Genomic DNA, 72089 nt, shown 5'->3' with positions numbered 1-72089 from the left:
CGGGCAGCCGGGGCGCATCCGATCCCACGATCGTCGTCGCCCCTAAATCAACACAACAACAACATAGTAGCCATAAGATACAGCTTACGCTATGTGTTGACATCAAATTACACTTATAACAAATTACCCTACAAAATACAACTACCGCCATCTGTTGCTTTTCCAACGCACTATAAATAGCCAAACAGCAACCCATAAGTTGGGTTGTTGTGCTTGGGTAGGAGGTTCCAAGCTCCGCCCACAGATGGTATGGGGTGCATAATAAATGACATATCATTGGTAGAAACTCTTTGTTGACATTCACACAACAGCCAATCACAGGAAGGGATCAGCTATAGGTGCCATCCACTTAGTAAATCATCTTAGTTCAGCCCACCAGTCCTGCTTATGGAATTCTGCTTTAACTTTAATTTACCCCAAAAAAGTGAAGTGTTAATTATTTAAAGTGTTAATAAAGTGATAATTAAATATTGCAGGATATAACAGATGTTATATAAAAATGGGCTGCATGGCTACCTAACTTGTGACATTATTGGGGGTTGCCTTGACACAAATAATGATACTCTGCTCTGCCCTCTTATTCGAGTAAATTATTCAGTTAGATGGAGATTTCTGTCAGGTGCAAAACAGAAATTGTTGTTCTTTTTCACACCAACCTTGTTGTTGTGCACAAGGACCTATTTCTTAGTTTAAATTTTATTCATAAAAGAGAGTTGGTATTCCCCGCAACAGCCAATCGCAGGAAGGCATTTCTGGAAGCTCGGCCTCCTTATGGACTCAGCACATCGCTCTAGCTCATGGCTCTCTGTTTCATCTCTTGTATATACAAACTATGACTTTTCGATTACTGTTATAATTAATAATATGAGATATAAAAGTTTTTACACAAAATGGCTAAATTCTGCCATTAAATGTACTTTTTCTGATATACATACAAACATACACCAATTTATTACCATTCATCCATTATTAATTTCAAATTTAATGTATACTGTCTAGTTTTTTCCTCTCGCCATTACTTGGTGCAATATTTGAAAGTTGTCTATTTATTTATCGATCTATCTATTATCTTGTATTTATATTTACAAGTTTCTGTCCTTGGAAGAAAACTCTGCATTGAATAGAGGCTAATTTATTAAATAATATTATTTAGTATTAATTAATATTTACAATTATTATTAATCACAATTATTTATAGCTTAGTTACTTTCATGTAACTCGCAATCCTACATTCTTAACATTAATAGCCCAAATTAGCACATCTTACTTTTAAATTAGCCCAAAAAGTAGCAAGTAGCGAAATTAAAAATTTGGGAGCGCGGGGCTCTCAAAAGTAGCCCAATTCGCTACTTGTAGCCCAATCAGCCAGCTCTCACACCCGGGGTACGCGGTCGCCGGTGACTGTAAGGGCAGCAGCTAGACACCGGTCTCACACTACCAGTGGTGGGGAGGGCGTGTGCAGGTCAGAGGTACAGTTGGCCAGGTCCGCCAGGTATTTCCTGGAGACGGAGAGAAGCCATTGTATCAGGTCACCGCCAGACCCTGCAAAAATGCACCTCTATACATTTGACGTTGTACATGCAGATATCCTTTATTGGGCGAATGTGTACACAATGTGCAGATTAGTCAAACTCCTGGGTGTGTATTTACTATTTGTGAGTGCAGAAGCGAGCTATTTAGCTCTTGGACCCCGCCTTTCTAGCCAATCTATTTTCCTCTATTATGTATACTACATATATTTCTCTAACACGCGCGCGTGCGCGCACACACACACACACACATTCTGATCTCTGATAAAGAAAGAGATCTAGGGGTGGTTCTAGATAGAAAACTATCACCTGAGGACCACATAAAGAATATTGTGCGAGGAGCTTATGCTACACTTTCTAACTTCAGAATTGCTTTTAAATACATGGATGGCGATATACTAAAGAAATTGTTCACGACTTTTGTTAGGCCAAAGCTAGAATATGCAGCGGTTGTGTGGTGCCCATATCTTAAGAAGCACATCAACAAACTGGAAAAGGTGCAAAGACATGCTTCTAAGTGGCTCCCAGAACTGAAGGGCAAGAGCTACGAAGAGAGGTTAGAGGCATTAAATATGCCAAAACTAGAAGACAGAAGAAAAAGAGGTGATATGATCACTCTATACAAAATAGTAAAAGGAATTGATAAAATCGATAGGGAAGAATTCCTGAGACCTGGAACTTTAAGAACAAGAGGTCATAGATATAAACTAGCTAAACACAGATGCCGAAGAAATATAAGAAAATTCACTTTCGCAAACAGAGTGGTAGACGGTTGGAACAAGTTAGGTGAGAAGGTGGTGGAGGCCAAGACCGTCAGTAGTTTCAAAGCGTTATATGACAAAGAGTGCTGGGAAGACGGGACACCACGAGCGTAGCTCTCATCCTGTAACTACACTTAGGTAATTACACACACACTATCCCCAGGAAGCAGCCTGTAGTAGCTGTCTAACTCCCAAGAATCTATTTATTGCTACGTGAACAGGTACATCAGGGTGAAAGAAACTCTGCCCATTTGTTTCCGCCTCCACCAGGAATCGAATCCGTGCCATTAGGACTACGACCTCCGAGTGCTGCCCACTCAACCACGAGGTCCCTCGAGGGGTGTGTGTAGGGGGGGTGGAGAGTTCCGTCTCGAAGCCTAGGCTGTGGGCGGATTGTGTTCTCGATTCCTTTATTGACTTCTTCACAGTTTCTCATTACTAGAGTCGAGGAGCAGCGAGGTGCATATTTTGGAGTGTTTTGGGCTGAGGGGAATAGGAGGGAAGGATTAAAATGAGGTTACTTTGGGATTTTCAATCATTGTTTTGGTCACTGTGATTCGGGAGCCTACGTGACTAGACCCACACACACACACTCATGCACGCGCACACTCACGCACGCTCACCCCCCCTCAAGCAACGTAGACAAGCACACACAATACAACACTGCCACAGAGTCCAACTTGTCGATGTTTGCATATGAGGCAAAATATAAGATGATGATTAAGATGGGTGTAGGTGACTGGAGTCTAGCAGGACGATACACAAAGAAAGGAAACAACCTCCTTGTAACGACTGAAGAAAGAGGACTAGGAGTGGATATTACACCAAGCCTAACTCAGGAGATATTATATATATATATATATATATATATATATATATATATATATATATATATATATATATATATATATATATATATATATATATATATATATATATATATATATATATATATATCGAATGCCCAATCGAACAAGAAGGCGTGATTGGAAGCATGAGAAACAGATGAGCCATAGAGATGTTAGATTTTTTAATGTAAGAATAAGAAGAAAGTGAAATGCAGGATGTAGATGCGAACTGTATTGACCATTTCCAAAGAGTGATATGCTACAAAAATAGGTCAGGAGTCATTTCATTAGACATTTGCGGTGATAAATGCTGAGCCCAAGAACGAAAGTTACTGGAAGGAAGAAGAAGCAGAGGAGACATGATCATGACGTACAGGGTCCTCAATTGTGCTAACAGGTAAAAAAAAGCTCGAGATATCAAGTCACGCGAGATATCAAGTCAGGAGGAAGCATGGCAGAAAAATATACCACAAAACCAAGTATTTGAATCAAAATATAGCACGAAACAATGGATATAAAATGGATAAGTATATAGATTCAGAAAAGACCTGGATAAATACTAGTTTGGAAATAACTAGTTGATTCATGGAACAAATTACCGGGAAACATAACTGACGTGGGGTCGCTGGCTTGTTTCCAGCGCAGGCTAGACCTGCCTTGTATGGGCCAGTAGATCTGTTGCGGACTCTTATGCTCTTAAAACCCCAATGTGCCAAATGAACACTTAAACAAACATGTGTGAAAGGGTTATGAATTAATAGAGCGAACAGGGTAGAGAGAGTTGCGACAGAGGCAGTGCAACAGTGGCACTGCAGATCGTCCTCTCCAGCATTCACAACGACACTAAAATGATGTACTCAACTCCAGTCTATCCACTCGAGCGGTATATGCATAAACTCAAGAGTAAATATGATAGAACCCAAGAGGTTAGATAGCTATAACATCGGCTGATAGCAGAGGGTCGTAGGAGTGGCCCAGGAGCTGGAGTTCAGCCCTCAGACCTTGATCAGAGGTTCAGCAAGCTGCTTGATGAATCACTATAAGGCGGAATTGCTGTATTGTGTTAACTGAGACACAGATCCCCCCCCTAACCCCCGTTACCGTTGAATACCCCCACCCCTCCCCCCTCCCTATGGCCTCCCCCTGCCCCCTATCCCCTCCCCCTCCCCCCCACAACACAATGATCACTTGCAACCTATCCCCACCACAGACACTTTATTTAATTGTTTTAGATTTGGTGTTGTATGTCAGATTATTTATCACTCCAGCTGTTGTTGTGAAGATTGTGTTCCTCTTGCCCCTTCCCCCCTCCCAACCTCTCCCCTCGTGTGCACGAGTTCTTCAAGGAGGGGGTTGAGTGCACAGGGTGGGGGGTTGAGTGCACGGGGGGGGGGTGAACGTGGAGGGGTTAAGTTCACTGTTTAATGTGCAATTCTCACTGTTTTCAGCGTGATATAGACAAATGAGCCAGACATTTTAAATAATAGTTTCTATATAATAGTGAACAAATAATCTCTTCTGGGCATCTGGTCTCTGGCCCCTATTGGGTCTCTGGCCTCTATTGGGTCTCTGGCCCTTATTGAGTCTCTGGCCTCTATTGGGTCTCTGGTCTCTATTGGGTCTCTGGCCCTTATTGAGTCTCTGGCCTCTATTGGGTCTCTGGTCTCTATTGGGTCTCTGGCCCTTATTGAGTCTCTGGCCTCTATTGGGTCTCTGGTCTCTATTGGGTCTCTGGCCCTTATTGAGTCTCTGGCCTCTATTGGGTCTCTGGTCTCTATTGGGTCTCTGGCCCTTATTGAGTCTCTGGCCTCTATTGAGTCTCTGGCCTCTATTGGGTCTCTGGTCTCGACCTCATGTTCTGTATTTATTTCAGTGTTTTGGTTTATTCTTGCTTCCAAGCTGTTTATCCAGGCATGAACTGTCACAATGTTTCCCTCTCTTCTCTCTGTGTACTTCTCTCTCGTCTCTGCGTACTCCGTCTGTGCACTGCTCTCTTGTCTGCTCACTGGCTCTCAGGGCCTCCCTGCACAATGCCTCCCAGTGGGGTTCGATGACGAATCGAAGCCTTGAACTGACTCACTGCTCATTCGGCCTCTCTCTGGTGAACAGCGGCTGTACAGCACGAGGGACCTGAACACCGGAAGGACGAGCCCACTTTATGGCTGAACCTCGCTCAGGTCTGCAGGCGTACCTGATGGCTGGGGTACTGAGTCAGTGTGAGGTCTATCAGCCTTCAGACGCTGATAGACCTAGAGCCCAACGCCAAGCCACACCCGCGAGTTTCATGGTGGATTATGGATCCGAAGTTTAGAAGACTGGCTCGGGCACCTGGCTGACAGTGGGAGAGTGTTGGGTCAAGGCCAGGCTGACGGAGACGGTGCAGGGGACCTGGCTGACAGTGGGAGCAAAGTGTTACTGGAGGAAGGTCCCGCACAGTCGCAACACACCCATACTCTAACCTGAAATAGATGAGATATAATGTAAAAGAGAAGCAGCGGGCTGGTCACTGCACGACCCGTCGTCACGTCCGAGGACCCGGTCACTGCACGACCTGTCTCTCTTGTCTTGCCTCCACAGTCACAAATTATTAATTCCGGAAGTGAATGATGGGAGACCTCAAGGGCGCCTGCATATACCTTGTGGGTGACGGGACCTGAGGGCCTCACCCTAGGCACCCTCATACGTGCTAGGGTGACACTAGTGTGTCCCGCGCGAGGCACTCTCCCCCCCTCCCTTCCCCCCTCATGACTTACGGTTACAGCTATTCAGTACCTCATCTAAGGCACCTTAGAATGTTGCTTAAGATTCGCTACCTGGAACAAGAAGTTCGAGGCAGCACGGGCTATGGTGAGCCCGTAGTGGGGCCCCCTAGAAGGAGGGGGAGAAGATCTCACAGCCCTAGAGGATAGACGGAACATAAAGGATATGATCACAACCTACAAGATACTAAGGGGAATAGATAAGAACAAAGATTGCCTCATCAGACTGAGAGAAAATAGGACACAGGTGGAAGCTGAAAGCGTAAATGAGCCAAAGGGACGTAAGAAAGTACTCGTACGAGTACTGTACGAGTACGTACTCGTCCTCGTACGGGGTACTGTACGTACGCCTGTTAACAGCCCTGTACGGGTAGTTAACAGGCGGAATGGTCTAACAGAGGAAGTTGTGGAAGCCACCTCTATCCACAACTTTCAGGCTCGATTTGACAAAGGGGTTTGAAGGTCAGAGCAGTTAGCTTGAAAAGCAGCAGGTAACAGGTACGGGTCATGAAGGGCCTGGCCTCACGCGCGCCTAGTCACTGGCAGGTAAGCACACGCGCACAGTGACCGTGAGGGAGACCGCCTTATTACGTTGCTGTGTAATTTTTTGAAATTCATATATGGACTTTCACCGTGTCCGCCAACCGTAAAGGGCGAGGGGTGGGAGGGGAGGAAGTGGAGGCGGTAGTGTGGGTGGTGATGGTGGTAGTGGTGGTGGGGATGGTGGTAGTAGTGGTGGTGGTGGTGGTGATAGTGGTATTGGTGGGGGTGGTAGGTAGTGATGGGCGTGGGGATGGTAATGGTTGTGTTGGTGGTGTAAGAATATGATGCGACCCTACACTACCATAGACAGCCCCGCTCCTGTGCCAGGTAAGTCCACTACGGGCTCACCATAGCCCATGCTACTTGCATCTTTTTGCTCCTAATAGCTGACTCAGAGAGAGAGGAGGCGCTAACAATGGAAGTCTTCAATCGTACCGGGACTCAGTGATCCACAATGGCCAAGAAAAACACACGGAGAGTAAAGCTTGTAGAAGCAGCAGAAAGGAACACATGGGAAACAAAACTCAAGGAAAAACAGCACCAGGTATTATAGACTACATTAGAAGTAAATGGGAAGAAGCAGATGTAGTTTGACAGCTTTCCCTGACCCATTAGTTAGACTGGCAGGTTCTGGGGGAAAAAAAGGTGGAACTAAGAAATACAGATATCTCTCTCTCTCTCTCTCTCTCTCTTCTTAATGTGATGCACGATACGAGAGAGTCAGCGAGGAGATATAATTAGGCATCTCCTGCTGATCTGTAAGTCGCCTTGAGCCAGTTTGGCAACATATTCTTGCTTATGTAATGACCAAAGCGTGATCCTGCCACTACCATGGAAAATCTTCTTAGTGTGCGTATACAACCACTGCGCATGTGTATTTGTGTGTGAGTATGCAACCACAGTGCTTGTATACATGTATGTATGCAACCACAGTGCTTGTATACATGTATGTATGCAACCACAGTGCTTGTATACATGTATGTATGCAACCACAGTGCTTGTATACATGTATGTATGCAACCACAGTGCTTGTATACATGTATGTATGCAACCACAGTGCTTGTATACATGTATGTATGCAACCACAGTGCTTGTATACATGTATGTATGCAACCACAGTGCTTGTATACATGTATGTATGCAACCAGTGCTTGTATACATGTATGTATGCAACCACAGTGCTTGTATACATGTATGTATGCAACCACAGTGCTTGTATACATGTATGTATGCAACCATTGTGCGTGTACATGTGAACATACAAGCACAGTGATTGTATATATTAAGAGTGGCCAAACACACATAAAATGAGTGTTAGTGAACAGGTAATTAGGGCGAGAAAAAAGAGAGAAGATTCCTGGAAAGGGTCAAGGAAATGTGTGAAGTTTAAGCGAGAAGTTGGAGGAGGTCTTGAGCCCAGACGCCCAGAGACGTAGTGACGCCTGAACCACCCTCTCCAAGCCTCAGGAAAACACTGGGACTACAGACACGCTCACTCAACAAAAAGATAAGCTACATGCATCAAAGACCAGATCGTTGTAAATTGGAGAATCAGAAGTATGGCCACCGCAGTGCGTAACTATAAGACGAGGTGAAGATAGGAACTTAGACTTTTCAAGTGAACAAATCCACAAGGGCCGTGACAAGGATTCGTCACGGCCCTTGTGGATTAAGGCAGCCTCGATTAAGGCAGCGTCTGGGATGCTCTTGGACGTCGGTTCGAATCCTCGTCACGGCCCTTGTGGATTTGTTTATTTGATGCATCACGCTATTGTGATTTCTGTGTGTAACAGACTCTTCGAACCCCTGTCTCTCAAGGGGCTAATCAAGAGACTCGAGAAGCATCTAGAACACATGAACTCTAACCTTCTTAACAAACGTGATCTGACTTAGCTTTAGACTCTTATCTTTTACACGACGTTATAATGGTCCAGGACGGACCGAAACGTCGTCACTTCCTTTATTTTCAGATGTGTGGTTGGGCGTCTAAACTGTCATCCCTGTTATTGTGTCTTTGGTTCTGCAACACTGCCTAAGGCACTAGCTTGGGTTCAGGAAAGGGAGGTCATGTACACAATTATATATATGACAGTTATCAAACAGGAGAGGGAGAGATGGGTAAACTGCATCTTCCTTGACAGCCAGAAAGCGTTCGATATCGTTCCATGTAGACTAAAGGGCGAGAAGACGGTGGGAGTAACTGGGAAAGCACTGAGATAGATACACAGAAAAACTTACAGACACAAGTAGCGGGTTACAGAGAGAGAGAGCGAGCGGCGAGGGGTCACTAGCCATGTGGCATAAGGAGACCAGGCAGCAGTTACAGCCCGCCCAGGTAAGTCCACTACGGGCTCACCATAGCCCGTGCTACTTAGAACTTTTTGTTCCGAGTAGCTGAATCTAAAATAATAACAGCAACAACGGGGGCGAGACAGTCATATGCATGCTTGCAGACGACGCCCAGTTAATGATAAGAATCAAGACAGGACACTGTGCTTACCTAGTTGTGCTTGCGGGGGTTGAGCTCTGGCTCTTTGGTCCCGCCTCTCAACGGTCAATCGACTAATGTACAGGTTCCTGAGCCTACTGGGCTCTATCATATACTTGAAGCTGTGTATGGAGTCAGCCTCCACCACATCACTGCATGTGGGAGAGTGCCAGAGGATCTAGAGTAACTTCACAGATGGTCTGGGAAATGGCTTCTTAAATTCAACCCTGAAAAGTGAAAAGTTCTGAAGATAGAAGAAGGAACAAGGAGACCCCAGGAGCGATACTTACCAACACAAGACAACTTCCTGCACCAGAGGAGACACCTGCGGGTCGACATGACCTCGACAACCTGCCTTCTGACCATATGTATGACTATCAGGAATCTACAGAAGGAAACTTAAAATACTGTATAAAACATACGTGAGACCCACCATCGAGTATGCAGCCCTGGCATTGAATCCTCGCTTGAAGAAGCTCAAATTAAATCTGGAAAAGATATGCAGATATACAACAAGGCAGGTCCCAGAATTGAGAAGAATAAGACAAACTCAGCAAACTAGTGGAAATGAGCAGGTGAGACATGATAACGACATACATAATTTTAAAATAATCGATAAAGTAAAGCTAAGAAGAGCTTTATCATCCTAAGAATTGTAAATAAACATAATTGTTATGATGGGAATTATGTTGGAGGAAATTCTATACATAACTTCAAAAATAAATATAAGATACATTCGGAAATTTATTCGTTGGCCCAGGTATTTATAACTGTTGGCCCAGGTATTTATAACTGTTGGCCCAGGTATTTATAACTGTTGGCCCAGGTATTTATAACTGCTGGCCCAGGTATTTATAACTGTTGGCCCAGGTATTTATAACTGTTGGCCCAGGTATTTATAACTGTTGGCCCAGGTATTTATAACTGTTGGCCCAGGTATATATAACCTATAGGCCACACCTATAGGTTATACCTGTAAATTACCTGTAGTTGGTTTCTAGAGTTATTCCCCCCAAAAATGACTTTGGAGATAACTTGCAGGGATCTGAAGGCGCACATCTACGTGATAACCCCGACTTGTCCAGCACTTCCTGGAGGAGCTTGTCCACTTGCCTCACTTGGAGAGTGTGTATATATAGGTTAACATTCAATATCCGTTCTGTGTGTGAACAATGGAAAGAGAAAAACCTTGATTTCCACTGAGCCCGACGACCTCCTGGCGTGACTGGCTGTTGTCGGCGTTACCAGGGATTACTCTCCTTCACATCCCCGACCCGTGGCAGGCTACGGGCTCTCCATAGCCCGTGCTACATGGAACTTTTTGTTCCAGGTAGCGAATCTTTAACAACAACAACAACCGTGGCGGGGTGGTGGGGGTGTACTTATCTAGATGTACTCTCCTAGTTGTACTTTGGCTCTTTGGTCCCGCCTTTCAACTGTCAATCAACTGGTGTACGGATTCTTGTGCCAATTGGGCTCTATCAAATCACATAGGGTGGTAGTGTGGAGGGCTGTAGGTGCAGTTGCTTGCAAAATAGTTTCGAAATAGTAACATGCAACTTTGCAAAATGTGCCTTCATATATGTATATGCAGGCGATGAGTCACAATAACGTGGCTGAAGTATGTTGACCAGACCACACACTAGAAATTGAAGGGACGACGACGTTTCGGTCCGTCCTGGACCATTCTCAAGTCGATTGTGATGAGGACAGGTAGGGACAGGCATTAAATAGGCAAGAGAGAGCTGAGGAGGAAAGTCAGGTGTAGGGGATAGTAGTAATGAGAACTGCAGCAGGCCTATTGGCCCATTCGAGGCAGCTCCTATTATATGTATATATTGAAATATATGTATATATTGAAAAGAAGTACGTCTGTATATCCAAAAATTTAGACAACTCCACCTCAAACTTGTTTTTATCCCATCTAACAATAATTGGTAAACAAATTAATAAGACTAAGATAGAAAATAATAATATCCTGGATTCAATACAATTAAATCAAGGGAAATCAACTCTCGCAACCATCCACGGCGCCGCGTGGGTCATCAGACTCGTCAAGATCTCGCAAGAAGGTGCTTAACTACTCTGAGAATCGAGCGTTTTGTTTTTCCTTACCACACGACTAGTGGGAAGAAAATAAAGTTTAAGTTTCCGCGCGTGAGGCATCAATCTGACAAAACTCGTAGCCTAGCAAGATTTACCCTGTGAACGTTGGTCAGAACGTGAGGCTTCGGGCATCACTTAAAGAAATCTCGTAAGAAGATCCGTAAGATCAGCGGTAGGTTAAAACAGAAAATATTGCAACAGAGATGAAGAAACGAGTTAGCCAGGTAAGGGGAGACAACAGCCGTGCCGGTAATGATGCTTGAGCCACTTTGTACACAAATGGCAAGGACGCCACTGCACCAGCCTGCCGCTTTACACACCTTTTTTTACAGTTTATTTACACAGGTGAGTACAGAAGCTCACGACTTTTGTTTCTTGATGGCCGAAGAGCTGTCTTCTAGCAGCTCATCTTAAGACTCTACCTGCACTATTCCTCGGAACACGGCCTGTCAATCACATACATGTATCATATCAGGTCTAAGATTATATATATATTAAACCTAGGATTGCTTGGAAAGTTAGATTGGGTTAAGTTCAGTTAGGTTATATTTCCAATTTTCTGAATGGCATTTGGACTAATTTAATACTAATACAAAACGTGGACATTTTGTTGTGGTCCAACAGTGTATATTGGTACTCTCGACCAAACGAATACTATAAGTAATATAATTTTAGGAGGGTGGCCTGGTATAATCTGGTATAATAGGTGACGATGCCTACCACTCACTGATTTTCATGGATTGTCAGAGCAACTCCTGCTTTAAAACTCTTAAAAAGAATATAGTGACTTAAATTTTACTCCGAAGAGCGAGTTTACTGGGCAGCGTCAATCATGCTGTGACTGAACAGCATGATTGTGACATGAACTGCGTCATGGATAGCCTATTACTGGGAAATGTACAGTATTAATATTTTTGTTATCGTTGCCCTCTAGTCGGTCAGATTAATTCTATACGTTCCTTCCTGGGCCAGGATTCATCAACCATCTACTTACGAATCTGTTATTCTATTCTTGATATTCGGTGATTTTGTTTATTAAACAGTTTACGAGCAACGAAACTTCCCAATCAAGAGTTATTACTACAAACAGCCTCCTGGTACTTCGGAGCTCATAAACTATGATAAATGTAAACAAAGCCGCCATATATTGAGAAAAGATGTACAGGTTCGTGAGTAGATGTGTAAATGTTTGATAAAGCCTAGTCCTGGGCTATTAGTTTAGCCTGGCTGGACTAGGCTAAGTTGCTTCAGAGAGCATCCAGGCAACACGTCCTAAGTTGACGTCAGAGTCTAAACGTTCTGTTCTATAATATTTGAGAGAAAGTATATAGGAAACTATTTGATGCAAGAACTAAGCTGAAATGTCAAGGGGTCAGATACCGTGCTGCGTCAAACCACCCAAGCTGGAAATTGCCTCAACTACAACATCTTGTGAACGGCCTCGCTTATAATATCAGAGGAACAAGCAGCAGCATCATTCCTTCAGCATCAGAGGAACAACCTCGCATATAACATCAGGGACTGGAACGTTCTATCCCGACTAATGACTCTGCTAACGTTTGCATTATCACAAACGTTGATAATGTATATAACTCACAATGTTGTGAGACAGTGCTATGAACAGTTCACGTTGTGACGAATATTTCACTGCCTCCACGTTGTGACGAATCTTTCACTGCCTCTACGTTGTGACGAATATTTCACTTTGTGCGTGACGAATCTTTCACTCTGTACGTGACGAATCTTTCACTTTGTACGTGACGAATCTTTCACTTTGTACGTGACGAATCTTTCACTTTGTGCGTGACGAATCTTTCACTTTGTACGTGACGAATCTTTCACTTTGTACGTGACGAATATTTCACTTTGTACGTGACGAATCTTTCACTTTGTACGTGACGAATCTTTCACTTTGTACGTGACGAATCTTTCACTTTGTACGTGACGAATCTTTCACTTTGTGCGTGACGAATCTTTCACTTTGTACGTGACGAATCTTTCACTTTGTACGTGACGAATATTTCACTTTGTGCGTGACGAATCTTTCACTTTGTACGTGACGAATATTTCACTTTGTACGTGACGAATATTTCACTTTGTACATGACGAATCTTTCACTTTGTACGTGACGAATCTTTCACTGCCTGTGTGACGACCCTTACACTGATACACCATGGTGACAAATCATCCAAGGGCCTGCACCTCACGTTCACCACGTGCAGGCCGTGACTTATTGCTTGTAGTTTAGCAATTATGTTTATTTTGGGACAGAATGGATGATATTGGAGAGTAATGGCTGAGCGGTGACTGGTCAACCCGTCCTCTTAAAAATAACGTCACTTTTGGCTGGTATGCGCGCTATGGCCAAATTTGGACGTAATTTGTAATGAAATCGACTCACAAAAGTGACGTACTGTTCCGTTTTCTGTTTGAGTCGTTCGGCCTACTCGGCCAGCTTAGAAAAGGATTCTTTCCATTAACGTTTTTCATACCGTTTTGAAACTTTATGAGAATTTCCTGCCCACCTAACCTATCAGAGGACCCTTAACTTACTGTTGTTGAAAAAAATAATCCAAAATTTATATTCATTTTTGTTTTTCATTTTCAAATTACGTCCATATTCGGCCATACGGGCAAACGGCCAAAAGCGACGTTCTTTTTAAGAGAACAGGTTGACTGGTAGGCAAGTTCACTCTGGCTTGCCGAGTGAGTGTAGTCGTGGCGAGGTCGTCGTAATGAACCCCTCTTATGGGACGACACGGCGGCCGCGTGGTTTGTGGTTTGGTGAGTCGTTTGGGAAGATAAGGTCGTTAACGAGCACGCAGCCACTCATGACCGGTGGAATCTTGGTGAGTCCGGCTGTTGGTGGTGATAGTTGTTATGTCCCAACATATGTTGGTGCTGATAGTTGTTAGATCCCAGCATATGTTGGTGATGGCAGCTGTTGAATCCAGCCTCTCATATAAACACTCCCTGACTCAACCTAACCAAAACACCTTACATAACCTTACTTTTAGGTCTAGCTATGCATAAAGCGGTATTTGACTTAGGTTTGGGTTGAGTACAGAATGCGCTGGTTGGGAACCCACCAGGATCAATTGCAACTCAACATGAAAGCAAAATGCGACTAACATTATAACAACGTAGGATCTACGTTTTAAACACTGGTTTAATGTTATATTAACAGTTTTTGTCAAGATTTACCCTGGGGGGGGGGGTGGTTTGAGGGTCACGTGACAGTTCCAATTATAATCCAGCGACGCTCTGTACCTGACCTAGATTCACCTTATAATTACTTCACTTATAATCACACAAGTTGCCTGCGTCAGGTGATCACAGAGACTCCCTGGGTCTGCCAAGACCCGGTGTTTGGTCTGTTGCAACTTATCCAGTGACATTGCAACTTAGCATCCAAAGTGCCATACATATATAGTGGCAGAGTGACTATACTATTAGTCGGTGACTATATTATTATATCTAACCTAACATTTTAAAAGCACTACGATCACCTTCTGTGGTTGTTCAATAAATCCCTGAACTGTATGTTTGACAAATCTCTCACCCTGTCCATGGAAGACAGAAGAAAATGTATATAAATGTGTGACCACGTCTGTGGCAGAAAATAATAAAAAAAATCATTAAATATCACATAAAAATTGCATATCATTTGCTAAATTTCTTTAACAATCATATGTTAGCGTCTTGCCTTAATTAAGTAGTGTTAAGTCTATATCTATATAGACTCATATCTATATAGACATGTCTAAATTATATTTCAGCTTTGACATTACTTAAGTGGTTCCCATATGCAGTTTGATGCTCTATATTTTCACATATCACGTCTGGACATGGCTTGCTAGTCATAAAACATTTTCAAGTCACTTGTTTTCACATATTGGGAGTCATAAAGATGAATTTTTGTCCTACCTTCTGTGTCGGTGAAAGAGTTCTAATGTAATGCCTCAAAACGATGTCTCATTCCATCAGGAGGTGATGGAATGAGGCCTCAAAACGATGTCTCATTCCATCACCTCCATCAGGAGGAGCCTGACGGAGAGAGAGTACGGGGAACACCCGAGGACTCCCCGCTCCTGACGTCACGTGAGGCTTGACCGGTGAGAGGGCTCGCCTCCCACCTGCAGCCTCATCTTGGCTTGTGTGCCCGAGACACGCTAGTAACGGAATTTCCTCTGGGAACTATTTTGTTGTAGTGAGGGCATGCTGGGGAAAACCTGCGAGGCGTGAACAGCCCGTTCTGGAGACACCAGTGAGGCTCGTAGTCCCTTGCAGGGCTGCCAGATTTAAATTGCTGAAAGTAGCGAGCTGACGGTCTAAAAGTAGCGAATTTAATAGGTTCTTTTAATTGCCTTATAAAATTTAACGAATAAAAAGATTTTCGTGCCTTAACATCTTTATATTATGATAATCACGACATATCTGCATTAAAATCAGTGTGTAATTCCGCTTTTGGCCTCCACTGCCTTCTCACTTGATCCCTTGTAACTTGTAACTCACTTGTAACACTTATATGCTGTGCTTCCTATTTTAACCTGCTATGTTAAATGGGATTCTTGTATTGTGATTTGTGTATTTGTACTCACTGAATTTGTGCGCCCCTTGAGGGACTTGAAGTAGGGGGGGGGGTAGAAATAGCCTAAGCTACCCTCTCCCTTTGAGATGTATTTTTTTTATTGTCTCAATAAACATACTTGAACTTGAAGTGGATTTTAATGTTTTTTCGGCAGCTTTATTTCCTTAGTTTCCGAGCTGTTTTCTTTACCGTGTATGTTGTAATAAACTATTCCATTTATTAACTGTAATAAACTATATTTACAGTTGTTTCTCCCTGTGAAGATTATTAAACAATGGTGATTATAAGGGCGCAGAAGTTGAGCCTGGCCAGGGCCGCCAGCAGCCCTTGGGCCCGCCTCGGCAGCTCCCAGTCTTTAATTTGGCACCTTTGTGGCACCTTTGTGGGTCCTTGGTATAAGCCTAACATGTATATATTCACTGGCTGCCTGTCCCCCAACAAAATGATTCATTATTACCTATTATTTTATCATTTAATTTAAATATTAAATAAAATAATTCATTTAATTATTATAGCAAGTACTTAATAATTTAATAATAAGTATTAAGTACAGTACATAAAAATGATTAAAAAGTACAGTTTAGTCATAGGAGATTCCTAGATTGGAATTCACTACCAAATTTCAATATATCCAAGTATTTTTATTGTGAAATGCTGTTATTATATGCATAAATTGTTGTTTTAATAATATTACGCTTAACCACTTGGGCTGGACGGTAGAGCGACGGTCTCGTTTCCTACAGGTCCGCGTTCAATCCCCGACCGCCCAAGAGGTTGGGCACAATTCCTTTCCCCCGTTCCATCCCAAATCCGTATCCTGATCCCTTCCCAGTGCTATATAATCGTAATGGCTTGGCGCTTTCACTTGATAGTTCCCCCACCCCCTGAATAATATTACGAGAGCAGTATTTACGGGCTATTCATGCCCGTGCCACCTCTTGGGTGGCTTAATCTTCATCAGTCGAGAGCAGTACGTCCTAACCAGACGTTATATGATGATATCCTGAACAGTTGATAAATAAAAGTAATTGTGGAACTCCAGTTATCTTATACTTATCATAAATGGTATAAAACCTTACCATAAGCCAAGGGATTTGTAGAATCAGTGTTTAAAGAGAATTCGGAAGTAATAATAACACAGCTGATGCCATCTGTCGGCACAAGAGAACACTATCAACTGGCTGGTCAACAGTGGCCATAAGATACAGCTTACGCCATCTGTTGACATCAAATTACACTTATAACAAATTACCCCACAAAATACAACTAGCGCCATCTCTATTTTTTCCAACGCACTATTTATAGCCAAACAGCAACCCATAAGGCGGGTTGTTGTGCTCGGGTAGGAAGTTCCACGCTCCGCCCACAGATGGTATGGGGTGCATAATAAATGGCATATCATTGGTAGATATTCTTTGTTGACATTCACACAACAGCCAATCACAGGAAGGGATCAGCTAAAGGCTCCATCCACTTAATAAATCATCTTTATTCAGCACACCATCCTTGCTTATGACATTCTGTTTCAACTTTAATCTACTTAAAAAGTGAAATGTTAAGTATTTAAAAGTATTAATATAGTGATAATTAAATACTGCAGGATGTAACGAGTGTTACAGAAACATGGGCGGGCTACCTGACTTGTGACGTCATCAGTGGGAGTTGCCTCACACAAATAATATCGGCGATACAATGCCTCCGCCCTCTTATTGGTCTACATTATTCAGTTAGATGGAAATTTGTCTTGTATAAAACAGAAATTGTTGTTCTTTTGTACAATAACAAAGTTATTGAGCAAAAGGATGTATTTCTTATTTTGCATTTTATTCATATAAGCGTTGGCATTCCCCGCAACAGCCAATCACAGGAAGGTATTTGTTGGAAACTCTGCCTCTAACAAAGTTGATTCCTAATGAACTCTAACAATAAAAAACGTTTAATAAACGAGTATTTAAGGTCAAGCTACAGATGAACATTATAGGATAACGGTGTTTTAGCTTGCAGCTTCGTTAGACAGAATCCCTGGTCTCAATTTTAAAAATAAAGAACTAGAAAGTGTATTTTATTGCTAACTTTTCGAAAAATAATTCCCAGTCTCATATTTGCGAACATTTATGCATTGATTTTTTGGCTTAAGTTCTTGTCATAATCCCTTTTGTAATCTCAACACCATCTGGCTCGTATCTTGTAACTATCTTCGTTACTTAGCCTCAAAACCTTACATTTGTCTTACATATCCTCAACAGTAGATAAAAAAAGTAATTGAAGAATTCTAGTTACCTAATACCAGCATAGTATAAAACCTTATTATAAGCTACCAGACGTATAGATCAGTGTTTAAAGTAATAATAATACATTATTATTAATGTAATAATATTATTAAAATAATAATAATACAGCTGATGCCATCTGTCGGCAGATAAGAACACTATCAACTGGCAGGTCAATAGTAGCCATAAGATACAGCTTACGCCATCTGTTGACATCAAATTACACTTATAACAAATTACCCTACAAAATACAACTAACGCCATCTGTTGCTTTTCCAACGCACTATAAATAGCCAAACAGCAACCCATAAGGCGGGTTGTTGTGCTCGGGTAGGAGGTTCCAAGCTCCGCCCACAGATGGTATGGGGTGCATAATAAATGACATATCATTGGTAGAAACTCTTTGTAGACATTCACACAACAGCCAATCACAGGAAGGGATCAGCTATAGGTGCCATCCACTTAGTAAATTATCTTAGTTCAGCCCACCAGTCCTGCTTATGGAATTCTGCTTTAACTTTAATTTACCCAAAGAGTGAAGTGTTAATTATTTAAAGTGTTAATAAAGTGATAATTAAATATTGCAGGATATAACAGATGTTATATAAAAATGGGCTGCATGGCTACCTAACTTGTGACGTTATTATTGGGGGTTGCCTTGACACAAATAATGATACACTGCTCTGCCCTCTTATTCGAGTAAATTATTCAGTTAGATGGAGATTTCTGTCACGTGCAAAACAGAAAATGTTCTTTTTCACAACAACCTTGTTGTTGCGCACAAGGACCTATTTCTTAGTTTAAATTTTATTCGTAAAAGAGTGTTGGTATTCCTCGCAACAGCCAATCACAGGAAGGTATTCCTGGAAGCTCGGCCTCCTTATGGACTTGGCACATTGCTCTAGCTCATGGCTCTCTGTTTCATCTCTTGTATATACAAACTATGACTTTTTTGATTACTGTTATAATTATTAATAATATGAGATATAAAAGTTTTTACACAAAATGGCTAAATTCTGCCATTAAATGGACTTTGTCTGGTATACATACAAACATACACCAATTACCATTCATCCATTATTAATTTCAAATGTAATGTATACTGTAGTTTTTTTCCTCTCACCATTACTTGGTGCAATATTTGAAAGTTGTCTATTTATTTATCGATCTATCTATTACCTTGTATTTATATTTGCAAGTTTCTGTGCTTGGAAGAAAACTCTACATTGAATTAGGACTAATTTATTAAATAATATTATTTAGTATTAATTAATATAAACAATTATTATTATTTACAATTATTTATAGCTTAGTTACTTTCATGTAACTCGCAATCGTACATTCTTAACAACAATAGCCCAAATTAGCACATCTTGCTTTTAAATTAGCCCAAAAAAGTAGCAAGTAGCGAAATTAAAAATTTGGGAGCGCGGGGCTCTCAAAAGTAGCCCAACTCGCTACTTGTAGCCCAATCTGGCAACACTGGTCCTTTATCAACTGACCGTTCTGCTGCTTATTGAGGAAGATTTTGACTGGAAACAGTTAGTTTAGTTTAGTTCATTTATTATGCACCCCATACCCATCTTGTGGGCGGTAGTGGAAAGGGTTACAGAGGCACATAATGGGCTCAGGGATTGAACCCCACAATTCATTTAGCTAAGCAAGTTTCAATCATGATGAGCTAGTTACAAAATTCAATATAAGTCGTCACATCAACAATGGGTTCGAGATCGACCTCAAGTACAGGTTCTAAATTAAGCAACTGACATATGTGGAGAGCTAGTGTCACAATTTATATGTTTGTCCTGCACACCGCCCCCCATCTAGTGGGCAGCGGTGGATAGGTTACAATCACTCAGTTACTACCTACAGTTAGCAAACTGGGGATATTTGGCTAAAATTTCTGGTAGCAGATCATTTTGAATGAAATATTGACACATCGCTGGAACAACAGTGAACGTTTATGACATCCCCAGAAGATTTTCTCGTATCACTGGCAGGGCTTTAAAGGATTTTCCCGATATGCTGAATATTATATATGTCGCTGTAGGACTCTTCCAGAGATGCTTGACTTAAAAAAAATAAAGTCTTAGTTTTATAGTTTTTTCCATATCTTGCCCGAAACACTGTGTATTAGTGGCTTTAGGCATAGTATATACTTGCTCTATCTAAAATCCAACATTTTGCTTGTAACTCAATATGTATGTACGTTTACCTAAATACAAATTTAATTATTTATTTTATTTATTTATACCTGAGCAACTCTTACCTCCGTAAAGTAACTGCTTTCTCTGGTTGTTTTAACAGCTCCGGGAAACTTAAAGAATTTAATATGACGTATTTAGAATTCAGCTTCTCAAGGAATGTGTACTTGTAACTTTTATGTGTTTAGAAACATGCACTGCTTACTTCACTATGAATTACAACAATCACATCGAGAAATTCTGGGCAATCCCCAGATGTGAGTTCAAACGAACCATATATTTGATCATATATATATATTTCCGGATTGTATCTTGTTCAGGACTGATGCCACTTTTTTCGCCATAAGCAAGGTCAATTACTTGCACAAAAAAAAAATTGTTAGCTTAGATTTCCCAAAACTGAAGTTTTATAGAAAAATTAAAAGCACAAAACTTGAAACTGCCAAATTTACATTAAATTTCATGAATAAGTAATACGTCAATCTTTGGTTATCTTTCTAAACTATGAAATAAAATATTTTGACCCTGTGGCTCTCTAAGGTCAGTACTGCGGAAGATGCGCAGACAAATTACGTCTGAATTTCGCTGTTTGCCTGTATAGCCAAAAATGGACGCAATTTGAAAATTAATAATTTAAATTAAAAAATAAAAAACATCAAGTTCCCTTTGGTAGGTTAAGAGGGCAGGAAGTTCTCCTAAGGTTTCAAAACGTTAACTGAAAACCATTAATTGAAAGTTTCCTCTCCTAACCTAACCGAGTAAGCCAGAGGACTCAATACAGAATACGGGACAGTACGTCAGTTTCGCGAGCCAATTTTCCCTTCGAAAATCGAAACCTTACACACAATTTCCCCCTTGTTCATTGAAAATTTCCGTGATGATCGTCAGTGTTCCTCCTTCCCCCCCACCAGCTTCCCAGAGCTGAGGTGGGTGGGCGGGGCTCCAAGGGCACCTGAACAGGTTCCAGTGACGTAGGTTCACCAATAAGCTGAGGTTTTCTGGGCTCCAAAGGGACGCTGGAGGCTAGGGAGAAGGTGGGGGGGGGGGGAACCTTTGGGGTTAGGGAGAGGGTAAGGAACCTTTGGGGTTAGGGAGAGGGTAAGGAACCTTTGGGGTTAGGGAGAGGGTGAGGAACCTTTGGGGCTAGGGAGAGGGTGAGGAACCTTTGGGACTAGGGAGAGGGTGAGGAACATTTGGGACTAGGGAGAGGGTGAGGAACCTTTGGTACTAGGGAGAGGGTGATGAACCTTTATGACTAGAGAGAGAGGGCGAGGAACCTTTGTGGTTAGGAAGAGGATTTCATAGGAGTCATTGGTTGTCGGAATAGGAGCCAATCCTAATTAAAGAGGGACATAGGTGTTGAACCCCAACTTCCCTATGACACTCTCCACACAATCACAAATCATGACGGAGAGTTGCGCGAGGCTAACCACAAATGCCTGTCCTCCAGCCTCGAACACAGACAAGCAAATTAAGAGATATTTTCTTTTTATAGATATATATTTATATATATTAGCTAAGCATTCCCGACTGGCCAATGACTCTCATTAACCCTCCCCTCACCGTGTGTCATCTTGGATAGTTGGGTGAGGCTAGTCTCATGCATTTGGTCGCCTCCTTTGCACAGACATAATCTATTTTATATATTTAATAATATACTACTACTACTACTAATAATAATAATAATAATGCCAATATTAACATCCATATAGTATTAAGATTCATTCCCCGAACCAAATTAAGCCTTGTAACTGGCTTAATTCGAATTATATTATTGTAATTAATAAATGAACAATAATATAAATACTGTAATAAGTATTAATGCTGTAATTAAGTATTATTAACATTATTATGCAATGAAACCTTCGTAAATATACTTGGTTCACAGGGATTTCCAAGTCATTTACAGGGGAAAAAAAGTTGGGTGGCCAACGTTATAAGAAAATAAATATGTAGCCGACTTTTGACCTTTGACGGAAGATTATTGGAATGTGTTTGTGGGCGCTAGATCCTCCTAGCCTCCATAGTGCTAGGTTTGAGCCCCTGTATGATGTCATATACTAGCCCTAGTGTCAGAGCCTATATCCATTTTAGCTCTATAGCCAATTATATAGTGCCTATCTATCCAAGCCCTACAGTGCCAGATCCTTGTCTCTACTGTTTAGGTCCAAGTCCCAGTACCCATATTGTAGCTCCTTATATATATCCTACAATATTACTAATGGCCTAACATGTATGTATACGTGCTGTCTGCCTGTCCCGAATGGATTGTCACAAGACTATACTTGTGATCGGCCTCGAACCCATTGTTGATATAACAATATTCATCACAGTTTTGTACCTTGCTTAACAAGACTAACTTGCTTAGCTAAATGAAATTGGGGTTCAGTCCCTGAGCCAATTATGTGCCTCTGTAACCATTTCCACTACCGCCCTCTGGATGGGTATGGGGTGCATAATAAATATTTTTTTTTTTATAAAAAGCTAATCTAATATTTCCAATCCAAGGCCTTGTATGCCTAATTAGCATATGTTAACCTGGATCTAATATAGTATATATTATGTGCTATACTAGGCCTAGGAATTAAGTTAATGTTTAAGTTTTGTTTTTGGCTTGTCATTTCGTGCCTCTACAAAATTAATAGTACAAGTTTAGTTAGTTTTACAAAATGTGAACATTGTTGGCTGCAACCCAATATTTTTGTACGTTTGACCAAATCTATTATTTTAGAAGCATGAGTTTATTAGCCTACATGGAAGATTTACTTAACTCGCATAGCAGTGATATACAGTACAGCAGAAAGGCAAATTTATAATGAAGCTATTAATGATTAAGTTAATTAAAATATAATGGACAGTTCAATTACCAATAATATATCATGAAACTTGACACTAAATTTATTTTGTATATATTCTATAGACAGCAGCAGGGCGACCTGTAAGAAAAATTATCTTCCTAATTTCATAGTTTTTTTAGTTTAGTTCATTTATTATGCACCCCATACCCATCTTGTGGGCGGTAGTGGAAAGGGTTACAGAGGCACATAATGGGCTCAGGGACTGAACCCCACAATTCATTTAGCTAAGCAAGTTACAATCTTGATGAGCTAGTTACAAAATCCCCACGTTTCTGAAAATAGATTAGTGGCTTTAGGCAAAGTATATACTTACTCTATCTAGAAATCCAACATTCTGCTTGTAACTCAATATATATATGTACTTTTACCTAAATAATAAATAAATAATAAATAAATAAATATTTATTTATTTATTTATTTAACATAGATTAATTCAAAGGTCCCTGAAGAGATGTAAACAAGAAAAACAAGTGTTAGAGCCAGCTGACTGATGTAAACACGTTGGGCAGGTGAGTGCCTGTTCCTGCTGCCTGGAGCTGTTGCCTGGAGCTGTTGCCTGGAGCCTGGCGTTGACAGGTTCTGGATCGCCACAAGGTAATCTGACTCTTAATACTGATTGTCCTAGGCTGTGTGTGAAGGACCTACGTAGTGAATCCCGTCATCTTGAGATGTGCGGCCGGAGTGTCTTGTGGTGCGGACGTCTACTCCTGTCTCTCCTACACGGCTTTACCTGACATATACTGCTGCACCTGCCAAATATCTCTGCACCTGTAATACACCGCTACACCTGTCATTCACCACTACACCTGTCATTAACCACTAAACCTGCCATACACCGCAACACCTACCATACACCGCAACACCTGCCATACACCGCAACACCTGCCATACATTGGTACACCTATTCACCGCTGCTGTTATACAACAATCATACCGCCATACAAGTTAAGAGTACACCTTATTGCAAATAATGTCTTGCCTATAATAGCATTATCAATTCTTAAGAGACATACCTTCACCTCCCAGGCCTCACTATATACCTTGAGGCAATACAGTATACAGTTGTTTCCCTTTATGTGTACTAGTTGTGTATCTTTGTTAGATATACTAAATCCCTTATAGACAAAACATTATTTTTTATTAACATTATTGTTAATAAAGTCTATTCTTAACTAATTGTGTCTTGACGTTGATGCATGTTTGAATCACAAGCACATTATTAGGGTCATATGATGGGAGTCCAGGGATCTGGGGTAGATGTCATCGTATGGCTTGAATATTTTCTCACTGATTTTGATATTTTCATTTTTAAAATTGCTGTCATTGCCATTCAGTTTCTCAATTTTGAGATGGGGAGGCAATTGGCCCTTAGTGGGGATAAGCTATATCCCCAACCTAGTCTCCTGCTTGAGTTGCTTGTTGTTATAGATTCAGCTACTCGGAACAAGTTCCAAGTAGCACGGGCTATGGTGAGCCCGTAACTTATCTGGCACAGGAGCGGGGCAAGTAGTACGGGCTATGGTGAGCATGTAGTGACTTACCTGGCACAGGAGTGGTGCCTGTGTGTCTCCTGCTTGAGATAACCACTTCCTTATGTCAAGATGATACCTGGTTGATACCTGGTTGATGGGGTTCTGGGAGTTCGTCTACTCCCCAAGCCCGGCCCGAGGCCAGGCTCGACTTGTGAGAGTTTGGTCCACCAGGCTGTTGCTTGGAGCGGCCCGCAGGCCCACATACCCACCACAGCCCGGTTGGTCCGGCACTCCTTGGAGGAATAAATCTAGTTTCCTCTTGAAAATGTCCACGGTTGTTCCGGCAATATTTCTTATGCTTGCTGGGAGGACGTTGAACAACCGCGGACCTCTGATGTTTATACAGTGTTCTCTGATTGTGCCTATGGCACCTCTGCTCTTCATTGGTTCTATTCTACATTTTCTTCCATGTCGTTCACTCCAGTACGTTGTTATTTTACTGTGTAGATTTGGTACTTGGCCCTCCAGTATCTTCCAGGTGTATATTATTTGATATCTCTCTCGTCTTCTTTCTAGTGAGTACATTTGGAGGGCTTTGAGACGATCCCAATAATTTAGGTGCTTTATTGCGTCTATGCGTGCCGTATATGTTCTCTGTATTCCCTCTATTTCAGCAATCTCTCCTGCTTTGAAGGGGGAAGTGAGTACTGAGCAGTACTCAAGACGGGACAACACAAGTGCCTTGAAGAGTACAACCATTGTGATGGGATCCCTGGATTTGAAAGTTCTCGTAATCCATCCTATCATTTTTCTGGCTGTCGCAATATTTGCTTGGTTATGCTCCTTAAACGTTAGGTCGTCAGACATTATTATTCCCAAATCCTTTACATGCTGTTTTCCTACTATGGGTACATTTGATTGTGTTTTGTACTCTGTATTATGTTTAAGGTCCTCATTTTTACCGTACCTGAGTACCTGGAATTTATCACTGTTAAACATCATGTTATTTTCTGATGCCCAGTCGAAAACTTTATTAATATCAGCTTGAAGTTTTTCAATGTCCTCAGCCGAGGTAATTTTCATACTGATTTTTGTGTCATCTGCAAAGGATGATACGAAGCTGTGACTTGTATTTTTGTCTATATCTGATATGAGAATAAGGAAAAGCAGTGGTGCAAGGACTGTACCCTGAGGTACAGAGCTTTTCACTGCACTTGGACTAGATTTTATATGGTTGACAGTTACTCGCTGAGTCCTGTTTGACAGAAAACTGAGTATCCAGCGTCCTACTTTACCGGTTATTCCCATTGACTTCATTTTGTGTGCTATCACGCCATGGTCACATTTATCGAAGGCCTTTGCGAAGTCCGTGTATATCACATCAGCATTCTGTTTCTCTTCTAATGCCTCAGTGACTTTGTTGTAGTGCTCAAGTAGCTGTGAGAGGCACGATCTTCCCGCTCGAAATCCATGTTGGCCTGGGTTATGAAGGTCATTGGTCTCCATGAAATTGGTGACCTGACTCCTAATCACTCTCTCAAATACTTTTATGATGTGCGATGTTAGTGCAACTGGTCTATGATGGTGATGATATCGAGCAATGAGGACCCTATTTCTAAATCTTTATCTTCAACAACCAGCCAAGCATTTCTAAACTTAGGTCACAGTTCAGATCCTTATTGGCTTAACTCTTGAATTTGGGATATCATGTTTTGATAATGTTATGTTGTTAAGTTTAGATTATGAACAAATTAGAAAAAGGGTGACCCGTCATGAAAATAATAACAATAATGTTTCTATTTATGATTTTCTAATAAAATTGAATCTCACCTGGTGCTTTATTCGCCTTTTAAATGTGCTAAATAATTCTTCAGTAATGCAAGAAAATTTTACACATAATTTTTACCAACATATACTAAATAGAACAATATAGTACTGTACAAATTATTTTGACCAATCTGTAAGACTATGCTGTACAGTAGCCGGTAAAATACTCTACAGTACTTGTATAAAAACAATTTTTAATTAGTACATTGTTAATGTTATAATGAATATATTCCTGTATCTTACAGGGGCAGTTTAGAAGCTTGCTTTCTACTCTTATAATAAAATTTGAAGACGAAACATAATGCAGTTGCAGACTTTGATTGGTTTAACAAGGGTGTCTGTCAGCATTTGGCCTAAAGCTGCAGGTGTAATGAGACATTTCTTGCAAGCAAACATGAAATCACCACAACTAATGTACAGTTTCATGCGTCCATATAGGTAAGTAGAAGCGGATCCTCAACTTGTTACTTACCCGGTATATCATACTACATTGTACAATAATTCAATCAGTTTTAGGAATTACTAGTTTCAGCACTTGGTGTAAACCATAACATAATATGTCAGTTTTAACATTCATAAATATAGACTGTAGATGGCTTTATTATTGTCTTTTATAAAAAAAAAGTGTAAGATAAAAATTTTGGCATTGGCATCTTCAGTGGTGGAATGTTACCTAGGCAACATTCATTTATGTTTATTGTCACAACACTGGTAAAATACAAACTAGCCCTTGGCATTATCTCAAAAGTTATGTTAAGTTATGCAAACAACATATCCGGAATGAAAGATTGTAACATTGTTGTTAATTTAAGCAATCAAATGGTATTGTAATTATCAATCTGTAATAGGAATGCAGTAGCCCCAAGGTCAAATCTTGCTGAAGAGGCATGTATGTTATTGGGCTTATGATAGTTTCCAGAGTATTCCCTCTGGCTTGTAAGTCCAACTGATACTATCATTGCCAGGGACAGGAAGCCAATTAGACTCTCCCTAGTGATGGATGAGGCTGTGTGCAGGCACCCAACCCGTTACTGGCAGGTGATAAAATACAATCTAATGAGTTGGGTAGACTTAAAGATTTTATTGTATGGTATCACTCAAGCATTTTCCTTACAGTGGTGGTGACTTGAAGATTTATACAAGAACTGGGGATAAAGGAACCACGAATCTTTATTCAGGGGAACGTCAACGAAAAGATGGCCCCTTCTTCAAGGCTTTGGGGACAACTGATGAACTTTCTTCTCATATTGGGTAAGGCTGTCAGTGTAAGGTGCATAATTATATGGTTATGTAATATTCTAAGGAATTTTTGTTACCATACAGTATCAAAGTAATTTTCTGTGTTACAAGTTTTTAACCATAACATTACATTATTTATATGGAAGAAGTTATTCATGCTTTATACTGTATTTATAAAATTTTCTCTATATATTTATCAATTTTTTATATTATACTAAAAAGGCATCTATGAGGACTGAGTATTTAAATAAACAGCACTTTACTCATAAAAGAAATTCTGTAGTACAGTACTTATAATTTATCTATGGTTGACGTGGTAAGGCTGGCTAAAGAGTACGCAGCAGAAAAAAAGCACGAGTATGCTGACCAGTTGGAGAGGATTCAGTGCATCCTTCAGGATATTTCCAGCCTTCTTGCCACACCACGACCACAGTATGCTACTGGTAGGTGTTCATTTATGAAAGTGTAGTTTTAGTAATGCAGTACTGTAGAATATATAAAGTTTGTAGATTAATCTTTTCTTTTATGTTTTTTGCTTATTTTGTTAATGCTATTAACTTCAGTAGTACCTAAACCTTCAGACATCCCAGCAACTGACCCAATATTCCACTGAGATGTATACCTAATTGTGACATTTGTTTTTATTTAAGTTTGCCTACTGTGCTCTTAATAAGATTAAACAGAATTTTCAAGTGCCACGGGTGATTATTATTTTGTATTTCGTCCAGTTTATGGTTATGTATATCAGATTAATTGTTCTATTAATAATTAAATCTCAGAAAAGTATTATTAAGGGAATTATATAGAATACAAAACACATCGTTTCTAAATATTCTTAGAGTACAACTTCACATGTAACAAATATTATTGTTCTTTTGTAGACGCTGCAAAAGTATGATGTTTACATAATTTTTATTTTATAAATTGGCATTACTGTATATCCTATGGTTTCTTGTTCCTGTTGGGAACTAATATGTGTTTAAAAAAAATTATCATCTCTTTTTATTTTTTTATGTTCTATTGTTTTCTTTGACTTGCCGCATGCAGATGTTTCACCCGCAATGGTACGTGATTTAATTCGATTTTAAATGAATGTATTTTATTCTATTCTTTTATTTTTATTTATTCATGTTAATGCTATTATGTATGATCGGTACATATTTTGCTTGTAAACATCATTTCATGCTGAAAAGGCTGTTATTCAGTGGGCTGTATACTCAATGATTGATAAGAGTATAGCTGTTTCTAGGTTCTCTGCTGTGCTGTTTGGATACTGGCTAACAGTGGTATATTTAGCCAAAATATATTGCAGTGACAGGCTGTGTAATACTTTGTGATGTTTTGCACAGGGTTACCAGCCACCAAGTTCTGTTTTCCTTTGGGAAAAAATGGTGGCAAACTTGTATACTATATATACAGTACTTCATTGATATAGTATATATACCAAGCAGTACATAGCTGAAGTGAAGTTCATTCAACAACGAATAAATTATATTTTGACATTTGTTGTTGCTGCTTAAGCTCTTTGCATGATCCATGATATTATCACAGGAAATATCTTATATTTTTGTAGAACCTAGGGCAGCAAATATGATTGTCACAAGACCTTTTGCTGGTGGATTTATGAAGACATTCTTGGTGGATTTGATTACCAATTGATGTTTCCCCCCCCCCCACATTAGGGGGTGACATTTGATTCTGGCTCTAGCAGATGGTAGCATGTACTGTGCCTAGGCACACATTCTGAAGAACCAAGGACCTGTTCGAACATTACAGCATTTGTAAACTTTCTCCATATACTGTACTTGGAGAGAAGTAAAATACCACAGTAAATGAACATTTTTATCAATTTTACTGGATTTAAACACTACAACAAAAGTGTTAGCTTGTTTGATTTCCTTTAGAACAAAATTTATCATTTCGTTTAATTTCTTGGATTTATTTTATTTGTTTTCGATCTTGTCTTATTATTGAATTATTATTCAGTGTTGAATCTGGATAAACCAGAAGTAACCTACAGTCTTTGCATTTACATTTTTTCTTACTTAATCCCTAAAAGTGAAGCTATCATAAAAAATGATAGTTGTCTGCCTGTTTGCAAAAAAAAAAAAAAAAGTCATCACTGGCTTTACTCATTTAATAATTGAACACACGATAATTTTCAGCTCATATAGCCTTAATATTAAGCATCAGTTTTTAATCTTCTGATATCTAGCATGTGCTCTATGCATCTTATATACCTTGTTTCAACCAATGGCAGCAATGCAGAACTGTTGGTTTGATTTAATAGGGACTTATTAATGCTTCTGGAACCACTATTTTCTAATTATATCATGCCTACACTGTTGACACACATCATAAGAATGCTATCACCAGCTTGCACTTATCAGTGAGAATGTTGTTTTGATGTAAACTTCATAGGCGGGAGATGTGACCATGCCGTCCTCAGTCAGTTGGAAGGGAATTCTAGAGATGATAATGTGCAAAAATTGTTTGCCAGCCTTTTGTTTTTATGATTAGGAGAATTATTTAGGTTAATATAACTTAAAATCTTTGCTATTTTTCTTTTCCAATTAAATGTAATCCAGGGTGTATCGTAGGGGCTCCATAAATTCAAGGTAATGAAACGGTTGAAATCTTTCAAGGCAAGTGAAACCTTGATTACCTTCAAATTAATGCCAAAGCAGAAGTTATACTTTATAAAGGTTATTGTTGCAGAATGATCTCTATGAAGTTTGATTCATAGACTATACATATTTAATATATTGATATTGAATTTGTCTCCATTGATTTGATTCTTCTGATTTTCTTCTTTACAGATGACCCAGAGAGAGAGACGCGCATACGAGAGAGGCTGTCATTCAATCCACGCCACATAATAGAGTTAGAAGAATGGATAGACAAGTATAGTTCTGTACTTCCACCTCTCACCAATTTCATTTTGCCAGTGAGTTATTTCAACTTATTTGTGACATGTATTACAAGGTGCCTTGTTTCTCTGCTCAGGATGTTATGAACTTTTCTTGTGTTGGTGCACCTGAACTGCAATGACCTTGATAGACATAATTTAAATCTGAAGCATTTTTTATAGCCTTTCATGCACTGATGTACAGTAATTGTACAATTATAATAAAAAGATAATTTTAATAATTGTTTTCTGAGTGCCAGCTGTGGTAACTTGTATCATGTTTATGAACTTTCATGTATATAGACTAACATATAACCATGTAAAAGCATTTACAAAACTGTAAATTTACTAATTTCTTGAAGAAATTATTTCCCTTTTAAGTACTTTCTTTTTACTCTGCAGGGCGGTGGGCGGGTGAGTGCATCTTTGCATGTTGCACGCACAGTGTGTCGACGAGCCGAGCGAACCATCGTTCCCCTTATCTTTGAGGGTTTAATTGATGAGCAAATTATTATCTATATTAACAGGTAAGTCCTCTTTACCTGATGACTACATTTCTAATGCTTTCAAGAGTTGAAAATGTGGAATATTTTTCAGAGAATTATATATGTTGGTTTGGCTATTTGAAATGTAAAGCACTCAACACTAATCTTGTACTGTACTTAGAAATGAGAATGTGTGAAGAGAAAAAGGATATGGGTGTATATGTTGGGGCATAATGCATATGAGCATGTCTGTTGGAGCACATTGGAATTCATTGTGTATGTTCACGTGTCTGAGGTATATTTGTATGCACGCTTGCAATATGTTAGGACATATTAGGACAGTGCTTCTTAAGATATGGGCACCACACAACCGCTGCATATTCTAGCTTTGGCCTAACAAAAGTCGTGATAAGTATCTAGTCAACTGTGCTTAAGAGTTTTTGGTGAAGCTCATGATAAACTGTTTTGAAAGTTTATGTCCAGTGAATGCAAACAAATAATTTTTTCTCTTGTTCCATTACATTCCTCCATTTTCATGTGTGCACAGTAGCCTTTTATTGTATTAAGGGAAATAATGGTTTGTGTTGCTTGAAAGTTTTTTAAGTGTTATGTCAGTTAAATATTTCTGGGGAAGCCCCTTGGTGGGTGCCTGAAGCTATGTTGCTGAGATAGCTTCCCAGTATTGGGAAGATGTCTCAGCCTCAGGATCTCACCCAGAAAGGGACTTTATCATTACATTCAATGCTGAGTTTTCATATTCATGATTGCAATTTTCCAAGATGAAAAATGTACTGAAAAGCGATATGGCAGTGATTTGAGTTGCTTATGCTTGAATGGTATTTTCCTATAATTTGAGAGATTTCTATCAGTTTCCTTGTGAGAAATAGGGAAAATTATATATTTTAATTGTGATACTGTCAGATCAGTTTTTGATTATGAAATATAACCTGGGAGGTAGAAGATTGAAGGCTTAAAAATGCTAGTAGTTCTCTTATCAGTGATAATTGAGTGGGTGCAGAGGTACTGTACACAATTTCATTGGAGATTTTTAGGTTGATACCTGGTTGATGGGGTTCTGGGAGTTCTTCTACTCCCCAAGCCCGGCCCGAGGCCAGGCTCGACTTGTGAGAGTTTGGTCCACCAGGCTGTTGCTTGGAGCGGCCCGCAGGCCCACATACCCACCACAGCCCGGTTGGTCCGGCACTCCTTGGAGGAATAAATCTAGTTTCCTCTTGAAAATGTCCACGGTTGTTCCGGCAATATTTCTTATGCTTGCTGGGAGGACGTTGAACAACCGCGGAAAGTGTGCACTTTAGTGGTAGTATAATGTGTGGGACCTTTTTTACTGACTGTATGTTATAATAAATGCAGTAGTAGCTTGTGGTTTGTATAAATCACATGCAATTCTTATACATATTTCTTGAAAGGCTTGATTCCATTACATTATGCATATATATATTGGCCCTCCTAATGCTACCCCCTGTTATATATTACAGACTAAGTGACTACCTATTCACTGTGGCAAGATATGCATCTTTCCTGGATGGCAATAAAGAAACCATATATATCCGACCCCAACCACACAAATCAAGGAAAGACGACAGGAGAATTTCCGAGAACCAAGAAATAATTAGAAATGATGGTTGAGTGTAATTTAACACTGATGAACTTCCCGACAATGAGTTTTAAGTATCAAAATACAGTAGTTAATCAGTATATATATGCATAAATAAGTACTATACCAAAATAATGGACAATAGTATTTTTTGTAATGTTTAGTATGAATGCAAATATCTATTATATATAGTATCATACAATATACTGTACACTTTATTGTGCTTTATCCAGATTAGTATTAATTATATTATGCAGTTAACATTGAACATTATTAATAATTTACCTTAAAATATTAAATTCAATATTGTACTGTAATACAGTAATATCATTTGCCTTTATTCCCATTAGTTCTATTTTATTAAATATTATAATGTGTAAGTCCAGAATGAAATACAGTACTGTTCTTTACTTATACACCACCATACTTTTTCTGATTTAAAGATATTAGTTTAGATTAGACTGATTTTGTGATTCTCTCGCTCTCTCTTGTTCTTAGTATTGTACATAGTGTATATTTGTTCTCTGTAAAATTGACCTCATAAAGCTTTAACTTAATTATGATTATCATTTCTCCAGCTGCCAAGACAGTTTACATATTAAATTATTTTTATAGTTTTAATTAAGAGTCAAGGAATCACTTTTTCTATTTTAATGCAGATTTTTTATAGTGTGACAGATTTTAAAATCAAATTTACCTGAGGGCCACTAATACTAGTGGCTTAGATGAGGGCAGAAAGACGGCAGCATGTCAAAGGTTTCCCCATTTGCCCTGATGAGTTTTAAAATATAGCTGGAAGAGTTTTGACTTCAGCGGGTAGGCAGTTCCACGAGTTTACAACCTTATGGGTGAGAAAACATCTCCTGTTTTCTGTACCTAAATGGAGTACCTAAGGTTTTTTAAAACCTTATCCACACTATAAAAATATATATGCAAGATAAAATTTGACATGAAATTCACTTAATACACTGAAATACTACTACTGGAATTTTCAACACATTGGTGCAAAAGACTCTCAAGAGCTTGCAGTTAATAAACTATATTCATTCGTGAATTTGTGAAACATTTAAGGCTTTCATCATCATTATTAATGAGATGGGGAGGCAACTGCCTGGAAGAAAATAAGAAATAAAGAACAAAATGCAAAATAAACACAACCATTCATTATAATTTTTGTAATAACCAGTTTCATAATTTGGCAATACCACATACCAACATAGTAAGATATCAGGGGCTTTTGATACTACCATCTGTTCAGCTCAACTAGTGAGAGGCCACATTAGTTTTGAGAAATGTTTCACTAGATAACTAGGTTTCACTAGATAACGCGCAGGACTCGTAATTCTGTGGCGCGGGTTCGATTCCCGCACGAGGCAGAAACAAATGGGCAAAGTTTCTTTCACCCTGAATGCCCCTGTTACCTAGCAGTAAATAGGTACCTGGGAGTTAGTCAGCTGTCACAGGCTGCTTCCTGGGGGTGGAGGCCTGGTCGAGGACCGGGCCGCGGGGACACTAAAGCCCCGAAATCATCTCAAGATATTACCGTACTGTAAAATGACTACACGACATTTTATAAACATTACCTGTGGTGCAGTGGTCAGTGAAGTTGGCTTACAACTTGAAGGTCCCAGATTTGATTCTTGGACAGGATGAGATGTTTGTGCACATTACCTTACTCCTAATGCCTCTATTCACCTAGCAGTACATATATACCTAGGAGTTTTAGGCAACTGTTGTTAACTGCACCCAGGGAAAGGCGAGTCAATAGTCAAGAGAAACCTCAATAATCCTAACAGGTTTCCTGTCCTCAATAATAGTGAATTGGTATACAGCAGTACATCTGGTGAGATTTTATTTAAAACAGGAAAATTGACTTTAAAAATTAACCTCTACAGCTTTTGGGATTTTTATCAATATTGTCTTCTTAACAAAATTCTGCCAGATGTACTTTTTATACAGTATGCAGATTAAGGATAATGGGTTCCAATATTATCAATTACAGGTATACAATTCAATGTATTACTTCATTACTGCATATAAAGCCATTCCTATTATATCCATACGAAGTAATGCATTGAATTTATTGAAGATAATCGGTAAAAAAAACTATTTAATCATCATACTATACATAAAATTACATCTCGTGAAATTTTGAATTAAATTAATATTGACAGAAATCTGAGCTACTAAGATTCATGCATTTTCAAGGGCCAAAAAAATTATAATTTTATTTTTATACAAAATCTCATCATGTGGTGTTGTCCATATTTTACAAACCAACCTCTTCTATTCAACTGATTTGACTTCCCCAACACTATGGTAAAGATTGTGAATAACTTAATAAACATTCAATCATGATTTAATTAATATATATTTACATAGGAATATTCAAAACATATATTTGAAAAAATACAATCCAGTATAAGCATACCTTAAAAATCTATAATAATTTCTCGTACACAAGTCATAGATTTTTTAAAGTATATTGTGCAACAACTCTCATGTGGCATTCATAATGACTTGCTTTTCAAGTGCAACAAGAGAAACATATAAGATTACATACAATAAAAGGCACCTTACATGACCTATTCAACATAATATTTGGAGACATCCTATTTCCCAGTGCATGGTAGGCAAAGATATCAGCCAGAAAATGGCACAAAATGCCGTTTAATCCCCCCCCCCCCCAAAAAAAAAAAAATTGATCTATATTTGAAACAAATAAGATCTATGTAGATTTAAAACCTCTTCAGTCCATGTGTAAATTGAAGGGTAGGTGAATGCCCAACAATTTAAATCACTCGTGTCAATGTCAATATATTTTATCAAATTTATAAGTCAATAAATTTATTATCTCGGTGCTGAGATGAGTATGGTTCATTAGCACAGTGAATTACCATGGAAAATTTTAAGAAAATTGAATTAAACTGTTAATCTGATGCTGCAATACAATGATTTGCCTTTAAAAACACCAAAGCACAAGGCGTTTGCTACATTGCCGAATCTCGCTAAATGATATCTGCTTGCCTTTCAGCATCACTACGTGATAGATGTCACTGCATTCAGAAAAGGCAGATAGTTGGTAGTACAGTAATGTTGAACTAATGGTAACAATATGTAATTGTAATTTGCTGTACAGCATGTAAAACTAGCACAATAAATGTGGCTATATGTTGTAAAGCAAGAAAATTAAAAGTTCTGACAGTAATACCAAGATTTTACAACTAATTGTACACAATGAAAATTTCTCTTGTACAGTAATTATATATTGGAAATAAAACCAGGATCGCGCATATTGAGAACTGATCGCTTTTAAATCCTCATAATAATTACAGACTAAACATCATATACATTATTACTATAATATATCAAATATTAGACAGGAAAAATACAAGTATAATTATTCTCACACATACACACACACAAAGGCCAAGGAAAGTATTTACATTTGGAAGAAATCAAATAAAACTCACTGGATACAAAGAGCTGATGCACAGAGATAAACAAGACGTGTGAATGAGATAAAACCTGATGTAGTATTGGTATGACGACGAGCGACCACCACCATACAATCACACAGAAAAGTAGTGTATGTGTGGCTGATAATTTTCTCAGGAAAACAGTTAAGTATAGCCATGAATGCAGCATCCATTTAAAATATACAAATTCTTTCATAGCCAGCTAACATGAGCTGCTCAGAAAATGTTGCCAGTATGCCTCTTGAACTCAGTCACTCTTGTGTTATGAAGCTCATTAATTCATCACTGAGAATGTTGGAAACCAAGTGAAATAATCATGGACAAAAGACACACAAGAATATGAAAAACTTAAAAATACAATACTCTTAACTATAATGGCAAGATTAATTTTGTTATATCCCCTAAGTAAGCCCACCAGAGCTGCTGAATCCCTGCACTCTACATACATAATGTATCCAACATCTGGAAGTCTTTTAAGATAAAACAAAAATCAATTTAATCAGATATGATACATTTATAGGTGTTACCAATGATGAAAAGACTTCATATCTCAGCTTGAATACTGAAGTCCGTATGTGATCATTCCGCTTCTGGTATCCTAATTATATACACACCATTCCTTTTATCAGGAATTTCTTAAAACATGTATAGTAGTTCTACTTATTTTCATTAAACTTAATAAAGTAAAAGCACAAACAGTTTTTTTTACTTAAGTGATCAATTTAATGATAAAAACATATCAATTAATGCATTTCTTAATGCAATTAAAAATAAACAGAAGATTAATTAAAGTTACTGAATGACATACACTAGATATTCAAGACTGATAATTTATCTGTCAATATTATTCTTTACTAAAATATGTCAAGCTTCAGTTTTAAAGAAGTTGGCTCCTTTGAACAGAGCTTTGTGTTTTGCTTAATGGTCCTCTTCACAAACCTTTTGGGTTGCCCATTTCTCTTAAGATTTTATCATATTCATATCGAAAGTGTACAACCTTAAATTCCTGACTCAATATTTTCATTAATACATAATGTTTGTCTATCTTTTAAGTCATTAATTATTCTTGCCTATCAGTGGTAATTGAAAACGTAACTTTTAATAATACTGTACCACATTATGCATCTGTTAACTCGGTTGTTTCTATGACATAGTGATCACAGTATAAATGAGCAGTATACAACAGTTAAGACACAACACTAAATACTGTACAGTATATGCAAAAATATATTTATGGCATTTATTAATCAATGGATAAACAAAGCTGCAACAATTTTAGCATCAGCAGCAGCAACCTATCTAGATAGAGCCAAGTGCCCTTGACTCATTCGCTCCAGTTTCTCAAAATGTTTCCGTGCATTACGGATGTTGATCAAGGTTGCCGCGGATGCTGTAGAAAAAATATGCATATTTAATATAGTGTACTTAAATTATAAAATGTAATTTTATGGGATCAAGTGTTTATTTTTCAGATAAAATTTTCACTTTACAACAGGTAAATGTATACAGTAATGTCATACAGTAACACTAGCTGTGCCTTCTCCCATAATTGTGTAGATGTAAAAAAAAAAAAAAAAAAAAAAAAAAAAAAAAAAAAAAAAAAAAAGAGATATCTAGAGTCAGGGATCTTGGCAAGATTAAATGACCATCTAAGAATATATAATGCATTATTACCCATCTAAGCATGCTTGGTTATGAAACCTTGATAGGTGTAAGTAGGCGACTACCTTGAAATATATTATAGTGTAATATACCTCTAAGCATGCTTGGTCATGACATTAAACAAAATTTGAGAGTTAGATGCTTACAGCACAAATAGTTGAAGTATAAAACCTATACAGTACTTAAATATTAAAGGAAAAATACTCTCACCATACTTACGTATTGATGCATCCGACATAATGACCATGCAGTACGTATTTGAGGTAAATATATCAATGAAGGCAGCAAAGTTGGAATTGCGGACTTCCATGCTCTGGAAATGTGCTGCTAACTTGCTGCAAGATAAAGTGTGTTTTAATATTAAATAATTTCTGTTTATTACTTGTACTGTATATATATTTTTTAAAGATGAGAATACAAATTGTATTGTGAACTATGAATTGGGCAGAATAATAGTAATAAGTACTTGTGGAAAGAAGAAAAAAGTATCTGAATGCTTGTACTGTAACAAAATCTGAGATGTCTGAATGGCAAATGGATGACGATGTCCCCAAAGTTGAAAAACATTCAAGAATAAAAGTTTATTAAGATTAAGAGACAGAGTTGGCGGATAAAAAGAGAATTGAAAATGAACTTGAAGGAGAGACTTCAATCAGATGAAAATTAATATATTGTGGGAAGTACACAAAGAATGTTAGAATAGGAATGCTATGGTGGCATGTGTTATTACACAAGCAGGTAAGAGAATGAGAGTAAACGCTTGGTGTGACAAGCAAATGTTAAGAGCAGTTGACAAAAAAAAAAAAAAATGGATACACACTGAATAGACAGACAAAAAAAGAGGGAGTATGATAAGAGAATAAAAGATGTACATGTGTAAAGATTAGTCAATTGGAAAATAAAATGAACAAAAAGCCCAGATATAAATACAAATTATTTAAAAAACAGGAAGCAAAATTTGGTTATGTACAATGACGTTGTGGAGAAAATGGTGCTAGCAAGTGGTGGAGCAGTGGGACCGAGATTAAACAAAACAACCACAATGGTGAAATGGGCAATCCCTTTACAAAGAAGTTAGTGCTTCCATGGATGACCAACACCAAACAAATTATATAAGATAGTCAACATTTGTGGCCGAAATATATGCTCTTATTTGATGATAATTTAAAACCAAATACATACCTGCAAGAGAGCTTGAATTGCTTGATTATATTTGAGACCTTCTCAAAGCGGTTAATATCCCTGTGTGGCCGCATGCGGTAGTGAGATATGACTAAAAATGTTGCTCTTTCAAACAACAATACTTCATCTGCATCAATGATATTGGCAAAATCCTTCAGGTTTTGTTCCAACTCCTTCACATTTGGAATTAACTCATACACAATACTAGACCAAGCCTGAGGAGTAAATGTTCAAGTCATACACAATGCTAGAGCAAACCTAAGGAGTAAACATTCAACTCGGTAATAAATATTTACATTAAAGAAACATTTTGCAATACAATATTGCATTAACTTTTTGTCAAAGATATACTGATATAAGATAATGTTGTAAACCAGAAAATTGACTACGTATTTGATTAAACAAGCGCAATAATGATCCAGAAATAAACAGAACTCCACAGCTCTATCCTATACCAAGTTTGACTTTATTAAAACTAACAGAAACCTTGGACAGATATCTTCACAAGCACAAAACACCATATTATTAGACTGCCTTCTGCTGCCGTAATCTAGCAAAGTTAGTACTAAGAGTGGACAAAAGTTAACATTACGTAAGTGATCTGCACAACACTTTCATCATGGCAAACTGCTTAGGTGAGTTAGGACCAAAGTTTTGCCATTCATGATTACTTAACCCTTAAGCGGTTCTCTTAATTAAAAGTCCTACTTTGTGGTGTGCATCTGGCAATTCAAGCACAGGAGACAATTGCAGATAGAGAGCAGGTATCCAGCAGATTCGAGCCATTTAAGAGTTAATGAAATGGCAACACTAAGTTACTTATAAGATAAGAAACGAGCCTCAAATTATCCGCAGGTACATTTTACAGCTAGAAGCTGATGCAGGAATACAATTAGTTCTATTGCAACATCAATCCTTTACATCAACACCAATTGATCAGGTTTAATCTTTATTTGCCATAGAAACAGTACAATAAATATTTAAATACATTAGGGTAACGTGAACAATTGGTTGTTCCTTACTAAGTTTATTATAATGAATATCTTACCATCTTTAACTAATCAATAGGTTTTTAGAATCAAACCCATGATTATCCTGACTGCATACTTATTATATTCAGCAGTCACTACAAATTTAAAGAACTAAAATATGAACAGAATACTGTATAAGTTACAATTTTAAGAACCTTCTTATTTTCCAAAATACAAAGAAAAGCAATATTTCCATTAAGCTAAAACAAACCTTTCACGTGAAAATATTGATTACAATGAACTAGAGTATATACATCACCTTGTAAAGTGTTTCATCCCATATTGAGGTCCTGAAGCAGACACATTCTAGGGGTTTTGACAAACGCTTCAGGTCCTCTTCCCTCTCGTGGAATATCTGAATTCATGACAATAAAACAATTCATGAAAATTCCATACAATAAAAATATATACTAAAATAAATAAAGCCCCAGCTTTATTTATAAGGGGCCAAGGAATCCTTGCCCCCTTATACCAATATATCTCAAGAATAAAATAATATGTAATAAAGTAGTGGTACTGTACCTCCAGATTACATCATTCTGAACCTGATCCAGAACTACAAATTATCTGGAATACTAGATATTTTATTTCTAATAGCACAAGTAATTATCAAAAGAAGGCACCAAACCGGGAAGGTTCTAATAGCACAAGAATAGCAAAAATAAACACTATCAGCTGTAAATTATTATACAGTACAATGCCAATTTGAACATAGCCAACACGTAGAGCAATGCAAATTTAGTGCAAATTCATGAAGGACAATTTTTCTGGAAACTGTTATGATGTACATTGATGGTGTTCATTTTTTAGTCCGGGTATTTTCGGTTACACTGTACGTATTAATGAAAGATAACATTCTTTAATTGCATTAAAATATTCAGTCTACAGTGTTCACCCATTCCAGATCTTTTATTACTCTAACATTCCACACCGCCATACTAGCACACTTTTCTTTCCCAAGGCCTGGTCAGGTGCAGGCCCGAGATCTAAGGTCACTTCAACCCTTCAAGGAGAAGTAATTTGGTAAGCTGGATCCCCATACCAATGCCACCACTCCTTCATTAAGGAGAATTTAGAATTGATTGCACTACACAGCATGAGGTGGTATGTGAATAAATTCCCCACACTTTAAAAATCTTATATAATCTCTCATCAATCTGGCAACAATTGCCTTATACTTATGATTAATTATAAGGTATATCAGACCATTTTGCCTTCATGGTTACAATACTTACAAGATCTCTCTGGTCATCCTGGACTAGATCCATTTTATGTATAAGACAAAAGACACGAGCCTCGGGAGAATTTTGTAAAATGGCTTCCAAACAGCTCTGGTAATAGTGCATGTCCCTCTCTGCAACAAATATATACCGAGGATAAATTTTACATACCATAACCGGAATAAACATCAGGCTCAGTTGTAAAGCTTGGATTGATATATGATTAGAAAACTCACAATACAAAAATTTTAAGTAAATATATGTTGCTGGCTATAGGATAGGATCAGTAATTGTTAAGCAATAAACATTCTAATGTTGGTACAAGAAACTTTTCAAATGGTTCTTGCAAGTTTATACTGGTGTTCAGAAGCACTGAAGACAACTCAGTCCCACTTGGAATGGTTGCCAGAAGGCCAATTCATAAAATTTCAAAGCCCTTCTTGCAGTACTTGCCATAACATGACTAATAAAGTGTCCTCATTAACTACCAGTTGGGTCACCTGGCTACCTTCCCTGACCACAACTAGATGGCAGCACCATACAGGATTCCGTGACTCCCAACATAATGCTCAATGCTTCCTGCAGGGAACAAAATATACAAAGAATTGGGTAGAGAGAAAAGAGAGAGAGCCTGTCCAAGCAAACTCCTCAAACTGACCCAAAACTGCACACCTACTGGTGGGGTATGCAGAAAAGAAATTGGCAGCCTTCACTAAGTAACATTTGCCCACAGAACATGGTAAAATTACAGCACGATTGGTAATTCCTTTTATACTGTTCAGATGGAGTTTCTAATGATTTTTATAGATAGGTGCAACATTATGAGAAATAGCTGGAGCTGTGGGAAATCAACAACTGTACTCTTAGGTACAGTAATTAAAAACAAGCATGAAAAAGGTTCCGAGAGGTAAATTTAACCTAAAGAGGAGACCACAAAAGTGATAGGTGCTACCCACCCAAACCTAGACATCCTTGAACCTTGGATGAATGTTTATGAATCAAGCTTTTGCTCATCATTCTGAGCTGAATTGAGTCTTCAGTGCTTCCTAGCACTAGAATGACCACACACTTTAAAAAGTTACTTGTGGCTTTGCTGTTTGGGTGTGAGGATGTCACCTTGCCTGACTGATCCTGACCAACAAATACAATGATCTTACCCTAGGAAGCAATTGAGTGAGATATCCAAGAAAATAAAACCTAATCAAAACCATAAGACATCCCTACTGAGATTACCTATTGTTTACTGTTACAACGCTACTTGTCAAAATTGTTTCTCACCCAGTTCACGGCTTTCTACATCAAATACATATATAAGCACTTCTACATTCCTGAAGATGTTGTCTCTCTGGGAAGCAAAGTAGTTCTCCATGAACGCTTCTTGCCTGTCAATAAAGAATGGCATCTATAATATTCATTTAATTTAAATAATGACATGAAAATGGGAAACATGAGGATGGTAGAGATGGGGACATGCTGTATTTATTGTGGCCATTTTTCATAACTTTGTTTAATAATGTAATAATGTTTCATTCATATATTTTGTGAACAAGAGTTTACTATCAACCGTGTAAACTGCCTAATAAGCTGCCGATAAGAGTTCTACTCACCCTCCGCAGTCCCATAAGTTCAGTACCAAGTTGCCCAGAAACCGTACATGGGAGTGTTCTACATCAACTGAAATAGCCAAAACATTGTATATTCCTTATTACTTCATAATATTGCATGTGCTGTATAAACAGTATTATCTACCTGGAATTTATAATCACAAATTTGCTCTTAACTCTTACATCTTATTTAACTCTTCACTCTTCAGGTACATTATTTATAAACTCAAAAGAAATATTTTTGTAAGTACTGTACTAAATATTACCAGTATATATATATATCTGTTATAAATATGAATGGTCAACTATAAATGATATACTGTATGGTTGCAACATTTTAACAAAGTAATTAAGTATAAAGAAAGGTATGAAGATTTGGTTGTTCAGTAGTGTAGGGGTTTATCAATGAAGCCGGTTCACAAGTCAATGGTCCCAGGTTCAATTCCTGGGCAGTGACAGAGTAATGTAGCCGACTACTTTCGAGAACAATGATACACCAAAGTTTATGTCATTTATAGATTCTGATGTTAATAAACAAATTTCTTCCATCTTTCACTTTCTTTAAGATGAGATAGCATGGACAGCTTTATTCAAATTAGTTTATTGTTGTAACTTTTTATATACTGGTTCTGAGCCCATCCAGTCAAGCAAATACTCTACCTACTTGCTCTATTTTATTATATACTGTATCCAGATACAGTCTGGATATTTATTAATCTACCTGTATCACAGTCCTTCTGGATAAATAAATTCCTACTAGTCTGTGATATATAAATATAATAATGGCTTGTGTAAATCACCCTAAGGTTAGAATTAAATTGCTAGAAGAATACCTTGGCATGAAAGTACAGTATGTGTAGAAATTTTTGTGCAGATATGCTTATTAGTTCATAAAATATTGCTCATGGATTATCCCCCTCCACCGACACAACAATATGTTCAAATGACCTAAAATTTGTCAATGAGGCTGAATGACAATAACAATAAGAACTATCTTTGTATTATCATGAGTAAATATGCAAAAATTAAACCAATACACAAAGGAATTCTCCAGATACCACACGGAAATGCAACAAAAATAATCCAATGAAAACCCTAAGATATCTTTACTGACAATATTGTCCACCTATTAAAAAGCAGAAACCTACTTGTTGCTCCAAGGCGACTGGTGTCTCGGGCAATATAGTTGGCAAATATGATGGATCTCATACTGGTTTTCCCAGATCCACTCTTACCCATCAGTAATACCTAGTAAGAAAAATATTATGGCAATAACAAAAATTATTTACGTTTGCCTATAATTTTATGATTAATGTATAGAAATTTTTAAATTCCAATAATCATGTACAGTACAGTATTTGTTTGTTAATCAAAGCAGATGGTTGAAATGTTTTCTAGAAAAGTGTTTTTAATCAAGTACTGTACAGTGTACCTGAACATTAATCTTGTAATAGTAAATCTAGAGTAAATACAATTAAAATACTCAACAGTACTGTATATAGCTTCTTGAAAAAGAAATCTGGCTTTTGATGAATTTTCAGTTGTTAGAAAACACATCTTTTAAATCCATTTAAAAAATACAGTAAATTGATTACATTTCTCTAGACTAGTATACTGCAGAGGCACAGCAACGGATGGGTAGTTAACAAATGGAATGCTGTAAAGGAGAAAGTTGTGGAAGCCGCCTCCATTTACAACTTTAAGGCCCGATTCGACAAAGAATTAATAAGTCAGATTTGTTAAGTTGTAATGCAACAAGTACAACAAGGGTAGTTGGTGGGGCATACAGTTAGACTTCACTCCCTCGTAGGCACTCACAGGTAAGTAAGCCTTAGGAGTACTGCTACGGCCATGTATATAATTACGCTTTTCTCCTGATAATTCGTGCCTCAATATGTCAAAGTTATGAGTACACTATAAAGTACTGTATGTCTATGAACAAATTATATATATAGAATTCACATGAAGGTTTCATCAACCATACCCCCACATAAATCAAAGCTCACAATTTTGGAAAAGTACTTATTACATAAAATGTGTTTGCAAAACGAAGATTCTGTCATCAATCAACCTTTTTCTTCATCATTAGCCTGTAAAGTATCTTCGAGACGGGAAGAAAGGTGTCCTTGGCCGTAACTTGTGTGTAAAGTTAGTGATGAGAGGGGCAGGGTCCTCCTTCCTCGTCTGTCTGTTGACATTGGTCACGTGGGGGATACAGACCTAACATATGCTTCATTTTTAACACTACTCAAATGCCAATCAAGTCATGTAAAGGCTATTATTTTTAATATTCGGTGTTTATTGTTCATTCGATAATTTTTTTGGTAGTGATATCAACTATTTACAACTTCTATATAGCTAAGTAGAGACGGATGACATATTGTTGGAATTACCGTCATGTGATGATGAGCCAGCGCCCGTATGGCTCCATATTAATGAATTATGGGTATGGCTCCATATCAATTAATTATGGATATGGGTATGGGAATGTCATATGAATATGGTTCCATATTAATTATGCAAGCTAACTAGCCGTGGGTGTAAATTTTACTATGGGCGACCTCCCACTTGCATAACAAAATTAAGTGGCAATTAAAAATGATTTATTGATTATTTTACTGTGTATACCTAAGCTTGTTAATAAAAAATCAATAAAAAATTTTTAATAACCACTTAATTTTGTGCATCTACGGATATATTTCTAAGCTCTATATATCATTTTCTGTATATTTTTAAATTAAAATTATATAAAAATGCTGTATAGCATAGCTCCTCACCACTCCAATCACTAAGTTAGCTAAATATATATATACGTATACAGAATCAAGAGTTATAATTGCACATTTATTCAAAGCTTTCTTCACAGTACTTTGTGAAAAATTATTTAAAAGGTATTACCCATGCAGCATCTAAATATAGTCCACACATAACAATTAGATCTTAGAACTCAATCCCCTTTAATTTTCTCACCATTTATAATACAGTATATCAAGTTATGCTGACATGCATTATAGAATTGTATAAGAACATAAGAATAAAGATAACTGCAGAAGCCCTATTGGCCCATACAAGGCAGCTCCTATTTATAACCACCCAATCTCACAATATACAGTACAGTATATTCAAACACTGCTAGCATATCAATTACACTTCAACATATATATACATCATGATCTTGCTAACACCAACATTAATAGAAACTTCCATATTATTATGCCATTCTTCCTGGAGGTTGGTAGTTAGCCTATAGGGTGGGAGGGGCAGGAAGGTGGACAGCCTCCATAAGCCTGAGTTCAGCTTCCTGTTCCTGACAATGTTAAACTGTCAAATGTTTCTTTAGACTTTAAAACTGCAATTAAAAAAGGCAGAGAAACTTCTTCCGGTGATCATAGCCTGACTTTACAGTTACTTTCGAGTCTTTTTGCCAACATATCTAGCAGCCAACTGGTAGAACTGTACAAAATAAAGAGGTACAGTGAGGTATCTTTGAAGATTAATGAATGAAGAGCCTCATAATCCCAATACCAAGGTTAAGTTCCCACAAATATAGATCAACACTATTTTCCTGCATATGCATTTAGAATTTTGAGAAGATTGTGGTCAACATGTTATTGCTACAAATACAACAGCAACTTGTCCCTAACATGCATGATTTTCTCTCTAAGAGAAGTTCACAACCCTGCTTTGCTGAATATTTGATTAGGCAGGGACAAAGGACTTGTGTAGCTTTACTTGAACTCCATGCTGCTTTTGACACAGCTAATACAAAACTACTAGCCTTTGATGTTAATAAAATTTATCTACAGTACTGACATTGATCAAGGGGTACTTAAGTAACAGAACATTCCTCAGTCATTTGCAAGGGCATAACAAATTCAGGCAAAATGCTTTATTTTAAAGGTGAGTTACAAAAGAAAACAAGTTATGTAACAAGATTTATTACAATGATAACACAACAGTAACAATGAATACCCACACAAATATGTGGTCAACAACAAAACAGTCAAAGGCCTAGAACAATATACTGTATAGATGACTTTTTTTTTTTAGGATGTAAACATAAATTTGGGAAACAAATGGGATAATTTATTTACCAAATTCAAAGAGATGTGAAGTTTATGTGATGATAAAGTATGAGAGAATAATGAACCTGTACTGTAATAAACTGGTAGAGTAGTGCATTACCAGTTTATAGTGCAAATGACAGTACAGTACTGTGTGGCAGGAAGATGTTTATAGAATGTAAGAAGTCATTTATTTGCTTCATAAAATTAATTGATCACACTTAATGAGATGATAATATTACAAATCACATCATCAAATTTGCAAATGACACTAAGATATATGGTAAAGTGGGAAGTGAAAATTATATTAAGGCCATACAAAAAGATCTGTATGAATGCCACAAGTGGTCAGAAGACTGGTAAATGCTTTTTAATATACAAAAATGCAAGACTTTGCACATGGGGCATAACAATCCAACTACAGTAGTACCATATTAATAACCTTACCTTGCAGCAGATTGATGAAGAAAAGGACCTTGGAGTTAGGAACTGAAAGTTGACAACAAGTAGGAGCAGAATTCACTGAAAGTTGACAACAAGTAGAAGCAGAAGTAAAAAAAAAAAAAAGAAAGCTAACTAAACCCTACGTATAATCAAGAGTACCTTTGACTTTAAGGGAAAGAATTTACTGTACACTTATTCATCTATAAATAATAAATATAAATAAATGTTTATTCAGGTAAGGTACATACATACAAGAGATTTTACAAAAATTGATAGATTTATAGATAGAGCTAGTACATACAATGCCTAAAGCCACTATTACACAAAGCGTTTCGGGCAGAGAATAAATAAATATATATAAATCTCTGGTGTGCCCCTCATTTGCATTATTGTATCCAAGCATGGAGACCTCATCTTCAGAAAGACATAGTTGCTCTGGAGAATATTCAACACCAAGCAACAACACTCATTCCAGAACTAAGTCAACTCTCATATCAGGAATGGTTGAGGGCCACAAGGCTAACACCACCGCAAAGCAGGCATGACTTGGCAGATCTCATCTGAACTTTTAAAATACTTAATTTGGAGGATGTCGATTCCAGATAATTTCTTCAAAAGGTCAAATGTAACACAAACAAGGAACAATTGGACAGTATCATGATAAACAAGCCACAATGTAGAACTGAAAAGAGAAAATGCTTTTTTGCCCACAAGGTTATAAGCCCATGGAACTGTTTACCCGCTGAAGCCGTAAATGCCAAAAACTCTGCTAAAATTTATAATCCAACTAGAACTCTGGACTGTGAGGCCGTGGAGGACTCTCCCACAGCTGGACTATGATGGCATCTAACTAATCTAAAAAAAAATCCAACTAGAAAAATCAAGACAAATTGGGACACCTTTGACAAGCAACTGGCTTCTTGTCCTCATCAAAGCTACTAGTGTGTTGGTGACCCTCAGGTAAATTAATTTACAGTAAACATTCCCAGAAATACTTCCAGGTTTAAGTGGTGATTAATGATGGAAACTCAAGCTTCAAGGCCATACTAGGAGAGATTCAAGGATATACCGAGATAGATTCAAGGCCATTTTGGGACAAATTCAGAGAGATTCAAGGCAATAAGATAATGTACTATAATGAAGAATGGGTGTCAATTGGAAAAAGTATTCAGTGGATCTGTGAAGATTGAATGGACATAGGATATGTCAAATGGAATGTCAAACAAAAAAACCATGTGTGTAAAACTGACCTGTCTGAAATGTTATGCAAGTTAGTGGCTTTGTAAGAATGAACAGCTTAATCATCAATATACTGTACAGTATGTACTTTCACAACCATTGTACCTTCTTGTATATAAAAAAACATAAATAAATTTGAATAAAGATAAGTAAAACTGATAGTATACACGAGTATTAATCATAACTCGGTGGTGGTTATAAAAAAAAAATAAAAATCCAGAGTAAGAGTATTATTCTGAAGATTTAAATGGTGTCCACCTTGCCAAAAATGCATTGCGTAATTGCTTCGCTTCTAACTTCACTTGTGGAAACCCAGTACAGAAGGCTCAGTGATCGGTGCTGTCGGCTCACAACTGGCATGTCCTAGGTTTGTATCCTGAATGCATCGCTTCAAACTCGCACTGTATTTTGTGCTACCCACCCCCTGCAATATATGCTCCAAACCCATGCAACTTCATGATTGTAATCACTTATCAACTTGTATCATGGTTGTTGAACATGTTGAATGCAAATTTTACCACAATGTACCTATTAATAATCCTCAAATTATGCTACAATGTACCTATTAACTTTCTTCAAATTTTCTTACAATGTACCTGTTGATATTCTTCAGATTTTGCTATAAATTATCTACTTAAAATTATCCATTAGATTAATGACCTGCCTGAAATGCTATGCATGTTAGTGGCTTTGCAAGAATGTAAAAACATCAATGCTATGTACTCTCATAAACCCAATGTACCCTCTTGTCTATAAATAAATAAATTATGCTATTACTGCACATTTGAATAAATATATTGTACAAGAGTAACAGTAATGCTATTTTTAGATTTAATATGAATACTGTGTTATGTATGAATAGATGTTTGTAAGCATATACAGTATGCATACTAAAGACATTAAATACAGTATATAGGTCTATTGTACTATGTATATATAAAATGAGCAGAGATATTTTCAATACAGTCCATACATATGAGAAATGTCCAAAGAAAGATAACATATTTAATAGCAGTGAGGAAATTTGTTCTCTTTATCCATTCTCATATATTCAGTGAAACATCTGAAGAACCACCTGGAGAACAATTACTCATATCCTGCTGTAGGCATAAACATCAGCTTATTGGACACACATAATATGCCCAATACATTTAGAAATTACTAAAGACTAATGTTTAAACCATAAGATATGTAACAGATTCAATCCGTTACATAAGATATGTAACAGATTCAACTGAGAAATATGCAACACAAATACAGATTCAATTGAGAAATTTTCAGTTGTCAATTACAGTTGTACTGCACAGTACTACATTATTACATCAGCTTCATGTTAATGACCATCTTCAGTGTAACTGCACAACATTAATTACTACATATAAAGGACGGCTAACTTTTATTAGATATTTTTTAAAAAAATCAGCTATAAAATATAGCTGTACAGTAACACTTAGAAAGTATTGCCTATATGTCTTTAAAACCTGCATAGTATTGATGAGAATTGTGGTTCTTGGTTGTGTACAAATACTACAAATACAAATACTTAAATGTACTACAGTACATTTAAGTTTGATTCCATAACCTAGAACTGGAATCAACTCAAGGAGGAAGCTAATAACAAATGTTACATTACTAAGTTTATGGACATAGTCTGTATGTTTATGATCACTATTATTGCTACATATAAATCAAATTCTTTATAAAAATGACACGGGGGGGGGGGGGGGGGGGGGGTTCAACTTGGAGATTAAAAGTCACACGTGTAGTACAGCTTGCTTCATTCTCAACTCACAATTGGAAATTTCGGGTTTAATTCCCAGGTGGGACAGTAATGATTGTGCACATTTCCATTCACCCAGTGCCATACACATGATGCGTGTGCATATGTGTGTGTACAGTACACACACACACACACACGACCTTGCATGTGGGGCAAAACAATGCGCATCTAAATTACCAAATCAACAACATTAACTTGCAGTAGATTGATGAAGAAAAGGACCTTAGAGTCAGGATTCACCAATCATTGAAAGATGTACAGCAAGTGGGAGTGGCAGTAAAAAAGAAAACCAAACCCTAGGAAGTTCAACAACCTTTGATTTCAAGGTAAAGAAGGTACCAGTAGTTATTCAAGTGCATAAATCTTTGGTGTGCCACCATTTGCACTATTGTATCTGAGCATGGAGACCTCATCTTCAGAGGGACATGCATGTTTGAGTGGAAGTTCAACACCAGACAATAAAAATCCTCCCAGAACTTCTCATATTAGGCACAACTGAGGACTAGAGGGCTAAGAACAACATTATTTATATTTTACAATTATATGGGTGAAAAGATTAACATATAATACAAAATTAAAGCTATCATTAGTAAGATGATGAATGGTGTTTAATTCTGACGAAAGGAAAATTAATCCAACCATGGCAGTATACAGTTCTTGATAACAGATACGTTGTGATGCCAATCCGTGTGATACACTCCAGGAACTTCATACATCTTAATCTTCCCAGCTTTGTCCAGACTACGTAGGCCAAATAAATCATTTTGATAGAAAAACTGATCTCTCATCTCTGTTACATTTTCTTCTTTATCAAAGTAACCAAAATGGCTGAAAACAAAGACAAAATATATATATATACATATAACATTACCCTGAAAACATATCACAATAATAATCACAAACTTGAAAATTTTTGTTTCTCACCTAGACTGCCATGGGGTAATCACTCCATCATCCGGGCCCCCAATCAGAACAAGTTTCTTGAGTTTCATGAAATTATTACGATAGAATTTTTGGTATGACTCATTTATCTCATTGTTGAGATAAGGTAAATAGTTTGAGTACCTGTAAATAAAATTTTTAAACAAGCTTAGGATTAAAAATATAACCTGAAGCTCAAAATAATATCAATATTCAAAATTATTATATTATTATGGCCATTATTGTGACAAGTGTCACAGCAACACATTTTAAGATCATCTTGTAATAATACTGTACATCTTACAAACAAGAATGTTTACAAATGTGTTCGTGCTTTCCCATGTCACATGTTTTAGCATTTGTATAGAGTACTGTACCAGTACTCTGGTGCAGAGTACAGACATTTTTGAAATGTCAAGTCTGTAAAAACAATTAATGGACATGTAAGATAACAGTGGCAGCCTGAATGATTTATAATTAAGCAGTACTATACTTACTTATAATAAAGTGTTTGATGGTGAGGATCATTCCAATAGTTAGCCACAGATACTCTCTGGCCAACTCTTGAGTAAAAAACTTCATATGCTGTCTCTTTTATGTACTGTGGAAATATAAGTCGCAGAAAGTCATCTGTAATGAAAATTACATTTAGCAATATCCTTCTCTTCATACAAATCTTTCCAGAAACTACTTAATACTGCAAACAATATATCTATGCATGTTACCCGTGTTGGTTAGTTTGATAGCATTCACGCATGAGACTAAGTAGTGGAGCTGATAGTCATTTAGTGCTGAGGATTACTAAATGTGTATAATGCCACTGAACAATATTCTCAGGTGCTTTTTGTGAAAATTAATGCTTTTCACATTAATGAAAACAACTCTCCGATTCATTTTTTTGTAACAAATGAGACTTGATGAAAACAAATTGAGCCAACATGTCATCCACCATATTTGTGTCCACACTATCTCATCCTTCACTTGCTACTTGTACTGTATAGAGGATCATTAATTTTACTTATGTCTTGTTAAGAGGTCACCTACATCTTTTAACTAGTTTCACATTCATACAAAGATGGAGTTACCTGTACTGTACTGTAATAATTCATTATTTAATTGAATATTTGTATACATTTCACAATTAATATTTTCTCCAGTTGCACATTGGGGTACTCGTGGAATTGAAGAACTCCTAGAACCCTCTCCAGGTATGCTCAAGGTATGCACAAAAAAAACACATTAATGTGACGTATCAATGAGAAAATCAGGAGCCATGAGGAGGATTTGAACATGGAGGATTTCATGCATAGGGGCAATACAGGAAAATCCTGACTTGGCTTCAATTGAAGCCTCAAGACCCCTAGAGGATTCCGCTGAATCCAAGGTTGCATTGCTTTTGACTATGTCATGGTGTAGTGGTCTAAGGCATGTGCTTGGGAATACTCAGAACATAGGTTCGAATCCTCCTCATGGCTTCTACAGATTTTCTTTTCTCCAGTTGTTAATGTTAAATCTGGATCTCTAGTTCATGCTACCTTTGCAATCCTCCTTTAAACACTGATGCCCTACAGTTATGCTTTTGAAATATTGTTTCCTCATATACTTAAATAATTATTTACATTTCTTACTAACAAAATACATTACAAAAGCCATGGCCTACAAATTAAAGCATGCATAGATAGTAGATTAAGTATTGGGTGAAATAGGCAGCCAGAATTTCTCAATGGATAAATGCATATACTGTAGATGTACAAAGGTCAGAGAGCAATTGTATGAGTCATGTATACAGTATTAGGAGAGAAAAATTTACACAACAAATTAGTTAGGACAGGATTAAATATCGAACCTCCATACTGGCCAGCCTGGGGTGATGATAAGGATATGAAAGTAGTAATATTATGGTCCATGGACTCCACAATTCCACGACTGATAATGCCCCCCTGAGAATAACCTGAAAAAACATTAAAAACTGTCATTGACAATATACATTTCTAGCACATGACTATAATTGCATCTGTAACCTTTTCTGTAACTAACTGTTACAGATTAATTCGAGTACATCCATGTTATTTACATTCCTCACTATTCATCTTAACTATCATTAGATACTTATGAACACAACAATTGATGTTTCATAAATATGTACCATATATAATTTGTTTAAACTGCCATGAATTTATAACACCATCTAATACTTTTAAGAAATGCTACAGACCCTAAGGAAAAATAATCAATAAATTAGTTCTTTATATCAAACATATTTCATGCAAGAAAATTAAAAGTACAACTACGACATATCTTACCTATTAGTATAATCCCATCTTGAGAAGCATCCATAATGGGCCGAATATGGGAGTAGAAGCTTTTCACTTGGTACCAGAGAGGAGCCAGAGACTTCCACCCATGCAGCATGTCAACAACATGAACTTCTGTGCCTGGGTGATACTAAAAAAAAATATATACAGTATAAATCTATTTCAAGTCAAACACAGTTCAAAATAATGGACAAACATATATTACAGTGGATTTAGAAAAATATATAAATCCCTATGCATAAATTTGTTATGGTAATCATGCATATTTTGTAAATTAATCTGTAATATTACTACAGTATTATTATTATTATTATTATTACAGGTATTATTATTATTATTATTATTATTATTACAGGTATTATTATTATTATTCTCTACTTCACAAAACAGTATCTCCAGCATATTATGAAACTTAACCTTCTCAAACTCATGTTTTTGCAATACAGTTGATTGAAATTTCTTTAAAATTAAACATGATTTATGTACAATGAGCACTACTTTACATGGCTATGAGTAATTCATATGAATCTACGAAAGTTACCTGCCTGCAAAGCAGTTAGGAACTCTTCCACATAATATAAAAAAAAATTGCAACTTTAATTGGCTATTCCCTTTGCATTAATTTGGTTGGGTAGCTAAGATCACTGAAGTGTTATGGAACACCATGGATTGACATCTATTAAAATACTGGTACTGAAAAATTTTAATGAATGTACAGAACAGTATAAGGAAAAGTATTAAAATTAAATGTTAAAATTTGTAACTTATAGAAAATAATTTACAGCGAATTATTTACAATTACTGATACCTGGTCAGGAAAATATACTCTCTGATATAAGTATACCCGATACATACAGGTAAAATACCGTTACAAGTACATAATTACACATTATATTCTCACTCACTAATAAGGAAACAATGGCCACATATACTTAAACTATTCCAGAACAAATAAACATGCATATACTGTAAATATAAATGTTTTAAACTAACACATATTCATGAATACAGTACAGGCATTCCTCAATACTATGAAACACATGACGCTAGTTACAAAATTATTAATGTTGTATACACATGTACACACTCTCATACATACATGTACATATATATATGTATATATGTATACACATATACATACACATACATATCTAATCACCCACACAAATACACACATCAATAATCTTTGTGTCACAAGTGGTCAACAAGAGGCTCACAACTATACAAGGCACTTTATTCATCTTCTGGTGTGTGGTTTGGTCATAATATCTTCAGCCACGTTATTGTGACTCGTCATCTGAATTTGATCTTTACTTGTATGTACTCAAACTAGTACATTAAACATTCAAAATATTTTAGAATCACTTGGGTGGCCGATATAATGAAGCAATAAGAAAGCATACACGACTAACTAAAGCACTCCCATGTACCTCTGTAATTTGATCTGCCAAGAAGTCCAAGCTGAACCTCAGGTCCCAGACGCCGTGTATGATAACCACCGGCTTGTAGGCCGTACACGATAACCAAATGAAGAAGGTGAAGGGTAACGCAGAGTAGGCCTTCATGCCGGGGTTTGTTTACACTTGATCAGCTGAGTGTCAATCATCTCGTTGCCAGTTCTTCTTTAGTTCTTCTTTACAAGAGTTCTTCTTTACAAGACTGTAATTACCATATTTGTATCCTCACATTCCTTATGTACATTCTTGTATATGCATAAATAAATAAATAAAATAAAGTTAGGGGTATTCCCGCCAGTGCGAGAGCGCGCGCGCCCACTTGGTCGCTTTCACTCTTGAAGCCATACGTGTACTTAATTTAATTAAGATGTGTATACGTATACTTAAGACGAGTATTAATACATTCTCTAGTGCATTGTAAGCTGCAAGCGTCTTACTCGCTCATATCGTGATCACTGTAACATTAACACTGGTATTATAATTACGGTATACGGTGCTGCTGATTGATATGTGTGAAAGAGTTCTTCACAAACAGCTAAATACAGAGTTGTTTAGCTCTGACCTTATATAATTCGCAGAGCCAAGCCTTAGCTCTTGGGCTTAGCCTTAGTTTCTAGCAGCGGCTGTGTATATACTCAGCTTTTTTTTAATTATTATAGTGTTTAACAACTTTTTTGCTGGTGGATTTGGATTTTTTGTTGGCGGGTTTGGAATTTTGGTGGATCCTAACTCCTAGGTCATTTTCTTCATCAATTAGGAAATTAGGGAAGACAGAGGAGCAGTTACTGACACTCAAAGGCCAGAAAGCATGAGTATAAAGTGCTATGGCAGGTTTAGAATCGAGAATTATATGTACGGGCAGTATAAAAATCTAATAAACAGTAGCATTAATTGCCAGAATTAAGCTGACATCCCATCCATATTCCAGATGTCATCCACCAAGTGGATGTCATCAACCTGGGATGACAGGTGGCTGCAAGTAATGAATTCCCCAATGGTGAACATTCCAATTGTAAACTCTGTGAACAAGAGCTGGGACATACTCTCCAACACTATATCTGTGATTACCCTGTTATCAATGATTTCAGACCAAATGGTATGACGTACTTTGAGCTCTGTGATCACTTCATACACTCAGGAATATTGGAAGATATTCCTGTGCTGTAGCCAGATTTTGCTAGTGGATGCATTATAATAGATTAGTCTTACATTTCATGTTCTCTCCTGGTTCCATGTATGACTGGCCGTCTCGTGAGATGGGGATATTAGATGAACTTATAGCTAGTTTTTTTATCTACACTGTTTAATCTTTCATACCGAATAGGGTAGCAGCACATTGTTGTATATACCTTAGCTTGTTAATAAAAATATGCATGGTAGATTTGTTGATAAGACAGATACGTGGAACAATGGTATGCCATACATATACAAACTATTGCATTTTAATGTTGAAAAACATGTATTGCCACTTTAATATGTCTAATGAATTGTTTATTGTATGAATAAAATTAGTATTACTGTATATTATTAGTTATATAATTTTTTTTATTAACAAGCTTAGGTATACAAAGCAATGTTACCTTATTCTATAGGAAAGATTACAGTGTAGATAAAAAAAAAACTAGCTATAAGTTCATGTGGCATTTGACATCCCGAGAATCCTAGCGTCTCCACGTCGCACCTTTCATGATGTCACGAGCACCTCGTGACGTAGCGAGCACTATCCATGACGTCACGAGCCCCCTCATTATCCCGCTAAGGCTCAGGATCTATTTCCTAGTTGACACAGGGTTGCCAGATTGGGCTACAAGTAGCGAATTGGGCTACTTTTGAGAGCCCCGCGCTCCCAAATTTTTAATTTCGCTACTTGCTACTTTTTTGGCTATTAATGTTAAGCAACTCAATGATAATTATTTAAGGTCAGATGCAACACAAACAAGCACCCCGCGATAGCAGCAGCCATAGACTGGCAATTTAAATGCGAGCACAGCACGCAGTATATCCTTTTACGACCAAAGATCACATTCACTCCAAAAAAAATCTTCCACTTACGGGCTATTCATGCCCGTGCCACCTCTTGGGTAGCTTAATCTTCATCAATCAATCACAAACAAGGAGCAACGATTTAAAGTTCAACAAGCCACAACTTAGGACAAAAAACAGGAGATTTTTTTCACCCTTGTGGGTCATAATAATGCACAACTACCAATTCATCAACATTATCTTGGAGTCAGAATCCACCAATCACTGATAGTTGTACAACAAGTGGAAGCTGCAGTTATAAAAGCAAACCAAATCCTTTGCAATAGTCAAACGAAATTTTGACGAAGGAAAAGGTAGTTATACAACTGTATAAATCTCTGGTGTACTTCCACTTGATTATTATATCCGCGCATTGAGACCTCATCTTCAGAAAGACATATCTGCTTTGGAGAAAGTTCAACACCGGGCGACTAAAATCTTTTCCGAACTAAGTCGACTTTCATACCAGGGACGGTTGAGGGCCACAGGGACCAGACATGACAGGGCTGCTCTCAGCAAAACTTTTAAATTACTGAACAATTTGGAATATATTGACCCAGAACACTTTTTCAAAAGGCTAGATGTAAGACGAACAAGGAGCAACGGTTTCGAGCTCACCTCACCAACTCAACAAGCCACACTGAAGGATGGAAAATATTTGTTTTCTCCTATATAATTATACAGTTGTGGAAACGCATACCCGCCGAAGCCGTAAATGTCAAAACATTGGCATTTGTTTGGCCCCAAAACAAATGGGAGGGGCCTTCGACAAGCCAGACAACCTTCCTGTCCTCGTCGAGACCACTAGAGAGAGATACCTGAATTTGCCCGAGGGCCACCCTCGAGTAAATTCAGGGAAACCATGGAACCACCTTCCCGACGAAGCCGTAAATGATTAAACATTGCTCGATAATATCACCAGGGCAAATAGGGGACATTTGACAAGCCGCCGGCTTCCTATCCTCACTGAGGGATAGTGACCCTCTGGTAAATTCAGATAGTAGTAGTAGTAGTAGGCATCCTTCAGTCTCGGGAGACTATGGAGTTGCGCCCTAGTTGTCAATCCTGGTGCAGCGTCTGGTGTGACTGATGAGGCCAATCCGAGAGTGCAACCCGTTCTCGCACTTTCTTACAGTCAATATTGACTTATTAAATACGTGCATATGTGACATACTAATTTATTGTGAATATTTTAGTTTACCTTGAAAAGCTTCATAGAAAACACCGACCTTACTTAACCTTCTTAGTATGTTAAGATAAGCATCTTATTGTTCGTATTTACAATTATTACTTAACCTATACCTATAATAGGTTAAGTAATAATTGTAATTACGAAGCAATAAGATGCTTATCTTAACATACTAAGAAGGTTAGGTAAGGTCGGTGTTTTCTATGAAGCTTTTCAAGGTAAACTAAAATATTCACAATAAATTAGTATGTCACATATGCACGTATTTAATAAGTCAATATTGACTATACGAAAGTGTGAGAACGGGTTGGAGAGTGGCAGTCCTTCCCACACCGAGCACAAACGAAGTCCGATTCTGGTCTGTCTTCCTGGCTACCGGCTTTCCTTCTCTGTCTCTTTGCCTCCGATTCCTTGGCAAGTGACTCCTCGAACTGGAGAGACCTCTTTGAACAGACTGCCTCCAGGCTGAACGGTCTGCAGCCAGTGTCTCCCATATAGCAAGATCGACGTCCATGGCTTTCAGGTCCCTCTTGCATACGTCTTTGTACCGTAGCTGGGGCTTGCCTGTTGGACGCTTTCCCTGCATCAGCTCTCCGTACAGATCTTTGGGGATCCTGCCGTCGCCCATTCACACAACGTGCCCGAGCCAGCGCATTCGTCTCTGTTTCAGCATTGTGTACATGCTGTTGATTCTTGCTCTCCCCAAGACGTTGTTGTTTGTCACCTTTTCCTGCCAGGTGATGTCCAAGATGTGTCGAAGGCAGCACGTGTGGTAGGCATTCAGCTGTCTTTCCTGACGGGCGCGGAGTGTCCAAGACTCACTGCCATAAAGGAGATTGCTCAGGACACAGGCTCTGTAAACCTGAATCTTAGTATACTCAGTCAGCCTATTGTAAATTCAGGTAAATCTTAGCTAATTAAATAATCCTGAAAAGTTTGCATATTGAAGGCAGTGCTGTGTTAGCAGCATTATACTCTCTGAGTAAAGCAATGCACTGTTGCCCTCCAACCCAGATGATGGGCACTGGGGCCCATGCCTGTGAACCTATACTTACAACCACGTTCTCGTCTGTGGACCCTCCCTACTTTGGTACGGCTCTCAGTGTGCTTGATAGAGTTAGGAGGGTGTTTGTCTGGTTAGGTGAGGTATTTGTTGACCAAACCACACACTAGAAAGTGAAGGGACGACGACGTTTCGGTCCGTCCTGGACCATTCTCAAGTCAATTGTGCATTCTCACAATCGACTTGAGAATGGTCCAGAACGAACCGAAACGTCGTCGTCCCTTCACTTTCTAGTGTGTGGTTTGGTCAACATATTTCAGCCACGTTATTGAGACTCCTCGTCTGCAGGTGTTTGTTTGCTAGGTCAGTATAGGTACACAACTGGTCGGGTTCTGGTTACACTCGGACACGAGACGATTCGGCTAAACTCATTTTCTGTTATAAATCTGGATGTATTGTTATGCTAGGCTGTATTAGGCTATGTTATTAAGGTTAGGCTGCATTGGGCGGGGTTAGATTAGATTGGTTCGATTTGGGTTACGTTAGGTTGGGTTGAGCTATGTTAGTCAGGTTTCAAAATTCAAAATTCCACTACGCCACGGAGCAGTCTCTGTGGCGCAGTGGTAAAACACGTGCCCGGCTCTTCGCCAACCCTTTGATCCTGGCCGGGAAGGACTGACCGGACGACAATCCTTAACTGTTCACCGAGCAGAGAATAGGTTGTTAAACGATTTGGCGGGTCATACTCCGGGGAAAACATTAGGATTAAGGACCTACTCGAAACGCTATGCATGCTATAGTGGCTTTACAAGAATTTAAAAACTCTTTTTTATATATAAATAAAATAAATAAATAAATCCGCCGACGAATCTTCTTGTGTGCGATGAGACTTAATTGTATCTGGCATAATTAAAATCTTAAATAATTCGTTTGTGAGACAATATATGATATTCAGATCTATAAATTACTTTAGAAAGGCCTATAATGCATATAAATATTAATTTACACATTCCTGGCGCTGTACGCTAGGAATTTTAATACGTTGTTCAAATAATTTTAGGCAGGGGGTCTCTGGGTCGGTTGGTCGCTACGGGGTCATCGACGCCGACCCAGTTAGTCGTCAGGAAGCAGCCGCGGCGTGAGCATCGTCGGTCCCGTGTCGGTAAGGCTGATCTTTTTTTTTTTTTGCAAATGTGTAGTATTCAAATGGGTTGTGTAGTATTCAAATGTTTGTATTCCACTAATGCTAAATAGTCTGTCGTCTCTCGGATATTGTGGAAGATTTTGAGGATCATGATTTGCCAACATTATATGGGTAGGATATTATGTAGAATACACTTCCCCATAGTGTAAAACTACCCCGTCGTCAGACTAGGCTCGTTAACGCGGCGGTCGTCTCCCTCCCCATATCCCAAGACGCATTTATTATAGACTTTCATGTACTGTGTATTAAAAATAGTTTTTATCGTGTATAAATTAATTTTATATTTTATAATTAATTAGGCGTATAGTAGGTTCGGTATTTAGGTTCTGTTGGCAATTATTTTCACTTGAAGTATATGGAGGGAGAAGCATTTACAGTTGCCTGTCCTCAGGCCAGGCTCGCCTACGCCGCCGCCCGACCCAAAGCCTCATTCATCAATTTTCTCGCTGTGTAGTCAGAATTATTCTCGCGTATAAGGTACTATTATTTCATCAAGTTAATAGTTAACAACTAAGTTTACTGACAAGCGACAGGCCAATGTACAAATACTGCAATAGTTTAGTTTATTTATTATGCACCCCATACCCATCTTGTGGGTGGTAGTAGAAAGGGTTACAGAGGCACATAATGGGCTCAGGGACTGAAGCTAAGCAAGTTACAATCTTGATACACAGTTTACATTTGGTCAGGTCTACATCAGCAGATAATGAGAATTCTCAGAGATACTTGTAACAGAGTCTAAGCCGAGCAGTATAGTAACATCTAGAAGTCTGCTGATATTATTGGATGAACCATAGATGTGTGTCTCCTCTTGCATGATAGTATGATACTGCAATATATGAACAACTTCCCAACAGGAAGGAGCGGGGACACCCCTCCGGGAACTGAATTTACCTGAGGGCAACTAACACTAGTGGACTCGATGAGGGCAGCAAGCCAGCGGCTTGTCAAAGGTCCCCCTATTTGTCCTGATCTTTTCCAGCTGTATTCCAGGGCTCTGGATACACAACTGGTCGGGCTCTGGATACATAACTGGTCGGGCTCCGGTTACACAACTTGTCGGGTTCCGATTACATAACACCAGGGGTGTGACTTGTTGGGCTTTGGGTTGTGCATGGTTGTGCTCCGGCTCGTACATGGTTGTGCTTCAGTGGTTGTTTGTGTACTAGTGCTCCAGGTTTTTTGCTAGGGCTTTATGTTTATATGTTTGATAGAAATCCAGGTTTCTTTTTTGGTATATAGTTCAATTGTTTGCTATGGGTCAATAGTTGGTGTCTAGGGCAAGTGGAGGATTTTAGGTAGCTCTAAGCAGATTTTTGTTTGGTCGAGCTAGGAATGGAGTTTGGTTGTGCTCTGGGACTGTTGAGCTTGGTGGGGGTTGGATGAGATGTATACTTGCTAGGCTTATGGTAACACAACTGGTCGGGGTCTGGTTACACAACTCGTCAAGCTTCGGTTACACAACTGGTCGGGCTCCGGTTAAATAACTGGTCGGGCTCCGGGGGTGTCACTTCGGCTATGGGTTGTGCATGGTCGGGCTTCCGTTCGTGCATAGTTGTGATCCAGAGGTTTTGTTTGGTTCGTTCATGCTAGGATTGTGGTTAGACAACTGGTCGGGCTCCGGTTACACAACTTGTCGGATTCTGATTACATAATTCCAGGGGTGTGACTTGTTGGGCTTTGGGTTGCACATGGTTGTGCTCCGGTTCGTATATGGTTGTGCTCCGGTTCGTATATGGTTGTGCTCCGGTTCGTACATGGTTGTGCTCCTGTTCCTATATGGTTGTGCACCAGTGGTTGTTTGTGTACTAGTGCTCCAGGTTTGTTTGCAAGGGCTTTATGTTTATATGTTTCCTAGAAATTTGAGTTTCTTTTTATGTATATAGTTCAATTGTTTGCTATGGCTTCTTAGTTGGTTTCTAGGGCAAGTGGAGGGTTTTAGGTAGCTCTAACGAGATTTTCGTTTGGTCGAGCCAGGAATGGAGTTTGGTTGTGCTCTGGGACTGTTTAGCTTAATGGTGGGGGTTGGATGAGGTGTATACTTGCTAGGCTTACGGTTACACAACTGGTCGGGGTCCGGTTACACAACTGGTCAAGCTTCGGTTACACAACTGGTCGGGCTCCGGTTAAATAACTGGTCGGGCTCTGGGGGTGTCACTTGGGATTCAGGTTGTGCATGGTCGGGCTTCGGTTCGTGCTTGGTTGTGATCCAGAGGTTGTTTGTTTGGTCCGTTCCTGATAGGCTTGCGGTTACACAACTGGTCGAGGTCCGGTCACACAACTGGTCGGGCTCTTGTTACACAACTGGTCGGGCTCCGGTTAATAACTGGTCGGGCTCCGGTTACTTAATTAACTGGTCGGGCTCCGGTTACTTAACTGGTCGGGCTCCGGGGGTGTCACTTGGGCCTCGGGTTGTGCATGATCAGGCTTCGGTTTGTGCATAGTTGTGCTCCAGGGGTTGTGTGCTAGTGCCTCATGTGTCTTTGCTAGATAATCATGGTCGTTACTTTACTATGATTAAGTGCATGTTTATTTCTTAGGGCTTCATTGTTGTATTTTTGTAAGAGTTCCAGGTTTCTTTTTTTGTATAGGGCTCAATTGTTTGTTTGCTTTGGCTCCAAAGTTAGTTGTTAAGGCAAGACAGGGGGGGGGGGTTGTTATGTAGGGTTAAGGAAGGGTTTGTTTGGTAGAGCTAGGGAGGGAGTTTGGTTGGGCTTTGGGGCTGTTTGTTTGGCTTTGTGTGTGTTGGATGAGATGTTTGCTTGCTAGGCTTGCAGTAACACAACTGGTTGGGGTTCGGTTATACAACTGGTCGGGCTACGGTTACATAACTGGTCGGGTTCCGGGGGTGTCACTCTGGCTTCAGGTTGTGCATGGTTGTGCTTCGGTTCGTGCATAGTTGTGCTTCAGATGTTGTTTGTTTAATGTTGTTTGTGTGGTTCATGCTAGGCTTGTGTTTACACAACAGGTCGGGGTCCGGTTACACAACTGGTGGGGTTTCGGTTACACACTGGTCGGGCTCTGGTTACACAACTGGTCGGGCTCTGGTTACACAACTGGTCGGGCTCTTGTTACACAACTGGTCGGGCTCCGGTTAATAACTGGTCGGGCTCCGGTTACTTAATTAACTGGTCGGGCTCCGGTTACTTAACTGGTCGGGCTCCGGGGGTGTCACTTGGGCCTCGGGTTGTGCATGATCAGGCTTCGGTTTGTGCATAGTTGTGCTCCAGGGGTTGTGTGCTAGTGCCTCATGTGTCTTTGCTAGATAATCATGGTTGTTTCTTTACTATGACTAAGTCCATGTTTATTTCCTAGGGCTTCATTGTTGTATTTTTACAGAAGTTCCAGGTTTCTTTATTTGTATAGGGCTCAATTGTTTGTTTACTTTGGCTCCAAAGTTAATTGTTAAGGCAAGACAGGGGGGGGGGGGTTTAGGTAGGGCTAAGGAAGGGTTTGTTTGGTAGAGCTATGGAGGGAGTTTGGTTGGGCTTTGGGGCTGTTTGTTTGGCTTTGTGTGGGTTGGATGAGATGTTTGCTTGCTAGGCTTGCAGTAACACAACTAGTTGGGGTCCGGTTACACAACTGGTCGGGCTTCGGTTACACAGCTAGTCGGACTCTGGGGGTGTCATCACTTGGGCTTCGGGTTGTGCATGGTCGGGCTTCGGTTCGTGCTTGGTTGTGATCTAGAGGTTGTTTGTTTGGTCCGTTCATGATAGGCTTGCGGTTACACAACTGGTCGGGGTCCAGTTACATAACTGGTCGGGCTCTGGGGGTGTCACTTGGGATTCAGGTTGTGCATGGTCGGGCTTCGGTTCGTGCTTGGTTGTGATCCAGAGGTTGTTTGTTTGGTCCGTTCCTGATAGGCTTGCGGTTACACAACTGGTCGAGGTCCGGTTACACAACTGGTCGGGCTCTTGTTACACAACTGGTCGGGCTCCGGTTAATAACTGGTCGGGCTCCGGTTACTTAATTAACTGGTCGGGCTCCGGTTACTTAACTGGTCGGGCTCCGGGGGTGTCACTTGGGCCTCGGGTTGTGCATGATCAGGCTTCGGTTTGTGCATAGTTGTGCTCCAGGGGTTGTGTGCTAGTGCCTCATGTGTCTTTGCTAGATAATCATGGTCGTTACTTTACTATGATTAAGTGCATGTTTATTTCTTAGGGCTTCATTGTTGTATTTTTGTAAGAGTTCCAGGTTTCTTTTTTTGTATAGGGCTCAATTGTTTGTTTGCTTTGGCTCCAAAGTTAGTTGTTAAGGCAAGACACGGGGGGGGGGTTGTTATGTAGGGTTAAGGAAGGGTTTGTTTGGTAGAGCTAGGGAGGGAGTTTGGTTGGGCTTTGGGGCTGTTTGTTTGGCTTTGTGTGTGTTGGATGAGATGTTTGCTTGCTAGGCTTGCAGTAACACAACTGGTTGGGGTCCGGTTATACAACTGGTCGGGCTACGGTTACATAACTGGTCGGGTTCCGGGGGTGTCACTCTGGCTTCAGGTTGTGCATGGTTGTGCTTCGGTTCGTGCATAGTTGTGCTTCAGATGTTGTTTCTTTAATGTTTGTTTTGAATTGTTTGTTTGGTTCATTCATGCTAGGCTTGTGGTTTCACAACTGGTCGGGTTCCGGTTTCACAACTGGTGGGGTTTCGGTTACACACTGCTCGGGTTCTGGTTACACAACTAGTCGGGCTCCGGTTACATAACTGGTCGGGTTCCGGGGGTGTCACTCTGGCTTCAGGTTGTGCATGGTTGGGCTTCGGTTCGTGCATAGTTGTGCTTCAGATGTTGTTTGTTTAATGTTGTTTGTTTGGTTCATGCTAGGCTTGTGTTTACACAACAGGTCGGGGTCCGGTTACACAACTGGTGGGGTTTCGGTTACACACTGGTCGGGCTCTGGTTACACAACTGGTCGGGCTCTGGTTACACAACTGGTCGGGCTCTTGTTACACAACTGGTCGGGCTCCGGTTAATAACTGGTCGGGCTCCGGTTACTTAATTAACTGGTCGGGCTCCGGTTACTTAACTGGTCGGGCTCCGGGGGTGTCACTTGGGCCTCGGGTTGTGCATGATCAGGCTTCGGTTTGTGCATAGTTGTGCTCCAGGGGTTGTGTGCTAGTGCCTCATGTGTCTTTGCTAGATAATCATGGTTGTTTCTTTACTATGACTAAGTCCATGTTTATTTCCTAGGGCTTCATTGTTGTATTTTTACAGAAGTTCCAGGTTTCTTTATTTGTATAAGGCTCAATTGTTTGTTTACTTTGGCTTCAAAGTTAATTGTTAAGGCAAGACAGTGGGGGGGGGGGGGTTTAGGTAGGGCTAAGGAAGGGTTTGTTTGGTAGAGCTAGGGAGGGAGTTTGGTTGGGCTTTGGGGCTGTTTGTTTGGCTTTGTGTGGGTTGGATGAGATGTTTGCTTGCTAGGCTTGCAGTAACACAACTAGTTGGGGTCCGGTTACACAACTGGTCGGGCTTCGGTTACACTGCTGGTTGGACTCTGGGGGTGTCATCACTTGGGCTTCGGGTTGTGCATGGTCGGGCTTCGGTTCGTGCTTGGTTGTGATCCAGAGGTTGTTTGTTTGGTCCGTTCCTGATAGGCTTGCGGTTACACAACTGGTCGAGGTCCGGTTACACAACTGGTCGGGCTCTTGTTACACAACTGGTCGGGCTCCGGTTAATAACTGGTCGGGCTCCGGTTACTTAATTAACTGGTCGGGCTTCGGTTACTTAACTGGTCGGGCTCCGGGGGTGTCACTTGGGCCTCGGGTTGTGCATGATCAGGCTTCGGTTTGTGCATAGTTGTGCTCCAGGGGTTGTGTGCTAGTGCCTCATGTGTCTTTGCTAGATAATCATGGTCGTTACTTTACTATGATTAAGTGCATGTTTATTTCTTAGGGCTTCATTGTTGTATTTTTGTAAGAGTTCCAGGCTTCTTTTTTTGTATAGGGCTCAATTGTTTGTTTGCTTTGGCTCCAAAGTTAGTTGTTAAGGCAAGACAGGGGGGGAGGGGTTGTTATGTAGGGTTAAGGAAGGGTTTGTTTGGTAGAGCTAGGGAGGGAGTTTGGTTGGGCTTTGGGGCTGTTTGTTTGGCTTTGTGTGTGTTGGATGAGATGTTTGCTTGCTAGGCTTGCAGTAACACAACTGGTTGGGGTCCGGTTATACAACTGGTCGGGCTACGGTTACATAACTGGTCGGGTTCCGGGGGTGTCACTATGGCTTCAGGTTGTGCATGGTTGTGCTTCGGTTCGTGCATAGTTGTGCTTCAGATGTTGTTTCTTTAATGTTTTTGAATTGTTTGTTTGGTTCATTCATGCTAGGCTTGTGGTTTCACAACTGGTCGGGTTCCGGTTTCACAACTGGTGGGGTTTCGGTTACACACTGCTCGGGTTCTGGTTACACAACTAGTCGGGCTCCGGTTACATAACTGGTCGGGTTCCGGGGGTGTCACTCTGGCTTCAGGTTGTGCATGGTTGGGCTTCGGTTCGTGCATAGTTGTGCTTCAGATGTTGTTTGTTTAATGTTGTTTGTTTGGTTCATGCTAGGCTTGTGTTTACACAACAGGTCGGGGTCCGGTTACACAACTGGTGGGGTTTCGGTTACACACTGGTCGGGCTCTGGTTACACAACTGGTCGGGCTCTGGTTACACAACTGGTCGGGCTCTTGTTACACAACTGGTCGGGCTCTTGTTACACAACTGGTCGGGCTCCGGTTAATAACTGGTCGGGCTCCGGTTACTTAATTAACTGGTCGGGCTCCGGTTACTTAACTGGTCGGGCTCCGGGGGTGTCACTTGGGCCTCGGGTTGTGCATGATCAGGCTTCGGTTTGTGCATAGTTGTGCTCCAGGGGTTGTGTGCTAGTGCCTCATGTGTCTTTGCTAGATAATCATGGTTGTTTCTTTACTATGACTAAGTCCATGTTTATTTCCTAGGGCTTCATTGTTGTATTTTTACAGAAGTTCCAGGTTTCTTTATTTGTATAGGGCTCAATTGTTTGTTTACTTTGGCTCCAAAGTTAATTGTTAAGGCAAGACAGGGGGGGGGGTTAGGTAGGGCTAAGGAAGGGTTTGTTTGGTAGAGCTAGGGAGGGAGTTTGGTTGGGCTTTGGGGCTGTTTGTTTGGCTTTGTGTGGGTTGGATGAGATGTTTGCTTGCTAGGCTTGCAGTAACACAACTAGTTGGGGTCCGGTTACACAACTGGTCGGGCTTCGGTTACACAGCTGGTCGGACTCTTGGGGTGTCATCACTTGGGCTTCGGGTTGTGCATGGTCGGGCTTCGGTTCGTGCTTGGTTGTGATCTAGAGGTTGTTTGTTTGGTCCGTTCATGATAGGCTTGCGGTTACACAACTGGTCGGGGTCCAGTTACATAACTGGTCGGGCTCTGGGGGTGTCACTTGGGATTCAGGTTGTGCATGGTCGGGCTTCGGTTCGTGCTTGGTTGTGATCCAGAGGTTGTTTGTTTGGTCCGTTCCTGATAGGCTTGCGGTTACACAACTGGTCGAGGTCCGGTTACACAACTGGTCGGGCTCTTGTTACACAACTGGTCGGGCTCCGGTTAATAACTGGTCGGGCTCCGGTTACTTAATTAACTGGTCGGGCTCCGGTTACTTAACTGGTCGGGCTCCGGGGGTGTCACTTGGGCCTCGGGTTGTGCATGATCAGGCTTCGGTTTGTGCATAGTTGTGCTCCAGGGGTTGTGTGCTAGTGCCTCATGTGTCTTTGCTAGATAATCATGGTCGTTACTTTACTATGATTAAGTGCATGTTTATTTCTTAGGGCTTCATTGTTGTATTTTTGTAAGAGTTCCAGGCTTCTTTTTTTGTATAGGGCTCAATTGTTTGTTTGCTTTGGCTCCAAAGTTAGTTGTTAAGGCAAGACAGGGGGGGGGGGGGGTTGTTATGTAGGGTTAAGGAAGGGTTTGTTTGGTAGAGCTAGGGAGGGAGTTTGGTTGGGCTTTGGGGCTGTTTGTTTGGCTTTGTGTGTGTTGGATGAGATGTTTGCTTGCTAGGCTTGCAGTAACACAACTGGTTGGGGTCCGGTTATACAACTGGTCGGGCTACGGTTACATAACTGGTTGGGTTCCGGGGGTGTCACTCTGGCTTCAGGTTGTGCATGGTTGTGCTTCGGTTCGTGCATAGTTGTGCTTCAGATGTTGTTTCTTTAATGTTTGTTTTGAATTGTTTGTTTGGTTCATTCATGCTAGGCTTGTGGTTTCACAACTGGTCGGGTTCCGGTTTCACAACTGGTGGGGTTTCGGTTACACACTGCTCGGGTTCTGGTTACACAACTAGTCGGGCTCCGGTTACATAACTGGTCGGGTTCCGGGGGTGTCACTCTGGCTTCAGGTTGTGCATGGTTGGGCTTCGGTTCGTGCATAGTTGTGCTTCAGATGTTGTTTGTTTAATGTTGTTTGTTTGGTTCATGCTAGGCTTGTGTTTACACAACAGGTCGGGGTCCGGTTACACAACTGGTGGGGTTTCGGTTACACACTGGTCGGGCTCTGGTTACACAACTGGTCGGGCTCTGGTTACACAACTGGTCGGGCTCTTGTTACACAACTGGTCGGGCTCCGGTTAATAACTGGTCGGGCTCCGGTTACTTAATTAACTGGTCGGGCTCCGGTTACTTAACTGGTCGGGCTCCGGGGGTGTCACTTGGGCCTCGGGTTGTGCATGATCAGGCTTCGGTTTGTGCATAGTTGTGCTCCAGGGGTTGTGTGCTAGTGCCTCATGTGTCTTTGCTAGATAATCATGGTTGTTTCTTTACTATGACTAAGTCCATGTTTATTTCCTAGGGCTTCATTGTTGTATTTTTACAGAAGTTCCAGGTTTCTTTATTTGTATAGGGCTCAATTGTTTGTTTACTTTGGCTCCAAAGTTAATTGTTAAGGCAAGACAGGGGGGGGGTTAGGTAGGGCTAAGGAAGGGTTTGTTTGGTAGAGCTAGGGAGGGAGTTTGGTTGGGCTTTGGGGCTGTTTGTTTGGCTTTGTATGGGTTGGATGAGATGTTTGCTTGCTAGGCTTGCAGTAACACAACTAGTTGGGGTCCGGTTACACAATTGGTCGGGCTTCGGTTACACAGCTGGTCGGACTCTGGGGGTGTCATCACTTGGGCTTCGGGTTGTGCATGGTCGGGCTTCGGTTCGTGCTTGGTTGTGATCCAGAGGTTGTTTGTTTGGTCCGTTCATGATAGGCTTGCTGTTACACAACTGGTCGGGGTCCAGTTACATAACTGGTCGGGCTCTGGGGGTGTCACTTGGGATTCAGGTTGTGCATGGTCGGGCTTCGGTTCGTGCTTGGTTGTGATCCAGAGGTTGTTTGTTTGGTCCGTTCCTGATAGGCTTGCGGTTACACAACTGGTCGAGGTCTGGTTACACAACTGGTCGGGCTCTTGTTACACAACTGGTCGGGCTCCGGTTAATAACTGGTCGGGCTCCGGTTACTTAATTAACTGGTCGGGCTCCGGTTACTTAACTGGTCGGGCTCCGGGGGTGTCACTTGGGCCTCGGGTTGTGCATGATCAGGCTTCGGTTTGTGCATAGTTGTGCTCCAGGGGTTGTGTGCTAGTGCCTCATGTGTCTTTGCTAGATAATCATGGTTGTTTCTTTACTATGACTAAGTCCATGTTTATTTCCTAGGGCTTCATTGTTGTATTTTTACAGAAGTTCCAGGTTTCTTTATTTGTATAGGGCTCAATTGTTTGTTTACTTTGGCTCCAAAGTTAATTGTTAAGGCAAGACAGGGGGGGGGGGTTTAGGTAGGGCTAAGGAAGGGTTTGTTTGGTAGAGCTAGGGAGGGAGTTTGGTTGGGCTTTAGGGCTGTTTGTTTGGCTTTGTGTGGGTTGGATGAGATGTTTGCTTGCTAGGCTTGCAGTAACAAAACTAGTTGGGGTCTGGTTACACAACTGGTCAGGGTTCGGTTACACAACTGGTCGGGGTCCGGTTACACAACTGGTCGGGCTCCGGGGGTGTCACTTAAGACTTCTGGTTGTGCGTTACCCTCTTAGTGTAATGAAATTTTAAAATAAAGTTAGATATATATACACACATACTAAAAGAATAGGGGTGGTAGGAGAAGAAAATATCAAAGTGTTCAGTGAGGATCCACAAGGTCTACTCTAGGTACTCTTTATTGTCTTCTCCGAGGCTGTGGGTCCCTACACTTGCACCAGAGGTGGTACCCCTTTTAGGTTAAAAATTTATATATATATATATATATATATATATATATATATATATATATATATATATATATATATATATATATATATATATATATATATATATATATATATATATATATATATATATATATAAATTGTACCTAGTAGCCAGAACGTCGTACTCGGCCTACTATGCAAGGCCCGATTTGCCTAATAGGCCAAGTTTTCCTGAATTTATATATTTTTCATTTTTGTTATGAAATGATAAATCTGTCCATTTCATTATGTATGGGTTAGTTTGTTTAAATTTGAGTTGAAACTAACGTAGATATATGACCGAAACTAACCAACCCTACCTAACCTAACCTAACGTGCCTTAACCTAACCTAAACTAACACAACTAAGTCAATAAATTATGTTCGTAATATAATATAATAATAATAATTCAAATAAACTAACTGGAAACAATTTATTGAAAATAAAGAAAATCACTCGGCCTATTAGGCCAATTGGGCCTTGCATAGTAGGCCGAGAAGTGCGTTAATTCTGGCTACTAGGTACATTATATATATATATATATATATATATATATATATATATATATATATATATATATATATATATATATATATATATATATAAACATATATATATAAATAAACAAAAAATTGGGCTACTCTTATTACAAATTCGCTACTTTTAGACCGTCAGCTCGCTACTTTCAGCAATTTTGAGCTGGCAACCCTGACTGTTGACATGATAGTGATCTGGGGATGATAGCAGCTGGTGGTTGAGTGAGTGCCGGGATGATAGCAGCTGGTGGTTGAGTGAGTGTCACGATGCAACTATAATAACAGCTGTCAGTGAGTGAGTGAATGGGCGAGAGATGGTGGACAGCAGCTGCTGGGCCGCATCGTGAAAGTAGTGAGAGGCAGTAGCCATATGGGATGCTTGCCTCTTGGTTAATGAACCTGCCACTCTGACAAGTCGGGTTGGTTCTGGCAACTACTGTAATGTATTATTTATTTCTATAGTCTTATTTCGTGTGTCTCAAGGCTTGACGTATCGTCCTCCAGCCTCTTCTCTCCCTCTTACAGTGCTTGCACGCTGCCTCAGTTATTTAGAGTTAATTCTACCTTTATTGCCTATTTTTTATGGGAAATAAAGAATTTTTCCTCTAGTTCAAAGTGTTCTCTGTGCTGGTTGTTGGGGAACATACATATACATCGTGCACAAGATTAGTTGCCAATGGATTTTGAAGCCTACCTAACCTAGCTCAACCCAACCCAACCCAGCCGAGCCCAATACAGCCTAACCAAAGTTAATAGTCTAGCATAACAATATACCGTACGGTATATGGTTTTAACAAACAGAAAATGAGTTTCGTCGCATCATCTGTGTCATATTGAATCATATTGTGACATCTCTTTCACACTGAATATTGCACTAAGATGTGGTGGGCAAATTTCCCACAATAATTCAGCTTTAAAATTTGTGTGGGTAGGATAATCTGACAGATTTTTCTGTTATCTTGTTTACATAATATCAGAGTAGCTGGTCAATTTTGGTCAATTTTCCCAGTTATGATATGCCATTAGCCTGTGTTAATTAAGATTTGATTATCAGTTT

At 39.2% G+C, this 72089-nt stretch overlaps 4 protein-coding genes across 13 annotated transcripts in view; 2 read left to right on the top strand and 2 right to left on the bottom strand.

The window, feature by feature from the left end:
• The first annotated feature begins 23412 nt into the window (after window positions 1-23412).
• On the top strand, window positions 23413-33060 carry LOC123765444 (corrinoid adenosyltransferase MMAB). Of its 2 annotated transcripts, none has more exons than XM_045754015.2 (7): window positions 23413-23551; window positions 26502-26694; window positions 27373-27507; window positions 27817-27938; window positions 30315-30442; window positions 30806-30930; window positions 32385-33060. In XM_045754015.2, the coding sequence occupies exons 2-7, from the start codon at window positions 26558-26560 to the stop codon at window positions 32533-32535; spliced, it is 798 nt and encodes a 265-aa protein (XP_045609971.1). In that variant the 5' UTR covers window positions 23413-23551; window positions 26502-26557; the 3' UTR covers window positions 32536-33060. The 2 variants fall into 2 exon arrangements, with proteins under 2 accessions (XP_045609971.1, XP_045609972.1); XM_045754016.2 differs by having other exon boundaries at window positions 23447-23466; window positions 32385-32674.
• A 1784-nt stretch (window positions 33061-34844) lies between these two features.
• Window positions 34845-44903, bottom strand: RagA-B (Ras-related GTP binding A/B). Of its 2 annotated transcripts, XM_045754014.2 has the most exons (9): window positions 44753-44903; window positions 43830-43929; window positions 42685-42751; window positions 42356-42459; window positions 41093-41211; window positions 40117-40212; window positions 38827-39041; window positions 37864-37979; window positions 34845-37372 (listed from the first exon to the last, which is right to left on the bottom strand). In XM_045754014.2, the coding sequence occupies exons 1-9, from the start codon at window positions 44765-44767 to the stop codon at window positions 37278-37280; spliced, it is 927 nt and encodes a 308-aa protein (XP_045609970.1). In that variant the 5' UTR covers window positions 44768-44903; the 3' UTR covers window positions 34845-37277. The 2 variants fall into 2 exon arrangements, with proteins under 2 accessions (XP_045609970.1, XP_045609969.1); XM_045754013.2 differs by lacking the exon at window positions 43830-43929 and having other exon boundaries at window positions 44753-44899.
• A 1700-nt stretch (window positions 44904-46603) lies between these two features.
• Window positions 46604-55240, bottom strand: Ppt2 (palmitoyl-protein thioesterase 2). 4 transcript variants are annotated; one of them, XR_011230037.1, is made up of 7 exons: window positions 54875-55240; window positions 53433-53574; window positions 52976-53080; window positions 51627-51759; window positions 51133-51273; window positions 48882-51036; window positions 46604-47101 (listed from the first exon to the last, which is right to left on the bottom strand). XR_011230037.1 is itself a non-coding variant. In XM_045754017.2 (6 exons), the coding sequence occupies exons 1-6, from the start codon at window positions 55007-55009 to the stop codon at window positions 50838-50840; spliced, it is 855 nt and encodes a 284-aa protein (XP_045609973.1). In that variant the 5' UTR covers window positions 55010-55086; the 3' UTR covers window positions 46604-50837. The 4 variants fall into 4 exon arrangements, 2 of the variants coding, with proteins under 2 accessions (XP_045609973.1, XP_045609974.1); XR_011230038.1 differs by lacking the exon at window positions 52976-53080 and having other exon boundaries at window positions 54875-55089; XM_045754017.2 differs by having other exon boundaries at window positions 46604-51036; window positions 54875-55086.
• Window positions 55241-71171: 15931 nt separating this feature from the next.
• The window catches only part of LOC123765446 (solute carrier family 22 member 15-like), a 15628-nt gene continuing 14710 nt past the window's right edge, over window positions 71172-72089 (top strand). The window contains exon 1 of one of the 5 annotated variants that reach the window (XM_045754019.2): window positions 71172-71287. The gene's annotated coding sequence lies outside the window, so the exon portion shown is untranslated. Of the gene's footprint in view, window positions 71452-72089 lie in introns of all 5 variants that reach the window. The other 4 variants (XM_069333989.1, XM_069333990.1, XM_045754023.2 and 1 more) reach the window with 4 other exon arrangements.

The sequence above is a fragment of the Procambarus clarkii genome, chromosome 30, assembly GCF_040958095.1.
Source record: "Procambarus clarkii isolate CNS0578487 chromosome 30, FALCON_Pclarkii_2.0, whole genome shotgun sequence".
Taxonomy (NCBI): Eukaryota; Metazoa; Arthropoda; class Malacostraca; order Decapoda; family Cambaridae; genus Procambarus; species Procambarus clarkii.
The sequence above is the reverse complement of the archived record's forward strand: the minus strand, read 5'-3'. Positions and strand labels throughout refer to the sequence as shown.

Bases quoted from the DNA above. Each gene is read 5' to 3' on its own strand.
- RagA-B (XM_045754013.2), bottom strand. From the start codon at position 44,879: ATGTCAACAGACAGACGAGGAAGGAGGACCCTGCCCCTCTCATCACTA. The intron at 41,212-42,355 runs GTGAGAAACAAT...TATTTGTTGCAG, and splicing joins TGTAGAAAGCCGTGAACTGG to AGAGGGACATGCACTATTAC. The intron at 37,980-38,826 runs GTATGTATTTGG...TTTATCTTGCAG, and splicing joins CAATTCAAGCTCTCTTGCAG to CAAGTTAGCAGCACATTTCC.
- Ppt2 (XM_045754017.2), bottom strand. From the start codon at position 55,009: ATGAAGGCCTACTCTGCGTTACCCTTCACCTTCTTCATTTGGTTATCG. The intron at 53,575-54,874 runs GTACATGGGAGT...ATTTTTTTTTAG, and splicing joins TGGCAGATCAAATTACAGAG to TATCACCCAGGCACAGAAGT. The intron at 51,037-51,132 runs GTGAGAAACAAA...CTTTGTTTTCAG, and splicing joins ATTACCCCATGGCAGTCTAG to CCATTTTGGTTACTTTGATA.
- LOC123765444 (XM_045754015.2), top strand. From the start codon at position 26,558: ATGCAGTTGCAGACTTTGATTGGTTTAACAAGGGTGTCTGTCAGCATT. The intron at 27,939-30,314 runs GTAGGTGTTCAT...TCTTCTTTACAG, and splicing joins ACGACCACAGTATGCTACTG to ATGACCCAGAGAGAGAGACG. The intron at 30,443-30,805 runs GTGAGTTATTTC...TTTACTCTGCAG, and splicing joins TCACCAATTTCATTTTGCCA to GGCGGTGGGCGGGTGAGTGC.